This window comes from Primulina eburnea, unplaced genomic scaffold (genome assembly GCF_022965805.1).
Source record: "Primulina eburnea isolate SZY01 unplaced genomic scaffold, ASM2296580v1 ctg547_ERROPOS358201, whole genome shotgun sequence".
NCBI lineage: Eukaryota > Viridiplantae > Streptophyta > Magnoliopsida > Lamiales > Gesneriaceae > Primulina > Primulina eburnea.
In genome coordinates, this window is record NW_027331337.1 from 35589 (window position 1) to 107677 (window position 72089).

Genomic DNA, 72089 nt, shown 5'->3' on the forward strand with positions numbered 1-72089 from the left:
AGATGGATGTTAAGACAGCCTTCCTTAATGGGGATATTAAGGAAGAAATTTACATGTCTCAACCTGAGGGTTTCACATCTATCGGAAGTGAGCATATGGTATGTAAACTTCAAAGATCTATTTATGGTCTTAAGCAGGCATCGAGGAGTTGGAACCTCAGATTCGATAGTACAATCAAAGAGTTTGGTTTTACTAAGAATCCTGAGGAACCCTGTGTGTATAAGAAGGTCAATGGGAGTGCTGTGACATTCCTAGTTCTTTATGTTGATGACATTCTACTCATTGGGAATGATGTAGGAATGTTGCAATCAACTAAGATATGGTTAGCAAGTAAGTTCTCAATGCAGGACTTGGGTGAAGCATCTTTTGTATTGAGAATACAGATCTATAGAGATAGATCAAAAAGATTGCTTGGTCTCACCCAGTCCACATACATTGATACCATCGTGAAGCGGTTCTCGATGGATGAGTCCAAGAGAGGACATCTACCAATGTGTCATGGCGTGTCCCTATCCAAGTCTATGTCTCCCAAGACTGATGCAGAGATAGCGGCGATGACACGAATTCCGTATGCTTCAGCCATTGGTAGTATCATGTATGGGATGATATCTACACGTCCTGACGTGGCATTTGCACTAAGTGTAGTGAGTAGATATCAATCCAACCCCGGTCTTCCACACTGGAAAGCTGTGAAAGACATCCTCAAGTATTTGAGAAGGACCAATAAGTTGTTCCTGGTCTATGGGGGTGGAGAACTGAAATTGGAAGGCTATACCGACTCTAACTTCCAAAGCGATGTTGATGACTCGAAGTCAACCTCCGGATTCATATTCATGCTCAATGGTGGTGCTGTCTCTTGGAAGAGTTCCAAGCAAGACAGTACTGCGGATTCCACCACTGAGGCAGAATACATTGCTGCATCGGCTGCAGCAAAGGAGGCTGTTTGGATTAGGAATTTCGTCCAAGAGTTGGGCGTCATTCCAAATGGAGTTGCTCCTATCCCGGTGATGTGCGACAACACGGGAGCCATAGCTCAGGCGAAGGAGCCAAGGTCTCATCAGAAGTCCAAACACGTATTGAGAAAGTACCACATCCTCAGAGAGATCGTGGAAAGAGGAGATGTCGTGATTGACAAAGTCGGCTCCGCAGATAATGTTGCTGATCCACTAACTAAGCCTTTACCAGGACCATCGTTCGAGAAGCATCGCGAATCAATGGGTCTAAAGCATATAGGTAGTTGGCTCTAGTGCAAGTGGGAGATTGTTAGAGTAGGTGCACGTCGAGCCAAGTGTTGGCCGACTGTTCACAATGAAACTCTTTGTATAAACGATCTTTATTTTAATAATATTTCAATTTATTAATTTGGCGCATCTTTATCTTTATACCCATGCTTGTTGCATAGATAAAGTCCTTGAATATACAAATAGTAGAAAGAATATGAGATGCTCATATGATGAGTATCATGAAACTCATATTTGGAATACTGTATATTCTAAATCGTTCCTAGTCGATTCAGCCGCCACTAAGAAGGATAAAGGCCGCTCGAGTTAGAGACTAGTATCTGCGATGTGAGTACCATGTTTCATTGGTAGGGGACATTGTGATGTCCGAGCATGCAGATAGGTGCTCCTGGTAGAGTGCACTGAACAACCCTCTAGAAAGGACTTTCCAAGTGGTTCTCACTTATCGAGTGGAAAAGTCCTAGTTTATGGTTGTACACCATTAGTCCTTATGACCCGGGACAACATTGAGACTCTATATGCTAGCGTTTCACTTTGACTTGTTTACCGACTCTTATGGGGTCATCAGGTGGCAAGGTTGGGTGTTACGGCGAAACATATAGGAGTCGATGCATTGTAGCTGGGGATTCACCGCTTACCTACGGGTATGGATATCCTATGTGTTTTTCATGTATGTGTGGGTTGAAATCTCTGATCAGAGTATGGTGGTAATTATGAAAGGGGTTTCATAGATTACACCATCGATGCAACCACGACATGACACATAGTATCGATTCATTGACAACTCTCGATAGACCAATAGTTGTCGAATCGGTCGGGATATATGAGTTGAAGGGACCGTACTGTACGCTAACCATAATTGAATGGTTCTTGCAGGCACTATCATGTGATACCTAGGGAATCACGTAAGCGATGCTGCTTGGCGTTTAACGTGATTGGTTGGGTACTATCAGACTTGAGTTCTGACGTTCTTACTATCAAGGAGTTGATAAGTAAGAATGGAGCAATTGGGGTATGCTCGAATAAGGACATGTTTAGTCCGAATCACATAGAGATGTAAACCCACGGCTAGTTGTATCAATGAACCATTGAGGGCCACACAAGTACTTGCTTGGTAAATCCCGATGAGAAGTAAAATAGTTCAATGTGTTGAACGGCTTATAAATGTGTTTATAAGCGTTAAGAAAAATAGAAGTATGACTTCTAAGAGAGAAATATAAATTTTAATTTATGGAAGTGTTCCTAAGATTAAAATTTGGCCAAGTGAATAATGTAGTTGAAAATTGTGATTTTCATAAACATTATTGGAGACTAAATTAAATTAATTCAAGTGTTGAATTAATTAAACACTAATGGACCTAGTAGAGTCCAAATAATTAAAAATAATTCAAGTGTTGAATTAATAATATTGAGTCTTGTAGAGCTCAATTAAAATAATTATTTAACTAGTGGGACTTGAATAAATTCAAGTAGTATTTAATTAATCTCAAAAATGTTTGAGATAATTAAAATTTAGTCTATGGTTTTTAATGTGTTAAAAACCATATAATATATGTGAGACATGCTAGGGTTTGCGTGCTTGGGAGGTGAAGAGGTGTGGAATATTTTTGATTAAAAAATTGCAAAGGCATGCAACTTTTCTCCCAACTTTTCCCACACCCAAGACTAGACTTCACTCCTCACTCTTCCCTACTAACTTGGCCGAAACTTCAAGGCTATTCTCTCCATATTTTTCTCTCATCTTGTGTTCTTCATTTTCTTGGAGAATACTCACTTCTTTTTGATAAATCTTCAAATATTTCTAGTGCAATATTTGAAGGGGTTTACAAAGCTAAGTGGTGGGCCTAATTCTTGAAGAGGAAGTAGGTGTGCTTGTAGATTTTCATCCATACAAGAGCTAAAGTGTTTACACTTTAGTTGGAGCCATTCATCAACTCTAAGGGGTTGATAGGTAAAACTTTCTACAAACACCCTATGTATGATTTATTGTGTTTGAAATGTAAATATTGCACAAAAGGAGGTGGCCGAAATTTTGCTCTAAAAACTTAAAATTTTTGCTTCCGTTGCGTTTCCGGCCACCGTAACCGGTCCGCTTTCACTAAGAAGGGGAGGGATTCTATTTTTGTTGTTGTGGATAGATTCTCTAAGATCACACATTTTATAGTTTGTCATAAAACCGGTGATGCTTCAAACATCACGGATTTGTTCTTTAGAGACGTCGTTAGGTTGCATGGCATGCCTACGACTATTGTTTCTGGTCGTGATGTTAAATTCTTGAATTACTTTTGGAAGACTTTGTGGGCTAAACTTGGAACAAAATTGTTGTTTTCTACTACTTGTCATCCTCAAACGGATGGACAAACTGAAGTCGTCAATAGAACTTTGGGAACACTTTTCCGTGTTATTCTTAAAAAGAACTTGGATTGACATTTCTATGGACTTTATTTTGGGGTTGCCTAGGACTAAGAAGGGGAGGGATTCTATTTTTGTTGTTGAAAATAGATTCTCTAAGATGGCACATTTAATAGCTTGTCATAAAACCGATGATGCTTGAAACGTTGCGGATTTGTTCTTTAGAGACGTCGTTAGCTTGCATGGCATGCCTAGGACTATTGTTTCTGGTCGCGATGTTAAATTCTTGAGATACTTTTAGAAGACTTTAATGGGCTAAACTTGGCACAAAATTGTTGTTTTCTACTACTTGTCATCCTCAAACGGATGGACAAACTGAAGTTGTCAATAGAACTTTGGGAACTCTTTTGCGTGCTATTTTTAAAAAGAACTTGGATTGACATTTCTATGGAATTTATTTTGGGGTTGCCTAGGACTAAGAAGGGGAGGAATTCTATTTTTGTTGTTGTGGATAGATTCTCTAAGATGGCAAATTTTATAGCTTGTCATAAAACCGAAGATGCTTCAAAGGTTGCGGATTTGTTCTTTAGAAAAGACGTTAGGTTGCATGGAATTCCTAGGACTATTGTTTCTTGTCGCAATGTTAAATTCTTGAGTTACTTTTGGAAGACTTTATGGGCTAAACTTGGCAAAAAATTGTTGCTTTCTACTACTGGTCATCCTCAAACGGATGGACAAACTGAAGTTGTCAATAGAACTTTGGTAGCACTTTTGCGTGCTATTCTTAAAAAGAACTTGGATTGACATTTGTATGGACTTTATTTTGGGGTTGCCTAGGACTAAGAAGGGGAGGGATTCTATTTTTGTTGTTGTGGATAGATTCTCTAAGATGGCACATTTTATTGCTTGTCATAAAACCGATGATGCTTCAAACATTGCGGATTTGTTCTTTAGAGAAGTCGCTAGGTTGCATGGCTTGCCTAGGACTATTGTTTCTGGTCACGATGTTAAATTCTTGAGTTACTTTCGGAAGACTTTATGAGCTAAACTTGGCACAAAATTGTTTTTTTCTACTATTTGTCATCCTCAAACGGATGGACAAACTGAAGTTGTCAATAGAACTTTGAGAACACTTTTGCGTGCTATTCTTAAAAAGAACTTGGATTGACATTTCTATGGACTTTATTTTAGGGTTGCCTAGGACTAAGAAGGGGAGGGATTCTATTTTTGTTGTTGTAATAGATTCTCTAAGATGGCACATTTTATAGCTTGTCATAAAACCGATGATGCTTCAAACGTTGCGGATTAGTTCTTTAGAGAAGTCGTTAGGTTGCATGGCATGTCTAGGACTATTGTTTCTGGTCGCGATGTTAAATTCTTGAGTTACTTTTGGAAGACTTTATGGGCTAAACTTGGCACAAAATTGATGTCTTCTACTACTTGTCATCCTCAAACGAATGGACAAACTGAAGTTGTCAATAGAACTTTGGGAACACTTTTGCGTGCTATACTTAAAAAGAACTTAAATTGACATTTTTATGGACTTTATTTTTGGGTTGCCTATGACTAAGAAGGGGAGGTATTCTATTTTTGTTGTTGTGGATAGATTCTCTAAGATGGCACGTTTTATAGCTTGTCATAAAACCGATGATGCTTCAAACATTGCGGATTTGTTCTTTAGGGACGTCGTTACCTTGCATGGCATGCCTAGGGCTATTGTTACTAGTCGCGATGTTAAACTCTTGAGACACTTTTGGAAGAATTTAATGGGCTAAACTAGGCACAAAATTGTTGTTTTCTACTACTTGTCATCCTCAAACGATGGACAAACTGAAGTTGTCAATAGAACTTTTGGAACACTTTTGCGTGCTATTCTTAAAAAGAACTTGGATTGACGTTTCTATTGACTTTATTTTGGGGTTGCGTAGGACTAAGAAGGGGAGGGATTCTATTTTTGTTGTTGTAAATAGATTCTCTAAGATGTCACATTTTATAGCTTGTCATAAAACCGATGATGCTTCAAACGTTGCGGATTTGTTCTTTAGAGAAGTCGTTAGGTTGCATGGCATGTCTATGACTATTGTTTCTGGTCGCGATGTTAAATTCTTGAGTTACTTTTGGAAGACTTTATGAGCTAAACTTGGCACAAAATTGATGTCTTCTACTACTTGTCATCCTTAAACGGATGGACAAACTGAAGTTGTCAATAGAACTTTGGGAACACTTTTGCGTGCTATTCTTAAAAAGAACTTAAATTGACATTTCTATGGACTTTATTTTTGGGTTGCCTAGGACTAAGAAGGGGAGGGATTCTATTTTTGTTGTTGTGGATAGATTCTCTAAGATGGAACAATTTATAGCTTGTCATAAAACCAATGATGTTTCAAACATTGCGGAATTGTTCTTTAGAGAAGTCGTTAGGTTGCATGGCATGCCTAGGACTATTGTTTCTGGTCGCGATGTTAAATTCTTGAGTTACTTTTGGAAGATTTTATGGGCTAATCTTGGCACAAAATTGTAGTTTTCTACTACTTGTCATCCTCAAACGGATGAACAAACTGAAGTTGTCAATAGAACTTTGAGAACACTTTTGCGTGCTATTCTTAAAAAGAACTTAAATTAACATTTATGTGGACTTTATTTTGGGGTTGCCTAGGACTAAGAAGGGGAGGGATTCTATTTTTGCTGTTGTGGATAGATTCTCTAAGATGGTACATTTTATAGCTAGTCATAAAACCGATGATGCTTCAAACATTGCGGATTTGTTCTTTAAAGAAGTCGTTAGGTTGCATGGCATGCCTAGGACTATTGTTTGTGGTGGCGATGTTAATTCTTGAGTTACTTTTGGAATACATTATGGGCTAAACTTGGCACAAAATTGTTGTTTTCTACTATTTGTCATCCTCAAACGGATGGGCAAACTGAAGTTGTCAATAGAACTTTGGGAACACTTTTGCGTGCTATTCTTAAAAAGAACTTGGATTGACATTTCTATGGACTTTATTTTGGGGTTGCCTAGGACTAAGAAGGGGAGGGATTCTAATTTTTGTTGTTGTGGATAGATTCTCTAAGATGGCACATTTTATAGCTTGTCATAAAACCGATGATGCTTCAAACAACGCGGATTTTTTCTTTAGAGAAGTCGTTAGGTTGAATGGCATGCCTAGGACTATTGTTTTTGGTCGCGATGTTAAATTCTTGAGTTACTTTTGGAAGACTTTATGGGCTAAACTTGGCACAAAATTGTTGCTTTCTACTACTGGTCATCCTCAAACGGATGGACAAACTGAAGTTGTCAATAGAACTTTGGTAGCACTTTTGCGTGCTATTCTTAAAAAGAACTTGGATTGACATTTGTATAGGACTTTATTTTGGGGTTGCCTAGGACTAAGAAGGGGAGGGATTCTATTTTTGTTGTTGTGGATAGATTCTCTAAGATGGCACATTTTATTGCTTGTCATAAAACCGATGATGCTTCAAACATTGCGGATTTGTTCTTTAGAGAAGTCGCTAGGTTGCATGGCTTGCCTAGGACTATTGTTTCTGGTCACGATGTTAAATTCTTGAGTTACTTTCGGAAGACTTTATGAGCTAAACTTGGCACAAAATTGTTGTTTTCTACTATTTGTCATCCTCAAACGGATGGACAAACTGAAGTTGTCAATAGAACTTTGAGAACACTTTTGCGTGCTATTCTTAAAAAGAACTTGGATTGACATTTCTATGGACTTTATTTTAGGGTTGCCTAGGACTAAGAAGGGGAGAGATTCTATTTTTGTTGTTGTGGATAGATTCTCTAAGATGGCACATTTTATAGCTTGTCATAAAACCGATGATGCTTACATTGCGGATTTGTTCTTTAGAGAAGTCGTTAGGTTGCATGGCTTGCCTAGGACTATTGTTTCTGGTCACGATGTTAAATTCTTGAGTTACTTTCGGAAGACTTTATGAGCTAAACTTGGCACAAAATTGTTGTTTTCTACTACTTGTCATCCTCAAACGGATGGACAAACTGAAGTTGTCAATAGAACTTTGGGAACACTTTTGCGTGCTATTCTTAAAAAGAACTTGGATTGACATTTCTATGGACTTTATTTTGGGGTTGCCTAGGACTAAGAGGGGGAGGGATTCTATTTTTGTTGTTGTGGATAGATTCTCTAAGATGGCACATTCTATATCTTGTCATAAAACCGATGATGCTTCAAACATTGCGGATTTGTTCTTTAGAGAAGTCGTTAGGTTGCATGGCATTCCTAGGACTATTGTTTCTGGTCGCGATGTTAAATTCTTGAGTTACTTTTGGAAGATTTTATGGGCTAAACTTGGCACAAAATTGTTGTTTTCTACTACTTGTCATCCTCAAACGGATGGACAAACTGAAGTTGTCAATAGAACTTTGAGAACACTTTTGCGGGCTATTCTTAAAAAGAACTTGGATTGACATTTCTATGGACTTTATTTTGGTGTTGCCTAGGACTAAGAAGGGGAGAGATTCTATTTTTGTTGTTGTGGATAGATTCTCTAAGATGGCACATTTTATAGCTTGTCATAAAACCGATGATGCTTACATTGCGGATTTGTTCTTTAGAGAAGTCGTTAGGTTGCATGGCATGCCTAGAACTATTGTTTCTGGTCGCGATGTTAAATTCTTGAGTTACTTTTGGAAGACTTTATGGGCTAAACTTGGCACAAAATTATTGTTTTCTACTACTTGTCATCCTCAAACGGATGGACAAACTGAAGTTGTCAATAGAACTTTGGGAACACTTTTGCGTGCTATTCTTAAAAAGAACTATGGATTGACATTTCTATGGACTTTATTTTGGGGTTGCCTAGGACTAAGAAGGGGAGGGATTCTATTTTTGTTGTTGTGGATAGATTCTCTAAGATGGCACATTTTATAGCTTGTCATAAAACCGATGATGCTTCAAACATTGCGGATTTGTTCTTTAGAGAAGTCGTTAGCTTGCATGGCATGCCTAGGACTATTGTTTCTGGTCGCTATGTTAAATTCTTGAGTTACTTTTGGAAAACTTTATGGGTTAAACTTGACACAAAATTGTTGTTTTCTACTACTTGTCATCCTCAAACGGATGGACAAACACAAGTTGTCAATAGAACTTTGGGAACACTTTTGCGTGCTATTCTTAAAAAGAACTTGGATTGACATTTCTATGGACTTTATTTTGGGGTTGCGTAGACTAAGAAGGGGAGAGATTCCGTTTTTGTTGTTGTGGATAGATTCTCAAAGATAGCACATCTTATAGTTTGTCATAAAACCGATGATGCTTCAAACATTGCGGATTTGTTCTTTAGAGAAGTCGTTAGGTTGCATGGAATGCCTAGGACTATTGTTTCTAGTCGCGATGTTAAATTTTTGAGTTACTTTTGGAAGACTTTATGGGCTAAACGTGGCACAAAATTGTTGTTTTCTACAACTTGTCATCCTCAAACGGATGGACAAACTGAAATTGTCAATAGAACTTTGGGAACACTTTTGCGTGGTATTCTTAAAAAGAACTTGGATTGAAATTTCTATGGACTTTATTTTGGGGTTGCCTAGGACTAAGAAGAGGAGGGATTCTATTTTTGTTGTTGTGGATAGATTCTCTAAGATCACACATTTTATAGTTTGTCATAAAACCGGTGATGCTTCAAACATCACGGATTTGTTCTTTAGAGACGTCGTTAGGTTGCATGTCATGCCTAGGACTATTGTTTCTGGTCGCGATGTTAAATTCTTGAATTACTTTTGGAAGACTTTGTGGGCTAAACTTGGAACAAAATTGTTGTTTTCTACTACTTGTCATCCTCAAACGGATGGACAAACTGAAGTCGTCAATAGAACTTTGGGAACACTTTTGCGTGCTATTCTTAAAAAGAACTTGGATTGACATTTCTATGGACATTATTTTGGGGTTGCCTAGGACTAAGAAGGGGAGGGATTCTATTTTTGTTGTTGAAATAGATTCTCTAAGATGGCACATTTTATAGCTTGTCATAAAACCGATGATGCTTGAAACGTTGCGGATTTGTTCTTTAGAGACGTCGTTAGCTTGCATGGCAATGCCTAGGACTATTGTTTCTGGTCGCGATGTTAAATTCTTGAGATACTTTTAGAAGACTTTAATGGGCTAAACTTGGCACAAAATTATTGTTTTCTACTACTTGTCATCCTCAAACGGATGGACAAACTGAAGTTGTCAATAGAACTTTGGGAACTCTTTTGCGTGCTATTCTTAAAAAGAACTTGGATTGACATTTCTATGGACTTTATTTTGGGGTTGCCTAGGACTAAGAAGCGGAGGAATTCTATTTTTGTTGTTGTGGATAGATTCTCTAAGATGGCACATTTTATAGCTTGTCATAAAACCGAATGATGCTTCAAACGTTGCGGATTTGTTCTTTAGAGAAGTCGTTAGGTTGCATGGCATGTCTAGGACTATTGTTTCTTGTCGCGATGTTAAATTCTTGAGTTACTTTTGGAAGATTTTATGGGCTAATCTTGGCACAAAATTGTAGTTTTCTACTACTTGTCATCCTCAAACGGATGAACAAACTGAAGTTGTCAATAGAACTTTGAGAACACTTTTGCGTGCTATTCTTAAAAAGAACTTAAATTAACATTTATGTGGACTTTATTTTGGGTTGCCTAGGACTAAGAAGGGGAGGGATTCTATTTTTGCTGTTGTGGATAGATTCTCTAAGATGGTACATTTTATAGCTTGTCATAAAACCGATGATGCTTCAAACATTGCGGATTTGTTCTTTAAAGAAGTCGTTAGGTTGCATGGCATGCCTAGGACTATTGTTTGTGGTGGCGATGTTAATTCTTGAGTTACTTTTGGAATACTTTATGGGCTAAACTTGGCACAAAATTGTTGTTTTCTACTACTTGTCATCCTCAAACGGATGGACAAACTGAAGTTGTCAATAGAACTTTGGGAACACTTTTGCGTGCTATTCTTAAAAAGAACTTGGATTGACATTTCTATGGACTTTATTTTGGGGTTGCCTAGGACTAAGAAGGGGAGGGATTCTATTTTTGTTGTTGTGGATAGATTCTCTAAGATGGCACATTTTATAGCTTGTCATAAAACCGATGATGCTTCAAACATCGCGGATTTGTTCTTTAGAGAAGTCGTTAGGTTGCATGGCATGCCTAGGACTATTGTTTCTGGTCGCGATGTTAAATTCTTGAGTTACTTTTGGAAGACTTTATGGGCTAAACTTGGCACAAAATTGTTGTTTTCTACTACTTGTCATCCTCAAACGGATGGACAAACTGAAGTTGTCAATAGAACTTTGAGAACACTTTTGCGTGCTATTCTTAAAAAGAACTTGGATTGACATTTCTATGGACTTTATTTTGGGGTTGCCTAGGACTAAGAAGGGGAGAGATTCTATTTTTGTTGTTGTGGATAGATTCTCTAAGATGGCACATTTTATAGCTTGTCATAAAACCGATGATGCTTCAAACATTGCGGATTTGTTCTTTAGAGAAGTCGTTAGGTTGCATGGCATGCCTAGGACTATTGTTTCTGGTCGCGATGTTAAATTCTTGAGTTACTTTTGGAAGACTTTATGGGCTAAACTTGGCACAAAATTGTTGTTTTCTACTACTTGTCATCCTCAAACGGATGGACAAACTGAAGTTGTCAATAGAACTTTGGTAGACACTTTTGCGTGCTATTCTTAAAAAGAACTTGGATTGACATTTGTATGGACTTTATTTTGGGGTTGCCTAGGACTAAGAAGGGGAGGGATTCTATTTTTGTTGTTGTGGATAGATTCTCTAAGATGGCACATTTTATAGCTTGTCATAAAACCGATGATGCTTCAAACATTGCGGATTTGTTCTTTAGAGAAGTCGTTAGGTTGCATGGCATGCCTAGGACTATTGTTTCTGGTCGCGATGTTAAATTCTTGAGTTACTTTTGGAAGACTTTATGGGCTAAACTTGGCACAAAATTGTTGTTTTCTACTACTTGTCATCCTCAAACGGATGGACAAACTGAAGTTGTCAATAGAACTTTGGGAACACTTTTGCGTGCTATTCTTAAAAAGAACTTGGATTGACATTTCTATGGACTTTATTTTGGGGTTGCCTAGGACTAAGAAGGGGAGGGATTCTATTTTTGTTGTTGTGGATAGATTCTCTAAGATGGCACATTTTATAGCTTGTCATAAAACCGATGATGCTTCAAACATTGCGGATTTGTTCTTTAGAGAAGTCGTTAGGTTGCATGGCATGCCTAGGACTATTGTTTCTGGTCGCGATGTTAAATTCTTGAGTTACTTTTGGAAGACTTTATGGGCTAAACTTGGCACAAAATTGTTGTTTTCTACTACTTGTCATCCTCAAACGGATGGACAAACTGAAGTTGTCAATAGAACTTTGGGAACACTTTTGCGTGCTATTCTTAAAAAGAACTTGGATTGACATTTCTATGGACTTTATTTTGGGGTTGCCTAGGACTAAGAAGGGGAGAGATTCTATTTTTGTTGTTGTGGATAGATTCTCTAAGATGGCACATTTTATAGCTTGTCATAAAACCGATGATGCTTCAACATTGCGGATTTGTTCTTTAGAGAAGTCGTTAGGTTGCATGGCATGCCTAGGACTATTGTTTCTGGTCGCGATGTTAAATTCTTGAGTTACTTTTGGAAGACTTTATGGGCTAAACTTGGCACAAAATTGTTGTTTTCTACTACTTGTCATCCTCAAACGGATGGACAAACTGAAGTTGTCAATAGAACTTTGGGAACACTTTTGCGTGCTATTCTTAAAAAGAACTTGGATTGACATTTCTATGGACTTTATTTTGGGGTTGCCTAGGACTAAGAAGGGGAGGGATTCTATTTTTGTTGTTGTGGATAGATTCTCTAAGATGGCACATTTTATAGCTTGTCATAAAACCGATGATGCTTCAAACATTGCGGATTTGTTCTTTAGAGAAGTCGTTAGGTTGCATGGCATGCCTAGGACTATTGTTTCTGGTCGCGATGTTAAATTCTTGAGTTACTTTTGGAAGACTTTATGGGCTAAACTTGGCACAAAATTGTTGTTTTCTACTACTTGTCATCCTCAAACGGATGGACAAACTGAAGTTGTCAATAGAACTTTGGGAACACTTTTGCGTGCTATTCTTAAAAAGAACTTGGATTGACATTTCTATGGACTTTATTTTGGGGTTGCCTAGGACTAAGAAGGGGAGGGATTCTATTTTTGTTGTTGTGGATAGATTCTCTAAGATGGCACATTTTATAGCTTGTCATAAAACCGATGATGCTTCAAACATTGCGGATTTGTTCTTTAGAGAAGTCGTTAGGTTGCATGGCATGCCTAGGACTATTGTTTCTGGTCGCGATGTTAAATTCTTGAGTTACTTTTGGAAGACTTTATGGGCTAAACGTGGCACAAAATTGTTGTTTTCTACTACTTGTCATCCTCAAACGGATGGACAAACTGAAGTTGTCAATAGAACTTTGGGAACACTTTTGCGTGCTATTCTTAAAAAGAACTTGGATTGAAATTTCTATGGACTTTATTTTGGGGTTGCCTAGGACTAAGAAGGGGAGGGATTCTATTTTTGTTGTTGTGGATAGATTCTCTAAGATGGCACATTTTATAGCTTGTCATAAAACCGATGATGCTTCAAACATCGCGGATTTGTTCTTTAGAGACGTCGTTAGGTTGCATGGCATGCCTAGGACTATTGTTTCTGGTCGCGATGTTAAATTCTTGAGTTACTTTTGGAAGACTTTATGGGCTAAACTTGGCACAAAATTGTTGTTTTCTACTACTTGTCATCCTCAAACGGATGGACAAACTGAAGTTGTCAATAGAACTTTGGGAACACTTTTGCGTGCTATTCTTAAAAAGAACTTGGATTGACATTTCTATGGACTTTATTTTGGGGTTGCCTAGGACTAAGAAGGGGAGGGATTCTATTTTTGTTGTTGTGGAATAGATTCTCTAAGATGGCACATTTTATAGCTTGTCATAAAACCGATGATGCTTCAAACATTGCGGATTTGTTCTTTAGAGACGTCGTTAGGTTGCATGGCATGCCTAGGACTATTGTTTCTGGTCGCGATGTTAAATTCTTGAGTTACTTTTGGAAGACTTTATGGGCTAAACTTGGCACAAAATTGTTGTTTTCTACTACTTGTCATCCTCAAACGGATGGACAAACTGAAGTTGTCAATAGAACTTTGGGAACACTTTTGCGTGCTATTCTTAAAAAGAACTTGGATTGACATTTCTATGGACTTTATTTTGGGGTTGCCTAGGACTAAGAAGGGGAGGGATTCTATTTTTGTTGTTGTGGATAGATTCTCTAAGATGGCACATTTTATAGCTTGTCATAAAACCGATGATGCTTCAACATTGCGGATTTGTTCTTTAGAGAAGTCGTTAGGTTGCATGGCATGCCTAGGACTATTGTTTCTGGTCGCGATGTTAAATTCTTGAGTTACTTTTGGAAGACTTTATGGGCTAAACTTGGCACAAAATTGTTGTTTTCTACTACTTGTCATCCTCAAACGGATGGACAAACTGAAGTTGTCAATAGAACTTTGAGAACACTTTTGCGTGCTATTCTTAAAAAGAACTTGGATTGACATTTCTATGGACTTTATTTTGGGGTTGCCTAGGACTAAGAAGGGGAGGGATTCTATTTTTGTTGTTGTGGATAGATTCTCTAAGATGGCACATTTTATAGCTTGTCATAAAACCGATGATGCTTCAAACATTGCGGATTTGTTCTTTAGAGAAGTCGTTAGGTTGCATGGCATGCCTAGGACTATTGTTTCTGGTCGCGATGTTAAATTCTTGAGTTACTTTTGGAAGACTTTATGGGCTAAACTTGGCACAAAATTGTTGTCTTCTACTACTTGTCATCCTCAAACGGATGGACAAACTGAAGTTGTCAATAGAACTTTGGGAACACTTTTGCGTGCTATTCTTAAAAAGAACTTGAATTGACATTTCTATGGACTTTATTTTGGGTTGCCTAGGACTAAGAAGGGGAGGGATTCTATTTTTGTTGTTGTGGATAGATTCTCTAAGATGGCACATTTTATAGCTTGTCATAAAACCGATGATGCTTCAAACATTGCGGATTTGTTCTTTAGAGAAGTCGTTAGGTTGCATGGCATGCCTAGGACTATTGTTTCTGGTCGCGATGTTAAATTCTTGAGTTACTTTTGGAAGACTTTATGGGCTAAACTTGGCACAAAATTGTTGTTTTCTACTACTTGTCATCCTCAAACGATGGACAAACTGAAGTTGTCAATAGAACTTTGGAACACTTTTGCGTGCTATTCTTAAAAAGAACTTGGATTGACATTTCTATGGACTTTATTTTGGGGTTGCGTAGGACTAAGAAGGGGAGGGATTCTATTTTTGTTGTTGTGGATAGATTCTCTAAGATGGCACATTTTATAGCTTGTCATAAAACCGATGATGCTTCAAACATTGCGGATTTGTTCTTTAGAGAAGTCGTTAGGTTGCATGGCATGCCTAGGACTATTGTTTCTGGTCGCGATGTTAAATTCTTGAGTTACTTTTGGAAGACTTTATGGGCTAAACTTGGCACAAAATTGTTGTTTTCTACTACTTGTCATCCTCAAACGGATGGACAAACTGAAGTTGTCAATAGAACTTTGGGAACACTTTTGCGTGCTATTCTTAAAAAGAACTTAGATTGACATTTCTATGGACTTTATTTTGGGTTGCCTAGGACTAAGAAGGGGAGGGATTCTATTTTTGTTGTTGTGGATAGATTCTCTAAGATGGCACATTTTATAGCTTGTCATAAAACCGATGATGCTTCAAACATTGCGGAATTGTTCTTTAGAGAAGTCGTTAGGTTGCATGGCATGCCTAGGACTATTGTTTCTGGTCGCGATGTTAAATTCTTGAGTTACTTTTGGAAGACTTTATGGGCTAAACTTGGCACAAAATTGTTGTTTTCTACTACTTGTCATCCTCAAACGGATGGACAAACTGAAGTTGTCAATAGAACTTTGAGAACACTTTTGCGTGCTATTCTTAAAAAGAACTTGAATTAACATTTATGTGGACTTTATTTTGGGGTTGCCTAGGACTAAGAAGGGGAGGGATTCTATTTTTGCTGTTGTGGATAGATTCTCTAAGATGGTACATTTTATAGCTTGTCATAAAACCGATGATGCTTCAAACATTGCGGATTTGTTCTTTAAAGAAGTCGTTAGGTTGCATGGCATGCCTAGGACTATTGTTTGTGGTGGCGATGTTAATTCTTGAGTTACTTTTGGAATACTTTATGGGCTAAACTTGGCACAAAATTGTTGTTTTCTACTACTTGTCATCCTCAAACGGATGGACAAACTGAAGTTGTCAATAGAACTTTGGGAACACTTTTGCGTGCTATACTTAAAAAGAACTTAAATTGACATTTTATGGACTTTATTTTGGGTTGCCTATGACTAAGAAGGGGAGGGATTCTATTTTTGTTGTTGTGGATAGATTCTCTAAGATGGCACGTTTTATAGCTTGTCATAAAACCGATGATGCTTCAAACATTGCGGATTTGTTCTTTAGAGACGTCGTTACCTTGCATGGCATGCCTAGGGCTATTGTTACTAGTCGCGATGTTAAATTCTTGAGTACACTTTTGGAAGAATTTAATGGGCTAAACTAGGCACAAAATTGTTGTTTTCTACTACTTGTCATCCTCAAACGATGGACAAACTGAAGTTGTCAATAGAACTTTGGAACACTTTTGCGTGCTATTCTTAAAAAGAACTTGGATTGACATTTCTATTGACTTTATTTTGGGGTTGCGTAGGACTAAGAAGGGGAGGGATTCTATTTTTGTTGTTGTAAATAGATTCTCTAAGATGGCACATTTTATAGCTTGTCATAAAACCGATGATGCTTCAAACGTTGCGGATTTGTTCTTTAGAGAAGTCGTTAGGTTGCATGGCATGTCTAGGACTATTGTTTCTGGTCGCGATGTTAAATTCTTGAGTTACTTTTGGAAGACTTTATGGGCTAAACTTGGCACAAAATTGATGTCTTCTACTACTTGTCATCCTTAAACGGATGGACAAACTGAAGTTGTCAATAGAACTTTGGGAACACTTTTGCGTGCTATTCTTAAAAAGAACTTAAATTGACATTTCTATGGACTTTATTTTTGGGTTGCCTAGGACTAAGAAGGGGAGGGATTCTATTTTTGTTGTTGTGGATAGATTCTCTAAGATGGAACAATTTATAGCTTGTCATAAAACCAATGATGTTTCAAACATTGCGGAATTGTTCTTTAGAGAAGTCGTTAGGTTGCATGGCATGCCTAGGACTATTGTTTCTGGTCGCGATGTTAAATTCTTGAGTTACTTTTGGAAGATTTTATGGGCTAAACTTGGCACAAAATTGTTGTTTTCTACTACTTGTCATCCTCAAACGGATGGACAAACTGAAGTTGTCAATAGAACTTTGAGAACACTTTTGCGTGCTATTCTTAAAAAGAACTTAAATTAACATTTATGTGGACTTTATTTTGGGGTTGCCTAGGACTAAGAAGGGGAGGGATTCTATTTTTGCTGTTGTGGATAGATTCTCTAAGATGGTACATTTTATAGCTTGTCATAAAACCGATGATGCTTCAAACATTGCGGATTTGTTCTTTAAAGAAGTCGTTAGGTTGCATGGCATGCCTAGGACTATTGTTTGTGGTGGCGATGTTAATTCTTGAGTTACTTTTGGAATACTTTATGGGCTAAACTTGGCACAAAATTGTTGTTTTCTACTACTTGTCATCCTCAAACGGATGGGCAAACTGAAGTTGTCAATAGAACTTTGGGAACACTTTTGCGTGCTATTCTTAAAAAGAACTTGAATTGACATTTTTATGGACTTTATTTTGGGTTGCCTAGGACTAAGAAGGGGAGGGATTCTATTTTTGTTGTTGTGGATAGATTCTCTAAGATGGCACATTTTATTGCTTGTCATAAAACCGATGATGCTTCATACATTGCGGATTTGTTCTTTAGAGAAGTCGCTAGGTTGCATGGCTTGCCTAGGACTATTGTTTCTGGTCACGATGTTAAATTCTTGAGTTACTTTCGGAAGACTTTATGAGCTAAACTTGGCACAAAATTGTTGTTTTCTACTATTTGTCATCCTCAAACGGATGGACAAACTGAAGTTGTCAATAGAACTTTGAGAACACTTTTGCGTGCTATTCTTAAAAAGAACTTGGATTGACATTTCTATGGACTTTATTTTAGGGTTGCCTAGGACTAAGAAGGGGAGGGATTCTATTTTTGTTGTTGTAAATAGATTCTCTAAGATGGCACATTTTATAGCTTGTCATAAAACCGATGATGCTTCAAACGTTGCGGATTAGTTCTTTAGAGAAGTCGTTAGGTTGCATGGCATGTCTAGGACTATTGTTTCTGGTCGCGATGTTAAATTCTTGAGTTACTTTTGGAAGACTTTATGGGCTAAACTTGGCACAAAATTGATGTCTTCTACTACTTGTCATCCTCAAACGGATGGACAAACTGAAGTTGTCAATAGAACTTTGGGAACACTTTTGCGTGCTATACTTAAAAAGAACTTAAATTGACATTTTTATGGACTTTATTTTTGGGTTGCCTATGACTAAGAAGGGGAGGGATTCTATTTTTGTTGTTGTGGATAGATTCTCTAAGATGTCACGTTTTATAGCTTGTCATAAAACCGATGATGCTTCAAACATTGCGGATTTGTTCTTTAGAGACGTCGTTACCTTGCATGGCATGCCTAGGGCTATTGTTACTAGTCTCGATGTTAAATTCTTGAGACACTTTTGGAAGAATTTAATGGGCTAAACTAGGCACAAAATTGTTGTTTTCTACTACTTGTCATCCTCAAACGATGGACAAACTGAAGTTGTCAATAGAACTTTTGGAACACTTTTGCGTGCTATTCTTAAAAAGAACTTGGATTGACATTTCTATTGACTTTATTTTGGGGTTGCGTAGGACTAAGAAGGGGAGGGATTCTATTTTTGTTGTTGTAAATAGATTCTCTAAGATGGCACATTTTATAGCTTGTCATAAAACCGATGATGCTTCAAACGTTGCGGATTTGTTCTTTAGAGAAGTCGTTAGGTTGCATGGCATGTCTAGGACTATTGTTTCTGGTCGCGATGTTAAATTCTTGAGTTACTTTTGGAAGACTTTATGGGCTAAACGTGGCACAAAATTGATGTCTTCTACTACTTGTCATCCTTAAACGGATGGACAAACTGAAGTTGTCAATAGAACTTTGGGAACACTTTTGCGTGCTATTCTTAAAAAGAACTTAAATTGACATTTCTATGGACTTTATTTTGGGTTGCCTAGGACTAAGAAGGGGAGGGATTCTATTTTTGTTGTTGTGGATAGATTCTCTAAGATGGAACAATTTATAGCTTGTCATAAAACCAATGATGTTTCAAACATTGCGGAATTGTTCTTTAGAGAAGTCGTTAGGTTGCATGGCATGCCTAGGACTATTGTTTCTGGTCGCGATGTTAAATTCTTGAGTTACTTTTGGAAGATTTTATGGGCTAAACTTGGCACAAAATTGTAGTTTTCTACTACTTGTCATCCTCAAACGGATGGACAAACTGAAGTTGTCAATAGAACTTTGAGAACACTTTTGCGTGCTATTCTTAAAAAGAACTTAAATTAACATTTATGTGGACTTTATTTTGGGGTTGCCTAGGACTAAGAAGGGGAGGGATTCTATTTTTGCTGTTGTGGATAGATTCTCTAAGATGGTACATTTTATAGCTTGTCATAAAACCGATGATGCTTCAAACATTGCGGATTTGTTCTTTAAAGAAGTCGTTAGGTTGCATGGCATGCCTAGGACTATTGTTTGTGGTGGCGATGTTAATTCTTGAGTTACTTTTGGAATACTTTATGGGCTAAACTTGGCACAAAATTGTTGTTTTCTACTACTTGTCATCCTCAAACGGATGGGCAAACTGAAGTTGTCAATAGAACTTTGGGAACACTTTTGCGTGCTATACTTAAAAAGAACTTAAATTGACATTTTTATGGACTTTATTTTGGGTTGCCTATGACTAAGAAGGGGAGGGATTCTATTTTTGTTGTTGTGGATAGATTCTCTAAGATGGCACGTTTTATAGCTTGTCATAAAACCGATGATGCTTCAAACATTGCGGATTTGTTCTTTAGAGACGTCGTTACCTTGCATGGCATGCCTAGGGCTATTGTTACTAGTCGCGATGTTAAATTCTTGAGACACTTTTGGAAGAATTTAATGGGCTAAACTAGGCACAAAATTGTTGTTTTCTACTACTTGTCATCCTCAAACGATGGACAAACTGAAGTTGTCAATAGAACTTTTGGAACACTTTTGCGTGCTATTCTTAAAAAGAACTTGGATTGACATTTCTATTGACTTTATTTTGGGGTTGCGTAGGACTAAGAAGGGGAGGGATTCTATTTTTGTTGTTGTAAATAGATTCTCTAAGATGGCACATTTTATAGCTTGTCATAAAACCGATGATGCTTCAAACGTTGCGGATTTGTTCTTTAGAGAAGTCGTTAGGTTGCATGGCATGTCTAGGACTATTGTTTCTGGTCGCGATGTTAAATTCTTGAGTTACTATTGGAAGACTTTATGGGCTAAACTTGGCACAAAATTGATGTCTTCTACTACTTGTCATCCTTAAACGGATGGACAAACTGAAGTTGTCAATAGAACTTTGGGAACACTTTTGCGTGCTATTCTTAAAAAGAACTTAAATTGACATTTCTATGGACTTTATTTTTGGGTTGCCTAGGACTAAGAAGGGGAGGGATTCTATTTTTGTTGTTGTGGATAGATTCTCTAAGATGGAACAATTTATAGCTTGTCATAAAACCAATGATGTTTCAAACATTGCGGAATTGTTCTTTAGAGAAGTCGTTAGGTTGCATGGCATGCCTAGGACTATTGTTTCTGGTCGCGATGTTAAATTCTTGAGTTACTTTTGGAAGATTTTATGGGCTAAACTTGGCACAAAATTGTAGTTTTCTACTACTTGTCATCCTCAAACGGATGAACAAACTGAAGTTGTCAATAGAACTTTGAGAACACTTTTGCGTGCTATTCTTAAAAAGAACTTAAATTAACATTTATGTGGACTTTATTTTGGGGTTGCCTAGGACTAAGAAGGGGAGGGATTCTATTTTTGCTGTTGTGGATAGATTCTCTAAGATGGTACATTTTATAGCTTGTCATAAAACCGATGATGCTTCAAACATTGCGGATTTGTTCTTTAAAGAAGTCGTTAGGTTGCATGGCATGCCTAGGACTATTGTTTGTGGTGGCGATGTTAATTCTTGAGTTACTTTTGGAATACTTTATGGGCTAAACTTGGCACAAAATTGTTGTTTTCTACTACTTGTCATCCTCAAACGGATGGGCAAACTGAAGTTGTCAATAGAACTTTGGGAACACTTTTGCGTGCTATACTTAAAAAGAACTTAAATTGACATTTTTATGGACTTTATTTTTGGGTTGCCTATGACTAAGAAGGGGAGGGATTCTATTTTTGTTGTTGTGGATAGATTCTCTAAGATGGCACATTTTATAGCTTGTCATAAAACCGATGATGCTTCAAACGTTGCGGATTAGTTCTTTAGAGAAGTCGTTAGGTTGCATGGCATGCCTAGGACTATTGTTTCTGGTCGCGATGTTAAATTCTTGAGTTACTTTTGGAAGATTTTATGGGCTAAACTTGGCACAAAATTGTTGTTTTCTACTACTTGTCATCCTCAAACGGATGACAAACTGAAGTTGTCAATAGAACTTTGAGAACACTTTTGCGTGCTATTCTTAAAAAGAACTTAAATTAACATTTATGTGGACTTTATTTTGGGGTTGCCTAGGACTAAGAAGGGGAGGGATTCTATTTTTGCTGTTGTGGATAGATTCTCTAAGATGGTACATTTTATAGCTTGTCATAAAACCGATGATGCTTCAAACATTGCGGATTTGTTCTTTAAAGAAGTCGTTAGGTTGCATGGCATGCCTAGGACTATTGTTTGTGGTGGCGATGTTAATTCTTGAGTTACTTTTGGAATACTTTATGGGCTAAACTTGGCACAAAATTGTTGTTTTCTACTACTAGTCATCCTCAAACGGATGGGCAAACTGAAGTTGTCAATAGAACTTTGGGAACACTTTTGCGTGCTATACTTAAAAAGAACTTAAATTGACATTTTTATGGACTTTATTTTGGGTTGCCTATGACTAAGAAGGGGAGGGATTCTATTTTTGTTGTTGTGGATAGATTCTCTAAGATGGCACGTTTTATAGCTTGTCATAAAACCGATGATGCTTCAAACATTGCGGATTTGTTCTTTAGAGACGTCGTTACCTTGCATGGCATGCCTAGGGCTATTGTTACTAGTCTCGATGTTAAATTCTTGAGACACTTTTGGAAGAATTTAATGGGCTAAACTAGGCACAAAATTGTTGTTTTCTACTACTTGTCATCCTCAAACGATGGACAAACTGAAGTTGTCAATAGAACTTTTGGAACACTTTTGCGTGCTATTCTTAAAAAGAACTTGGATTGACATTTCTATTGACTTTATTTTGGGGTTGCGTAGGACTAAGAAGGGGAGGGATTCTATTTTTGTTGTTGTAAATAGATTCTCTAAGATGGCACATTTTATAGCTTGTCATAAAACCGATGATGCTTCAAAGTTGCGGATTTGTTCTTTAGAGAAGTCGTTAGGTTGCATGGCATGTCTAGGACTATTGTTTCTGGTCGCGATGTTAAATTCTTGAGTTACTATTGGAAGACTTTATGGGCTAAACGTGGCACAAAATTGATGTCTTCTACTACTTGTCATCCTTAAACGGATGGACAAACTGAAGTTGTCAATAGAACTTTGGGAACACTTTTGCGTGCTATTCTTAAAAAGAACTTAAATTGACATTTCTATGGACTTTATTTTTGGGTTGCCTAGGACTACGAAGGGGAGGGATTCTATTTTTGTTGTTGTGGATAGATTCTCTAAGATGGAACAATTTATAGCTTGTCATAAAACCAATGATGTTTCAAACATTGCGGAATTGTTCTTTAGAAAAGTCGTTAGGTTGCATGGCATGCCTAGGACTATTGTTTCTGGTCGCGATGTTAAATTCTTGAGTTACTTTTGGAAGATTTTATGGGCTAAACTTGGCACAAAATTGTAGTTTTCTACTACTTGTCATCCTCAAACGGATGAACAAACTGAAGTTGTCAATAAAACTTTGAGAACACTTTTGCGTGCTATTCTTAAAAAGAACTTAAATTAACATTTATGTGGACTTTATTTTGGGGTTGCCTAGGACTAAGAAGGGGAGGGATTCTATTTTTGCTGTTGTGGATAGATTCTCTAAGATGGTACATTTTATAGCTTGTCATAAAACCGATGATGCTTCAAACATTGCGGATTTGTTTTTAAAGAAGTCGTTAGGTTGCATGGCATGCCTAGGACTATTGTTTGTGGTGGCGATGTTAATTCTTGAGTTACTTTTGGAATACTTTATGGGCTAAACTTGGCACAAAATTGTTGTTTTCTACTACTTGTCATCCTCAAACGGATGGGCAAACTGAAGTTGTCAATAGAACTTTGGGAACACTTTTGCGTCTATTCTTAAAAAGAACTTGGATTGACATTTCTATGGACTTTATTTTGGGGTTGCCTAGGACTAAGAAGGGGATGGATTCTATTTTTGTTGTTGTGGATAGATTCTCTAAGATGGCACATTTTATAGCTTGTCATAAAACCGATGATGCTTCAAACGTTGCGGATTAGTTCTTTAGAGAAGTCGTTAGGTTGCATGGCATGTCTAGGACTATTGTTTCTGGTCGCGATGTTAAATTCTTGAGTTACTTTTGGAAGACTTTATGGGCTAAACTTGGCACAAAATTGATGTCTTCTACTACTTGACATCCTCAAACGGATGGACAAACTGAAGTTGTCAATAGAACTTTGGGAACACTTTTGCGTGCTATACTTAAAAAGAACTTAAATTGACATTTTTATGGACTTTATTTTTGGGTTGCCTATGACTAAGAAGGGGAGGGATTCTATTTTTGTTGTTGTGGATAGATTCTCTAAGATGGCACGTTTTATAGCTTGTCATAAAACCGATGATGCTTCAAACATTGCGGATTTGTTCTTAAGAGACGTCGTTACCTTGCATGGCATGCCTAGGGCTATTGTTACAAGTCTCGATGTTAAATTCTTGAGACACTTTTGGAAGAATTTAATGGGCTAAACTAGGCACAAAATTGTTGTTTTCTACTACTTGTCATCCTCAAACGATGGACAAACTGAAGTTGTCAATAGAACTTTTGGAACACTTTTGCGTGCTATTCTTAAAAAGAACTTGGAATGACATTTCTATTGACTTTATTTTGGGGTTGCGTAGGACTAAGAAGGGGAGGGATTCTATTTTTGTTGTTGTAAATAGATTCTCTAAGATGGCACATTTTATAGCTTGTCATAAAACTGATGATGCTTCAAACGTTGCGGATTTGTTCTTTAGAGAAGTCGTTAGGTTGCATGGCATGTCCAGGACTATTATTTCTGGTCGCGATGTTAAATTCTTGAGTTACTTTTGGAAGACTTTATGGGCTAAACTTGGCACAAAATTGATGTCTTCTACTACTTGTCTTCCTTAAACGGATGGACAAACTGAAGTTGTCAATAGAACTTTGGGAACACTTTTGCGTGCTATTCTTAAAAAGAACTTAAATTGACATTTCTATGGACTTTATTTTTGGGTTGCCTAGGACTAAGAAGGGGAGGGATTCTATTTTTGTTGTTGTGGATAGATTCTCTAAGATGGAACAATTTATAGCTTGTCATAAAACCAATGATGTTTCAAACATTGCGGAATTGTTCTTTAGAGAAGTCGTTAGGTTGCATGGCATGCCTAGGACTATTGTTTCTGGTCGCGATGTTAAATTCTTGAGTTACTTTTGGAAGATTTTATGGGCTAAACTTGGCACAAAATTGTAGTTTTCTACTACTTGTCATCCTCAAACGGATGAACAAACTGAAGTTGTCAATAGAACTTTGAGAACACTTTTGCGTGCTATTCTTAAAAAGAACTTAAATTAACATTTATGTGGACTTTATTTTGGGGTTGCCTAGGACTAAGAAGGGGAGGGATTCTATTTTTGCTGTTGTGGATAGATTCTCTAAGATGGTACATTTTATAGCTTGTCATAAAACCGATGATGCTTCAAACATTGCGGATTTGTTCTTTAAAGAAGTCGTTAGGTTGCATGGCATGCCTAGGACTATTGTTTGTGGTGGCGATGTTAATTCTTGAGTTACTTTTGGAATACTTTATGGGCTAAACTTGGCACAAAATTGTTGTTTTCTACTACTTGTCATCCCCAAACGGATGGGCAAACTGAAGTTGTCAATAGAACTTTGGGAACACTTTTGCGTGCTATTCTTAAAAAGAACTTGGATTGACATTTCTATGGACTTTATTTTGGGGTTGCCTAGGACTAAGAAGGGGAGGGATTCTATTTTTGTTGTTGTGGATAGATTCTCTAAGATGGCACATTTTATAGCTTGTCATAAAACCGATGATGCTTCAAGCATCGCGGATTTGTTCTTTAGAGACGTCGTTAGGTTGCATGGCATGCCTAGAACTATTGTCTCTGGTCGCGATGTTAAATTCTTGAGTTACTTTTGGAAGACTTTATGGGCTAAACTTGGCACAAAATTGTTGTTTTCTACTACTTGTCATCCTCAAACGGATGGACAAACTGAAGTTGTCAATAGAACTTTGGGAACACTTTTGCGTGCTATTCTTAAAAAGAACTTGGATTGACATTTCTATGGACTTTATTTTGGGGTTGCCTAGGACTAAGAAGGGGAGAGATTCTAATTTTGTTGTTGTGGATAGATTCTCTAAGATGGCACATTTTATAGCTTGTCATAAAACCGATGATGCTTCAAACAACGCGGATTTTTTCTTTAGAGAAGTCGTTAGGTTGAATGGCATGCCTAGGACTATTGTTTTTGGTCGCGATGTTAAATTCTTGAGTTACTTTTGGAAGACTTTATGGGCTAAACTTGGCACAAAATTGTTGCTTTCTACTACTGGTCATCCTCAAACGGATGGACAAACTGAAGTTGTCAATAGAACTTTGGTAGCACTTTTGCGTGCTATTCTTAAAAAGAACTTGGATTGACATTTGTATGGACTTTATTTTGGGGTTGCCTAGGACTAAGAAGGGGAGGGATTCTATTTTTGTTATTGTGGATAGATTCTCTAAGATGGCACATTTTATTGCTTGTCATAAAACCGATGATGCTTCAAACATTGCGGATTTGTTCTTTAGAGAAGTCGCTAGGTTGCATGGCTTGCCTAGGACTATTGTTTCTGGTCACGATGTTAAATTCTTGAGTTACTTTCGGAAGAATTTATGAGCTAAACTTGGCACAAAATTGTATTTTCTACTATTTGCCATCCTCAAACGGATGGACAAACTGAAGTTGTCAATAGAACTTTGAGAACACTTTTGCGTGCTATTCTTAAAAAGAACTTGGATTGACATTTCTATGGACTTTATTTTAGGGTTGCCAAGGACTAAGAAGGGGAGAGATTCTATTTTTGTTGTTGTGGATAGATTCTCTAAGATGGCACATTTTATAGCTTATCATAAAACCGATGATGCTTACATTGCGGATTTGTTCTTTAGAGAAGTCGTTAGGTTGCATGGCTTGCCTAGGACTATTGTTTCTGGTCACGATGTTAAATTCTTGAGTTACTTTCGGAAGACTTTATGAGCTAAACTTGGCACAAAATTTATTGTTTTCTACTACTTGTCATCCTCAAACGGATGGACAAAATGAAGTTGTCAATAGAACTTTGGGAACACTTTTGCGTGCTATTCTTAAAAAGAACTTGGATTGACATTTCTATGGACTTTATTTTGGGGTTGCCTAGGACTAAGAAGGGGAGGGATTCTATTTTTGTTGTTGTGGATAGATTCTCTAAGATGGCACATTCTATATCTTGTCATAAAACCGATGATGCTTCAAACATTGTGGATTTGTTCTTTAGAGAAGTCGTTAGGTTGCATGGCATGCCTAGGACTATCGTTTCTGGTCGCGATGTTAAATTCTTGAGTTACTTTTGGAAGACTTTATGGGCTAAACTTGGCACATAATTTTTGTTTTCTACTACTTGTCATCCTCAAACGGATGGACAAACTGAAGTCGTCAATAGAACTTTGGGACCACTTTTGCGTGCTATTCTTAAGAATAACTTGGATTTACATTTCTATGGACTTTATTTTGTGGTTGCCTAAGACTAAGAAGGGGAGGGATTATATTTTTGTTGTTGTGGATAGATTCTTTAAGATGGCACATTTTATAACTTGTCATAAAACCGATGATGCTTCAAACATTGCGGATTTGTTCTTTAGAGAAGTCGTTAGGTTGCATGGCATACCAATGACTATTGTTTCTGGTCGCGATGTTAAATTCTTGAGTTACTTTTGGAATACTTTATGGGCTAAACTTGACACAAAATTGTTGTTTTCTACTACTTGTCATCCTCAAACGGATGGACAAACTGAAGTAGTCAATAGAACTTTGGGAACACTTTTGCGTGCTATTCTTAAGAAGAACTTGGATTTACATTTCTATGGACTTTATTTTGGGGTTGCCTAGGACTAAGAAGGGGAGGGATTCTATTTTTGTTGTTGTGGATAGATTCTCTAAGATCACACATTTTATAGTTTGTCATAAAACCGGTGATGCTTCAAACATCACGGATTTGTTCTTTAGAGACGTCGTTAGGTTGCATGGCATGCCTAGGACTATTGTTTCTGGTCGCGATGTTAAATTCTTGAATTACTTTTGGAAGACTTTGTGGGCTAAACTTGGAACAAAATTGTTGTTTTCTACTACTTGTCATCCTCAAACGGATGGACAAACTGAAGTCGTCAATAGAACTTTGGGAACACTTTTGTCGTGTTATTCTTAAAAAGAACTTGGATTGACATTTCTATGGACTTTATTTTTGGGTTGACTAGGACTAAGAAAGGGAGGGATTCTATTTTTGTTGTTGAAAATAGATTCTCTAAGATGGCACATTTTATAGCTTGTCATAAAACCGATGATGCTTGAAACGTTGCGGATTTGTTCTTTAGAGACGTCGTTAGCTTGCATGGCATGCCTAGGACTATTGTTTCTGGTCGCGATGTTAAATTTTTGAGATACTTTTAGAAGACTTTAATGGGCTAAACTTGGCACAAAATTGTTGTTTTCTACTACTTGTCATCCTCAAACGGATGGACAAACTGAAGTTGTCAATAGAACTTTGGGAACTCTTTTGCGTGCTATTTTTAAAAAGAACTTGGATTGACATTTCTATGGACTTTATTTTGGGGTTGCCTAGGACTAAGAAGGGGAGGAATTCTATTTTTGTTGTTGTGGATAGATTCTCTAAGATGGCACATTTTATAGCTTGTCATAAAACCGAAGATGCTTCAAACGTTGCGGATTTGTTCTTTATAAAAGTCGTTAGGTTGCATGGAATTCCTAGGACTATTTGTAACGACCCATTACAGGCCCAGTGGACCGCCCATACGGCCCACTGCCCCGATCGACCCAAGGCTACGACGCCTATGGAAAGCCCGTGAGGGAAAAGGCCCCTTTGAGGGAGCCCAAGATCGGGATAGCCTTGGGTCGATCGGGGCAGTGGGCCGTATGGCCGTCCACTAGGCCTGTAATGGGTCGTTACAATAAAAGGCGCCTTTTATTGTAACGACCCATTACAGGCCCAGTGGACCGCCCATACGGCCCACTGCCCCAATCGACCCAAGGCTATCCCGATCTTGTGACTTGGCCCGTAGGCACAGTGGGCTTGCCCACCCTGTGGTGTCACTAACGGGCTTTCCATAGGCGTCGTATGGGTTACTCATAGGACTCTCCACACCAGGTTGGTGGAGTGATACCTCCCCAAGTCTCGAACCCATGACCTCCTGGCTTAAGTACATTGTTCAAAGAGACTTGGTACCAATTGAGCTAATTGTAATAGCCGAACCCGGTGTACGGTATTGTTTAAGATTTTGTATGATTATTGGCTATTTGGGTAAGTTTAAGTATAGTTTGGATGTTAAGAGTTTCGATTTATGATTTTAGTATGGTTGGTTATAGATGATGTGCAGTGTTTTTTGTAGCGGCGTTACGATTAAATTCATGATAAATGGTATATTGATCCAAATGAGGTGAGGCCAATTGGAGTGGTTAGATAAGACATAAGGCTATAACTTTCGTATTTTGAGTTTTGTTCAAATCATTGTGGAAGGTAAGCCAAAAGTGTCCCGAAGTGTGTCGTGTGATTCGACGTTCCTCCAGTGACACAGGTTGGGAGATTTAGCATAACGTTTTACTCAGACATCCAAATGATCTGAAATTTTGAGGGAGTCAAGATAAGACACAGAGCTACAACTTTGTAGTTTACCACTTTTTCTAATTCGGACGGGAAGAGGCGTTTCTGAGGCGATCTTTGAAGAAGCTGTGCGCAGAGTAAGATTTGGTCCGAAGGTGGAGCGCACCCGCGGTCATGTAAGGACCGCACCCGTGGTCTCAGTGGTTCAGAAAATGGTTTTTTGGTCGTAGGCTTGGCGCACCCGCGGTCCTTGTGTTGGCGCACCCGCGGTCATGCATTATTGAGGTATGGGCGAAGCTTTAAGTTGCTTTTTGGTTGAGTTGACTTCACTTTTCACCTTACCTTTCCTCCATTCTCGTTTTTCCTCTCTAGAAACAAGGGTTTCCTTCATTTCATTTCATTTCCTACCTTTGATTCTTGGATCTAGTTCGATTTTCGACTTGAGATCGTGGTTCTCCTTGGTGCTAGGAAGCTTAGGTAAGTTTTTGGTTGAATTCTATCATGGTTTTGGAAATGGCATGCTATAGGTTGGAGTATTGGTTGGTTCTATGGATTATTTAACTTGTATTTTTGGATATAGAGTTGATTTTGGTGTTGTTTATGGATTATTGTTGTAGGTGGTGAACCAAGAGCTTATTTGAGGTGTTCTATTGGGTTGTAAGTGGAATTTCATCCTTTTTGCTCACATGATATTATATGTATTGTGTTTTAAAGGTTTCAAAGTGTTATTCCCTTCAATTGATCCATTGTTATGTATTGATTTCATTGATTATCTATTGGAGGCATTGATGTCTCACTATTGTTAAAAAGGGAATACAAGTGATATTATGAGATTGCGAAACGACGGCTTTAAATGATATTCAGAGTTCAAATGTTTTATTGGATTGATTAATCATAGTCAGAGCATTGCATGCAATTAGATGATCATCGACCATAGGCTTTTATCCCCTCACAGTTATCGATTTATATCGATGGGATATTGGCAACCATAGTCACAGATACTATTGATATCAATCCAACCATAGAAAAGAGAATACCATCATATTGCTATCTATTGCTACAGTTATTGCTACAGTATTCATATTTCAGAGTTGATGGTATTTATGATTTCAAAGTCATGTTTTACAGAGTATACTATGTATCATTGCTATGTAAGAGTTCCACTTGCTGAGATTTATTCTCATTCCAGTTATTTCATGTGATGCAGATCAGAGTGGAGGCCCGGGACGTTGACTGTGGACAGGGAGTCATATGCATGCACCGTTGGAAGGATGATTTTGATGGCATGATCATAGGACTGATGTTTTGTATTTTATTATACCTTTTGAATGATCATGTATTTATTTTGGTTGTTAAATGTTTAAAGAAAATGTATTTTGAAACTCCTTCCATATTTTAAAGAAAATTTTTATTCCGCTGCGTATTTTATTTAAAGAGGTCAGGGGTGTCACAATTGGTATCAGAGCGGTGTTCTTCGGACCAATGCATATGACTTCGTCTACTTTCAACTGTCCGGGTATGTTTTCTTGCATCTATCCGTTGTTATATATTGATATGTCTTTTGTGAGCACATTGTAGAGTAGAGGATGCCACCTAAGAGGAAAGCTGTAGAGGGTGAGGATAGTTCTTCCTCGAGAGTTGTCGACGAGTTCGGCAAGTTGCTTAAAGAGCAGGCTAAGGTCCATAGTGAGCAGATTCAGCAGTTGCTCCGATTGCAAGGAGCAGGTCAGGGTAGAGGGCAGGTTGCTCAGGAAGTTGGCACTGATGTCATATTTTCTGCATTCAAGAGGATGGATCCGCCAGAGTTTTCAGGGAGCACTGATCCTTAAGTTGCAGTTGAGTGGGTCAAGGCTTTAGAGGCGATCTTTGATCATCTCAGTTATTCAGACAGAGACAGGATCAGCTGTGCAGTGTTCTTGTTGGTTAAAGCTGCTCGCATTTGGTGGAATGCGACCAAGGTTGGAGTTGATGTCTCGACACTGACGTGGTCAGAGTTTACAGATTTGTTCTATGACAAGTATTTCCCCGACGCACTTAGAGCGAGGAAGGTTACGGAGTTCTTGGAGCTTAGACAGGGGAGTATGGATGTTGGTGAGTATATTTTGAAGTTTGAGGAGGGCTGCTTGTTTGCTCCATATATTGCTTCGAACGACAAGGACAAAGGCGCTCATTTCATTCGAGGCCTTAGAGCTGAGATTCGCCGTGATATCAATATGTCCAAGGCCGTGACTTTCAAGGAGATTGTGTCCAAGGCATTATTGGCTGAGCAGGACGAGAAAGACATTGCCCGGGAGAGGCAAGCGAGACGTCAGGCTATTGCTCAGAGGAGCCAGACTTCGAGTCAGCAAGGTGGAGATCGATTCAAAGGGAAAGACAAGATGGATTTGAGTTCTAGACCACCGACAGTCCCATCTGATCCAGAGAAGCCATTGTGTCCCAAGTGCGGCAGTCATCATTGGGGAGAGTGCAGATATGGCACTCATACTTGTCATCGTTGTGGCACGGCAGGCCACGTTGCCAGAGATTGTCCTCAGGGAGCGAGTCAGGAGAAAGTGCAGGGTCGTATCTTTTCGATGACCAAGGAAGATGATGGCGATAGGTGAGGTATGCTCGCCAGTGCAGGTACTTCGCTGGTCCTTCCTTTTACTTCTTGTTTTGAGGCTGAGAGATTGCTGTGTAGAGGTTGTGTTGGATTTTTGGCTTTTATTGTTGATGTGGATAGTATGGTTAAGTTGAATATTGGTGATATTGATGTGGTGATAGAGTTTGTTGATGTGTTTGAGCTTGATGTGCCGGGTTTGCCTCCGGACAGAGATAGGGAGTTTGTGATTGCTTTGATGGTCCCTGGAATCATTGCTCGTTTATCAGCATTAGTTATTAGGGCTTTATTGGCGGACAGGATCCGTAGAGAGCAGACTGTCGAGGTTCAGTTGATAGAGATGAGAGCTAGAGTAGAGGATAGAGGTACCTTAGAGTTTAGAGTGTTTGGTGATGGTTTGGTGATCTTCAGAGGTTGTATTTGGGTTCCTGTGTCGATCGTGACTGATCGTGATCCTAGATTTACTTCAGAGTTTTGGAAGAGTTTGCATAGAGCTATGGGTTCGAGGTTAGAATTTAGTACAGCTTTTCACCCTCAGAGAGTCGGTCAGTCAGAGAGAGAGTCATTCAGATTCTAGAGGATAAGCTCAGGAGAGTATATTGCGAATCCTTCCCATGTTCTTCGCCGCGAGCCATTGGACTTGACGCCGAATTTGTCATACCAAGAGATTCCGATTCAGATTTTGGATCGCACAGTCAGAGTATTGAGGAACAAAGAGATCGGCATTGTTAAAGTCCTTTGGAGGAACCATTTGATCGTAGAGGCTACATGGGAACCAGAGGATGAGATGAGAGAGAAGTATCCCGAGTTGTTCGTGCAGTGACGTCATTTTCGCGGACGAAATTCCTCTAAGAAGGGGAGATTGTAATAGCCGAACCCGGTGTACGGTATGGTTTAAGATTTTGTATGATTATTGGCTATTTGGGTAAGTTTAAGTATAGTTTGGATGTTAAGAGTTTCGATTTATGATTTTAGTATGGTTGGTTATAGATGATGTGCAGTGTTTTTGTAGCGGTGTTACGATTAAATTCATGATAAATGGTATATTGATCCAAATGAGGTGAGGCCAATTGGAGTGGTTAGATAAGACATAAGGCTATAACTTTCGTATTTTGAATTTTGTTCAAATCATTGTGGAAGGTAAGCCAAAAGTGTCCCGAAGTGTGTCGTGTGATTCGACGTTCCTCCAGTGACACAGGTTGGGAGATTTAGCATAACTTTTTACTCAGACATCCAAATGATCTGAAATTTTGAGGGAGTCAAGATAAGACACAGAGCTACAACTTTGTAGTTTACCACTTTTTCTAATTCGGACGGGAAGAGGCGTTTCTGAGGCGATCTTTGAAGAAGCTGTGCGCAGAGTAAGATTTGGTCCGAAGGTGGAGCGCACACGCGGTCATGTAAGGACCGCACCCGCGGTCTCAGTGGTCTAGAAAATGGTTTTTTTGGTCGTAGGCTTGGCGCACCCGCGGTCCTTGTGTTGGCGCACCCGCGGTCATGCATTATTGAGGTATGGGCGAAGCTTTAAGTTGCTTTTTGGTTGAGTTGACTTCACTTTTCACCTTACCTTTCCTCCATTCTCGTTTTTCCTCTCTAGAAACAAGGGTTTCCTTCATTTCATTTCATTTCCTACCTTTGATTCTTGGATCTAGTTCGATTTTCGACTTGAGATCGTGGTTCTCCTTGGTGCTAGGAAGCTTAGGTAAGTTTTTGGTTGAATTCTATCATGGTTTTGGAAATGGCATGCTATAGGTTGGAGTATTGGTTGGTTCTATGGATTATTTAACTTGTATTTTTGGATATAGAGTTGATTTTGGTGTTGTTTATGGATTATTGTTGTAGGTGGTGAACCAAGAGCTTATTTGAGGTGTTCTATTGGGTTGTAAGTGGAATTTCATCCTTTTTGCTCACATGATATTATATGTATTGTGTTTTAAAGGTTTCAAAGTGTTATTCCCTTCAATTGATCCATTGTTATGTATTGATTTCATTGATTATCTATTGGAGGCATTGATGTCTCACTATTGTTAAAAAGAGAATACAAGTGATATTATGAGATTGCGAAACGACGGCTTTAAATGATATTCAGAGTTCAAATGTTTTATTGGATTGATTAATCATAGTCAGAGCATTGCATGCAATTAGATGATCATCGACCATAGGCTTTTATCCCCTCACAGTTATCGATTTATATCGATGGGATATTGGCAACCATAGTCACAGATACTATTGATATCAATCCAACCATAGAAAAGAGAATACCATCGTATTGCTATCTATTGCTATGCTATTGCTACAGTTATTGCTACAGTATTCATATTTCAGAGTTGATGGTATTTATGATTTCAAAGTCATGTTTTACAGAGTATACTATGTATCATTGCTATGTAAGAGTTCCACTTGCTGAGATTTATTCTCATTCCAGTTATTTCATGTGATGCAGATCAGAGTGGAGGCCCGGGACGTTGACTGTGGACAGGGAGTCATATGCATGCACCGTTGGAAGGATGATTTTGATGGCATGATCATAGGACTGATGTTTTGTATTTTATTATACCTTTTGAATGATCATGTATTTATTTTGGTTGTTAAATGTTTAAAGAAAATGTATTTTGAAACTCCTTCCATATTTTAAAGAAAATTTTTATTCCGCTGCGTATTTTATTTAAAGAGGTCAGGGGTGTCACAATTGGTATCAGAGCGGTGTTCTTCGGACCAATGCATATGACTTCGTCTACTTTCAACTGTCCGGGTATGTTTTCTTGCATCTATCCGTTGTTATATATTGATATGTCTTTTGTGAGCACATTGTAGAGTAGAGGATGCCACCTAAGAGGAAAGCTGTAGAGGGTGAGGATAGTTCTTCCTCGAGAGTTGTCGACGAGTTCGGCAAGTTGCTTAAAGAGCAGTTGCTCCGATTGCAAGGAGCAGGTCAGGGTAGAGGGCAGGTTGCTCAGGAAGTTGGCACTGATGTCATATTTTCTGCATTCAAGAGGATGGATCCGCCAGAGTTTTCAGGGAGCACTGATCCTTTAGTTGCAGTTGAGTGGGTCAAGGCTTTAGAGGCGATCTTTGATCATCTCAATTATTCAGACAGAGACAGGATCAGCTGTGCAGTGTTCTTGTTGGTTAAAGCTGCTCGCATTTGGTGGAATGCGACCAAGGTTGGAGTTGATGTCTCGACACTGACGTGGTCAGAGTTTACAGATTTGTTCTATGACAAGTATTTCCCCGACGCACTTAGAGCGAGGAAGGTTACGGAGTTCTTGGAGCTTAGACAGGGGAGTATGGATGTTGGTGAGTATATTTTGAAGTTTGAGGAGGGCTGCTTGTTTGCTCCATATATTGCTTCGAACGACAAGGACAAAGGCGCTCATTTCATTCGAGGCCTTAGAGCTGAGATTCGCCGTGATATCAATATGTCCAAGGCCGTGACTTTCAAGGAGATTGTGTCCAAGGCATTATTGGCTGAGCAGGACGAGAAAGACATTGCCCGGGAGAGGCAAGCGAGACGTCAGGCTATTGCTCAGAGGAGCCAGACTTCGAGTCAGCAAGGTGGAGATCGATTCAAAGGGAAAGACAAGATGGATTTGAGTTCTAGACCACCGACAGTCCCATCTGATCCAGAGAAGCCATTGTGTCCCAAGTGCGGCAGTCATCATTGGGGAGAGTGCAGATATGGCACTCATACTTGTCATCGTTGTGGCACGGCAGGCCACGTTGCCAGAGATTGTCCTCAGGGAGCCAGTCAGGAGAAAGTGCAGGGTCGTATCTTTTCGATGACCAAGGAAAATGATGGCGATAGGTGAGGTATGCTCGCCAGTGCAGGTACTTCGCTGGTCCTTCCTTTTACTTCTTGTTTTGAGGCTGAGAGATTGCTGTGTAGAGGTTGTGTTGGATTTTTGGCTTTTATTGTTGATGTGGATAGTATGGTTAAGTTGAATATTGGTGATATTGATGTGGTGATAGAGTTTGTTGATGTGTTTGAGCTTGATGTGCCGGGTTTGCCTCCGGACAGAGATAGGGAGTTTGTGATTGCTTTGATGGTCCCTGGAATCATTGCTCATTTATCACATTAGTTATTAGGGCTTTATTGGCGGACAGGATCCGTAGAGAGCAGACTGTCGAGGTTCAGTTGATAGAGATGAGAGCTAGAGTAGAGGATAGAGGTACCTTAGAGTTTAGAGTGTTTGGTGATGGTTTGGTGATCTTCAGAGGTTGTATTTGGGTTCCTGTGTCGATCGTGACTGATCGTGATCCTAGATTTACTTCAGAGTTTTGGAAGAGTTTGCATAGAGCTATGGGTTCGAGGTTAGCATTTAGTACAGCTTTTCACCCTCAGAGAGTCGGTCAGTCAGAGAGATAGTCATTCAGATTCTAGAGGATATGCTCAGGAGAGTATATTGCGAATCCTTCCCATGTTCTTCGCCGCGAGCCATTGGACTTGACGCCGAATTTGTCATACCAAGAGATTCCGATTCAGATTTTGGATCGCACAGTCAGAGTATTGAGGAACAAAGAGATCGGCATTGTTAAAGTCCTTTGGAGGAACCATTTGATCGTAGAGGCTACATGGGAACCAGAGGATGAGATGAGAGAGAAGTATCCCGAGTTGTTCGTGCAGTGACGTCAATTTCGCGGACGAAATTCCTTTAAGGAGGGGAGATTGTAATAGCCGAACCCGGTGTACGGTATGGTTTAAGATTTTGTATGATTATTGGCTATTTGGGTAAGTTTAAGTATAGTTTGGATGTTAAGAGTTTCGATTTATGATTTTAGTATGGTTGGTTATAGATGATGTGCAGTGTTTTTGTAGCGGCGTTACGATTAAATTCATGATAAATGGTATATTGATCCAAATGAGGTGAGGCCAATTGGAGTGGTTAGATAAGACATAAGGCTATAACTTTCGTATTTTGAATTTTGTTCAAATCATTGTGGAAGGTAAGCCAAAAGTGTCCCGAAGTGTGTCGTGTGATTCGACGTTCCTCCAGTGACACAGGTTGGGAGATTTAGCATAACTTTTTACTCAGACATCCAAATGATCTGAAATTTTGAGGGAGTCAAGATAAGACATAGAGCTACAACTTTGTAGTTTACCACGTTTTCTAATTCGGACGGGAAGAGGCGTTTCTGAGGCGATCTTTGAAGAAGCTGTGCACAGAGTAAGATTTGGTCCGAAGGTGGAGCGCACCCGCGGTCATGTAAGGACCGCACCCGCGGTCTCAGTGGTCTAGAAAATGGTTTTTTTGGTCGTAGGCTTGGCGCTCCCGCGGTCCTTGTGTTGGCGCACCCGCGGTCATGCATTATTGAGGTATGGGCGAAGCTTTAAGTTGCTTTTTGGTTGAGTTGACTTCACTTTTCACCTTACCTTTCCTCCATTCTCGTTTTTCCTCTCTAGGAACAAGGGTTTCCTTCATTTCATTTCATTTCCTACCTTTGATTCTTGGATCTAGTTCGATTTTCGACTTGAGATCGTGGTTCTCCTTGGTGCTAGGAAGCTTAGGTAAGTTTTTGGTTGAATTTTATCATGGTTTTGGAAATGGCATGCTATAGGTTGGAGTATTGGTTGGTTCTATGGATTATTTAACTTGTATTTTTGGATATAGAGTTGATTTTGGTGTTGTTTATGGATTATTGTTGTAGGTGGTGAACCAAGAGCTTATTTGAGGTGTTCTATTGGGTTGTAAGTAAAATTTCATCCTTTTTGCTCACATGATATTATATGTATTGTGTTTTAAAGGTTTCAAAGTGTTATTCCCTTCAATTGATCCATTGTTATGTATTGATTTCATTGATTATCTATTGGAGGCATTGATGTCTCACTATTGTTAAAAAGGGAATACAAGTGATATTATGAGATTGCGAAACGACGGCTTTAAATGATATTCAGAGTTCAAATGTTTATTGGATTGATTAATCATAGTTAGAGCATTGCATGCAATTAGATGATCATCGACCATAGGCTTTTATCCCCTCACAGTTATCGATTTATATCGATGGGATATTGGCAACCATAGTCACAGATACTATTGATATCAATCCAACCATAGAAAAGAGAATACCATCGTATTGCTATCTATTGCTATGCTATTGCTACAGTTATTGCTACAGTATTCATATTTCAGAGTTGATGGTATTTATGATTTCAAAGTCATGTTTTACAGAGTATACTATGTATCATTGCTATGTAAGAGTTCCACTTGCTGAGATTTATTCTCATTCCAGTTATTTCATGTGATGCAGATCAGAGTGGAGGCCCGGGACGTTGACTGTGGACAGGGAGTCATATGAATGCACCGTTGGAAGGATGATTTTGATGGCATGATCATAGGACTGATGTTTTGTATTTTATTATACCTTTTGAATGATCATGTATTTATTTTGGTTGTTAAATGTTTAAAGAAAATGTATTTTGAAACTCTTTCCATATTTTAAAGAAACTTTTTATTCCGCTGCGTATTTTATTTAAAGAGGTCAGGGGTGTCACACTATTGCTTCTGGTCGCAATGTTAAATTCTTGAGTTACTTTTGGAAGACTTTATGGGATAAACTTGGCACAAAATTGTTGTTTTCTACTACTTGTCATCCTTAAACGGATGGACAAACTGAAGTTGTCAATAGAACTTTGGGAACACTTTTGCGATCTATTCTTAAAAAGAACTTAAATTGACATTTCTTTGGACTTTATTTTGGGGTTGCCTAGGACTAAGAAGGGGAGGGATTCTATTTTTGTCGTTGTGGATAGATTCTCTAAGATGGTACATTTTATATGTAATGCCCGAGATTTAATATCGTGTCAATTACGATTATTGATTCTTAATCAAGACGATTATGAAAGGGCTAACCAGGACACGAATTAAAAGTCTGTTGGTGAAATCGTGAGTGCGAGAGCCGAAGGTCTCGCGCATATGCGCGAAGATTGGCGCGCATATGCGCGAGCAGGGCAGGAGCCATGGTGCAAATCAGAACACTTGGCGCATATGCGCGAAGATGCGCGCGCACATGCGCGACAGGTCCAGTAGAGTTCGCGCACATGCGCGGCAGGAAGCGGCGCACATGCGCGAGGGTGCCGAGAAGCGAAGGGCCGAGGCAGAATGTCTCGCGCATATGCGCGAAGGTAATCGCGCATATGCGCGAGACGTGTTGCACGTTGGGTGTGCCACTCGGCCTTATGCATTTTCGTGTATATATAGCACGTTGGGTGTGCCACTCGGCCTTATGCATTTGCGCGAAACGAAAGCTTCGGGAGAATTTAGCTTTTGTGATTCAAATTCAATGGTGCGATCAATCCGTCTGTCCAAATTGTAATCCGACTTCGGTACGGTAATCCTATAGATGTAGGCTACAACTTGACATAAGTGTTGCTACGTTTTGACATGCTTTGAAATTATGCTATTGTCAGAATTAAATAGGATTCATATATGATGTTCTTGACATGATAGACATCATAGAATCGAAGTCAGAGTAAGAAATAGACTGATTATGGAATTGTTATGAATTTCTGATTATAATCGGTTGATATCGGACAGATTTGGATTATGGATTGATTATAGAATGTATTGGATATGGGTAATAGATTGTAACTATTATCTGGTGAATTGGTATAGACGGGGATATTGGAATTGTACCGTTATACCGTTGATTTTGAATTAATTCCAGATTGATCAGATTGTTATGGAATTGACTAGTATATTGATATGAGATTATTGATATTGTCAGTACCAGACAGGCTTTGAATTCAGGACTTCGACTGAGCCAGAAACTGACGAAGGAAAGGTATAAATTAATGTTGAGTTGGGATTGCACAACTCGAGGAAGGTTTGACTCGAGTTTCCCTAAATCACATACTTAGTTATTACATTGATTCTTGTAATTGATGAGATTTATATTTGTAGTCTATTTATTTATAGCCACTGCATGTAAGGACTGTTGATTCGCTAGTCATTGATTGATTTGCTTAAATACTGACTGTATGTATTGATTTCTGAGTCGTTGAGTCATAGGCTGATTCGCCTAGTCACCGGCTGATTCGTCGGGTTATTGACTGATTCGTCTAAACTTAAGCTGATTCGCTTAATTACAGGCTGAGTTGTCTGATTATTGGCTGATTCGCCTAATTACTGGCTGATTCGTTAGGTTATTGACTGAGTCGTCAATTCTGCGGCTGATTCGCCCAGACACTGAATATATGAATTATATCGATGCCGTTTAGGGATTGATTCATTCCTAGCGACTGAGATTCGGTATATTTATCATTATTCAGACATCGGGATCCCTAGGATAGAGTTGAGTCGAGTCTGAGACGACGCGTCAGTTGAGTCGAGTCTGAGACGACGCGTCAGTGGAGTTGAGTCTGATATGACATATTGATTTACATTTTTATATCATTCATGTTTGTTGAATTGCTACATGTTAATGATAACTGATATATGCTTTTATATATGTTTTTATATGATTGCATGTTCGTTGATTTATACTGGGATTCATTCTCACCGGAGTTATCCGGCTGTTGTCTTGTTTTGTATGTGTGCATGACAACAGGTGGGGCTGGATCAGGGTCGAGAAGAGGATGAGAGAAGACGAGTTTAGCGTGGTGATTCCGAACTTGGTTTAGAGATAGGGTTAGACACTTGATATTAGCTGTTAAACCCTAGTTGAATAAATGTATGTTGTACATGACTTGTACTTTTATACTGAGATGTATATTCATGTTTAATATGTAATTTGAGTAAATTACATTACGTTTCCGCTTTGTATTTTAAAAAAAAAAATTAGACCCTGTTTTATAATTGATTATTAGTCCCAATGATGATTAAGATCGTGATTAGCGTCCGGGTCCCCACAACAGGTGGTATCAGAGCTGTAGGTACTAGAACTGTGGATTCTTGAGATTGAGATAGAAGAGGAGAGTGAGCGGGGTAGATTGAGGTTTTCTTTCCTTGCTTGTGATTGCTAGCATGACTTACTGCTTTATATAATACAGGTTACTTGATTTATCTGATTTGATTTTGTAATATGTATTATTGGGCACGAATCTGAATTGATTCACGATCAGCAGTAAGATGATCGGAGGAGGGGCTGAATTGAAACAGGTTTGTTGGTTTGAGTTACTAATCCTTTTGAGTTTCAGATATGCCTCCTAGACGAATTCCAGAACAGGGTAGTACATCGAATCCTCCAACGGATGTAACACCAACTCCCATGGAAACCTTGCTGAAGAGGTTTCAATCATTTAAACCACCCACTCTGAAAGGTACTGAGACATCAGTTGAGTGTGAGAGTTGGCTGAATGATATCGAAAAGCTGTTTGAATTGCTGGAGTATAGTGATGAGCGCCGAATTAAGTTGATTGGACACCAGTTGCTTGATGTTGCACAAAGCTGGTGGGTTACAATGAAGAGGGCCTTGGAGCAACGAGGGCGACCAAATAACTTTGTTGATGCCATGAATAGAGCAAAGGGCGCTGAAGCAGGCCTGATAAGGCAGAGAGGAGCTGCATTTGTTTCTCAAGAGTGGAGACCACCGCAACCACCTCCCAGATTTGAGAGTGATAGTAGTGGTGGAAAGAAAGATTTGCTGAAGGCTAGAGGAAAGCAGTTTAAGAAGTCTGGCGGCAGTTCCTCTAGTTCTAGTGGTCCCCAACAGAGTTATACTGGAGCTTACTGCGGAAATTGTGGAGGGAGACATTCCACAAGGATTGCTTGGTAGTTGTCACTTCTGCAAACAACAGGGACATTTTTCCAGAGTGTGTCCACAGAGGGGTTCCCAAAGATTCCAGGGAGTCGAATCATCTGGATCAGTAGCACAGTGGAGTAGACAATCAGCTGCTGTTCCTTCATTTCAGCTAGCACCATCTCAGTCACAGCAGAGGCCAGGAGGAAGACAGACAGTTGGCCAGCCTCCTAGACAGCAGGCCAGAATATTTGCTTTGACCGAGGATCAGGCTCAGGAAGCACCAGATGACAATGTTGCAGGTAACTGATTTGTTTGATTATCCTGCATATGTATTGAGGGATACCGGTGCTTCACATATTTTATTTCTGGAAAATTTGCATTGATCCCTGCATTATCTGTTGAAGCCCTAGTTACTGTAGTATATGTTTCTGTTCCTTTGAGAAAAGATCTGGTATCAGTGAGTTATGTTAGATCTGGTATACTACAGTAGGATAAGAATGAGATCGAGTTAGAATATATGGTAGCTAGTATTGTACCGATGATGTCTGAGTTTGGGACTGCATTACGGATATTGATATGCGGATCAGGTACAGAGCTACCCTAGATTAATTTTGAGAAGAGGGTGAGAATTGAACCTGAGATGGCCAAGGGATGAATATTGTACGATAAGGATTCTAGATTGAGAATTCCTTTGATAATTCGTACTAACTATGATTCGATTAGTACAGAAAGGAGCAGAATGACTCCTTATGTATTCAGTTGATTTACTGAAATTGAGTCTATCATTGGCTGATTTACCAATGATATGAAAGTTAGTAATGTTTTCCCCTGATAAGATTTCAGATCTGAGTTCAGTCAGAGAGATTGAGTTAACCGTGCTTAGTTGACCAAGGTGAATATCAGTGTCAGATATTTGCGGTTTTATGAGTTTAGCAGATCGGTACTAATGAGTGATGTCTTGAATCCGACTGAATAGTGTTGCTATTCTGAATTCGGGTTTGAATCAGATAGAAGACAGTGTTGGTGGAAACAAAAGGAAAGCTGATATTGCTGAATTTGTAGCCAAATATCTAAATTGCCAACAGATGAAGGCTGAGAAAATGAAACCCGGAGGACTATTACAGAGTTTGACTATTCCTGTAAGGAAAGGAGATCACAATTCCATGAATTTTGTAAGGAGATTACTGAGATCCTCCCGAGGTTGTGATGCGATTTGGGTTGTGATTGATCGATTGACCAATTCGCATGCCTTATTCAGTACAAGATGATGTACCAATATGACCAGATGACTGAAATTTACGTCAGATGAGTGATCAGACTGCATAGAGTGCCAAAGTCGATTGTAGTAGACCGTGATTTTTGGTTTATATCGTACGTTGGATAGAGTTGCAGTAGGCTTTAGGTATAAAGTTACCTTTTAGTACTGCAATCATCCACAGACCGAGGGATAGTCTGAGCAGACGATCCTGATATTGGAGGATATGTTGAAAGCAGTAGTGTTTGATTTCAGCACTAGATGGCAAGATGCAGTGCCATTTGGTGAGTTTTCGTACCATCATAACTATCAGACGTGTATTGAAATAATTTCTTTCGAAGTATTGCACGAAAAGAGGTGTCGATTCCCTCTTTAGTGGAAGATATCTCTAAGGTTCCTGAGAATGAACCTGACATGATCAGAAATATGACTGAAAGAATGAAGTTGAGTCAAAAGAAAATGAAGGCAGCCCAAGATAGACAAGCCAAATATGCCAACGTCGGAAGATGACTGTTGGTAACTGAGACCAACGATCGAAAATATCGTTGATTAAGTTAAATAGATTCGATAACAGCTGATGAAGTGGAGTGGTTACGAACTATTGATTGGTGTATACGGATGTGGTATAACCAGTAATGCGAGATTGATTCTGTCAGAAGAACTGGAGAAGAAGTATTATGATATTATACTTCGTGAATTCTTATTCCAGACTGGAATCAGATATTTGAGTTTTGGTTTAAACTCTATACACATTTCTTCTGAGATATCTGAATTGATTGTTGTGAGTTCGAGGACGAACTAAGATTTAAGAGGGGGAGAAATGTAATGCCCGAGATTTAATATCGTGTCAATTACGATTATTGATTCTTAATCAAGACGATTATGAAAGGGCTAACCAGGACACGAATTAAAAGTCTGTTGGTGAAATCGTGAGTGCGAGAGCCGAAGTCTCGCGCATATGCGCGAAGATTGGCGCGCATATGCGCGAGCAGGGCAGGAGCCATGGTGCAAATCAGAACACTTGGCGCATATGCGCGAAGATGCGCGCGCACATGCGCGACAGGTCCAGTAGAGTTCGCGCACATGCGCGGCAGGAAGCGGCGGACATGCGCGAGGGTGCCGAGAAGCGAAGGGCCGAGGCATAATGTCTCGCGCATATGCGCGAAGGTAGTCGCGCATATGCGCGAGACGTGTTGCACGTTGGGTGTGCCACTCGGCCTTATGCATGTTCGTGTATATATATATATATATATATATATATATATATATATATATACGCAAAATCATTTCTTCAGAAAGGAAAGCGAAGAAGGAAACGAAAGCTTCGGGAGAATTTAGCTTTTGTGATTCAAATTCAATCGTGCGATCAATCCGTCTGTCCAAATTGTAATCCGATTTCGGTACGGTAATCCTATAGATGTAGGCTACAACTTGACATAAGTGTTGCTACGTTTTGACATGCTTTGAAATTATGCTATTGTCAGAATTAAATAGGATTCATATATGATGTTCTTGACATGATAGACATCATAGAATCGAAGTCAGAGTAAGAAATAGACTGATTATGGAATTGTTATGAATTTCTGATTATAATCGGTTGATATCGGACAGATTTGGATTATGGATTGATTATAGAATGTATTGGATATGGGTTATAGATTGTAACTATTATCTGGTGAATTGGTATAGACGGGGATATTGGAATTGTACCGTTATACCGTTGATTTTGAATTAATTCCAGATTGATCAGATTGTTATGGAATTGACTAGTATATTGATATGAGATTATTGATATTGTCAGTACCAGACAGGCTTTGACTTCAGGACTTCGACTGAGCCAGAAACTGACGAAGGAAAGGTATAAATTAATGTTGAGTTGGGATTGCACAACTCGAGGAAGGTTTGACTCGAGTTTCCCTAAATCACATACTTAGTTATTACATTGATTCTTGTAATTGATGAGATTTATATTTGTAGTCTATTGATTTATAGCCACTGCATGTAAGGACTGCTGATTCGCTAGTCATTGATTGATTTGCTTAGATACCGACTGTATGTATTGATTTCTGAGTCGTTGAGTCATAGGCTGATTCGCCTAGTCACCGGCTGATTCGTCGGGTTATTGACTGATTCGTCTAAACTTAAGCTGATTCGCTTAATTACAGGCTGAGTTGTCTGATTATTGGCTGATTCGCCTAATTACTGGCTGATTCGTCAGGTTATTGACTGAGTCGTCAATTCTGCGGCTGATTCGCCCAGACACTGAATATATGAATTATATCGATGCCGTTTAGGGATTGATTCATTCCTAGCGACTGAGATTCGGTATATTTATCATTATTCAGACATCGGGATCCCTAGGATAGAGTTGAGTCGAGTCTGAGACGACGCGTCAGTTGAGTCGAGTCTGAGACGACGCGTCAGTGGAGTTGAGTCTGATATGACATATTGATTTACATTTTTATATCATTCATGTTTGTTGAATTGCTACATGTTAATGATAACTGATATATGCTTTTATATATGTTTTTATATGATTGCATGTTCGTTGATTTATACTGGGATTCATTCTCACCGGAGTTATCCGGCTGTTGTCTTGTTTTGTATGTGTGCATGACAACAGGTGGGGCTGGATCAGGGTCGAGAAGAGGATGAGAGAAGACGAGTTTAGCGTGGTGATTCCGAACTTGGTTTAGAGATAGGGTTAGACACTTGATATTAGCTGTTAAACCCTAGTTGAATAAATGTATGTTGTACATGACTTGTACTTTTATACTGAGATGTATATTCATGTTTAATATGTAATTTGAGTAAATTACATTACGTTTCCGCTTTGTATTTTAAAAAAAAAAATTAGACCCTGTTTTATAATTGATTATTAGTCCCAATGATGATTAAGATCGTGATTAGCGTCCGGGTCCCCACAACAGGTGGTATCAGAGCTGTAGGTACTAGAACTGTGGATTCTTGAGATTGAGATAGAAGAGGAGAGTGAGCGGGGTAGATTGAGGTTTTCTTTCCTTGCTTGTGATTGCTAGCATGACTTACTGCTTTATATAATACAGGTTACTTGATTTATCTGATTTGATTTTGTAATATGTATTATTGGGCACGAATCTGAATTGATTCACGATCAGCAGTAAGATGATCGGAGGAGGGGCTGAATTGAAACAGGTTTGTTGGTTTGAGTTACTAATCCTTTTGAGTTTCAGATATGCCTCCTAGACGAATTCCAGAACAGGGTAGTACATCGAATCCTCCAACGGATGTAACACCAACTCCCATGGAAACCTTGCTGAAGAGGTTTCAATCATTTAAACCACCCACTCTGAAAGGTACTGAGACATCAGTTGAGTGTGAGAGTTGGCTGAATGATATCGAAAAGCTGTTTGAATTGCTGGAGTATAGTGATGAGCGCCGAATTAAGTTGATTGGACACCAGTTGCTTGATGTTGCACAAAGCTGGTGGGTTACAATGAAGAGGGCCTTGGAGCAACTAGGGCGACCAAATAACTTTGTTGATGCCATGAATAGAGCAAAGGGCGCTGAAGCAGGCCTGATAAGGCAGAGAGGAGCTGCATTTGTTTCTCAAGAGTGGAGACCACCGCAACCACCTCCCAGATTTGAGAGTGATAGTAGTGGTGGAAAGAAAGATTTGCTGAAGGCTAGAGGAAAGCAGTTTAAGAAGTCTGGCGGCAGTTCCTCTAGTTCTAGTGGTCCCCAACAGAGTTATACTGGAGCTTACTGCGAAAATTGTGGAGGGAGACATTCCACAAGGAGTGCTTGGTAGTTGTCACTTCTGCAAACAACAGGGACATTTTTCCAGAGTGTGTCCACAGAGGGGTTCCCAAAGATTCCAGGGAGTCGAATCATCTGGATCAGTAGCACAGTGGAGTAGACAATCAGCTGCTGTTCCTTCATTTCAGCCAGCACCATCTCAGTCACAGCAGAGGCCAGTAGGAAGCCAGATAGTTGGCCAGCCTCCTAGACAGCAGGCCAGAATATTTGCTTTGACCGAGGATCAGGCTCAGGAAGCACCAGATGACAATGTTGCAGGTAACTGATTTGTTTGATTATCCTGCATATGTATTGAGGGATACCGGTGCTTCACATATTTTATTTCTGGAAAATTTGCATTGATCCCTGCATTATCTGTTGAAGCCCTAGTTACTGTAGTATATGTTTCTGTTCCTTTGAGAAAAGATCTGGTATCAGTGAGTTCTGTTAGATCTGGTATACTACAGTAGGATAAGAATGAGATCGAGTTAGAATATATGGTAGCTAGTATTGTACCGATGATGTCTGAGTTTGGGACTGCATTACGGATATTGATATGCGGATCAGGTACAGAGCTACCCTAGATTAATTTTGAGAAGAGGGTGAGAATTGAACCTGAGATGGCCAAGGGATGAATATTGTACGATAAGGATTCTAGATTGAGAATTCCTTGATATTAGCTGTTAAACCCTAGTTGAATAAATGTATGTTGTACATGACTTGTACTTTTATACTGAGATGTATATTCATGTTTAATATGTAATTTGAGTAAATTACATTACGTTTCCGCTTTGTATTTTAAAAAAAAAAATTAGACCCTGTTTTATAATTGATTATTAGTCCCAATGATGATTAAGATCGTGATTAGCGTCCAGGTCCCCACATTATAGCTTGTCATAAAACCGATGGCCTAGGACTATTGTTTTTGGTCGCGATGTTAAATTTTTTAGTTACTTTTGGAATACTTTATGAGCTAAACTTGGCACAAATTTGTTGTTTTCTACTACTTGTCATCCTCAAACGGATGGACAAACTGAAGTTGTCAATAGAACTTTGGGAACACTTTTGCGTGCTATTCTAAAAAAGAACTTGGATTGACATTTCTATGGACTTTATTTTGGGGTTGCCTAGGACTAAGAATTGGAGGGATTCTATTTTTGTTGTTGTGGATAGATTCTCTAAGATGGCACATTTTATAGCTTGTCATAAAACCGATGATGCTTCAAACATTGCGGATTTGTTCTTTAGAGAAGTCGCTAGGTTGCATGGCACGCCTAGGACTATTGTTTATGGTCGCTATGTTAAATTCTTGAGTTACTTTTGGAATACTTTAAGGGCTAAACTTGACACAAATTTGTTGTTTTCTACTACTTGTCATCCTCAAACGGATGCACAAACTGAAGTCGTCAATAGAACTCTGGGACCGGTTTTGCGTGCTATTCTTAAAAAGAACTTGGATTGAAATTTCTATGGACTTTATTTTGGGGTTTCCTAGGACTAAGAAGGGGAGGGATTCTATTTTTGTTGGTGTGGATAGATTCTCTAAGATGGAACATTTTATAGCTTGTCATAAAACCGAAGATGCTTCAAACGTTGCGGATTTGTTCTTTAGAGAAGTCGTTAGGTTGCATGTCATGCCTAGGACTATTGTTTCTGGTCGCGATGTTAAATTCTTGAGTTACTTTTGGAAGATTTTATGGGCTAAACTTAGCACAAAATTGTTGTTTTCTACTACTTGTCATACTCAAACGGATTGACAAACTGAAGTTGTAAATAGAACTTTGAGAACACTTTTGCGTGCTATTCTTAAAAGAACTTAAATTAACATTTATGTGGACTTTATTTTGGGGTTGCCTAGGACTAAGAAGGGGAGGGATTCTATTTTTGTTGTTGTGGATAGATTCTCTAAGATGGTACATTTTATAGCTTGTCATAAAACCGATGGCCTAGGACTATTGTTTTTGGTCGCGATGTTAAATTCTTGAGTTACTTTTGGAAGACTTTATGGGTTAAACTTGGCACAAAATTGTTGTTTTCTACTACTTTTCATCCTCAAACGGATGGACAAACTGAAGTTGTCAATAGAACTTTGGGAACACTTTTGCGTGCTATTCTTAAAAAGAACTTGGATTGACATTTCTATGGACTTTATTTTGGGGTTGCTTAGGACTAAGAAGGGAGGGATTCTATTTTTGTTGTTGTGGATACATTCTCTAAGATGGCACATTTTATAGCTTGTCATAAAACCGATGATGCTTCAAACATTGCGGATTTGTTCTTTAGAGAAGTCGTTAAGTTGCATGGCATGCCTAGGACTATTGTTTGTGGTGGCGATGTTAATTCTTGAGTTACTTTTGGAATACTTTATGGGCTAAACTTGGCTCAAAATTGTTGTTTTTTACTACTTGTCATCCTCAAACGGATGGGCAAACTGAAGTTGTCAATAGAACTTTGGGAACACTTTTGCGTGCTATTCTTAAAAAGAACTTGGATTGACATTTCTATGGACTTTATTTCGGGGTTGCCTAGGACTAAGAAGGGGAGGGATTCTATTTTTGTTGTTGTGGATAGATTCTCTAAGATGGCACATTTTATAGCTTGTCATAAAACCGATGGTGCTTCAAACATCGCGGATTTGTTCTTTAGAGACGTCGTTAGGTTGCATGGCATGCCTAGGAATATTGTTTCTGGTCGCGATGTTAATTCTTGAGTTACTTTTGGAAGACTTTATGGGCTACACTTGGCACAAAATTGTTGTTTTCTACTACATGTCATCCTCAAACGGATGGACAAACTGAAGTTGTCAATAGAACTTTGGGAACACTTTTGCGTGTAATTCTTAAAAAGAACTTGGATTGACATTTCTATGGGCTTTATTTTAGGGTTGCCTAGGACTAAGAAGGGGAGGGATTCTATTTTTGTTGTTGTAAATAGATTATCTGAGATGGCACATTTTATAGCTTGTCATAAAACCGATGATGCTTCAAACGTTGCGGATTAGTTCTTTAGAGAAGTCGTTAGGTTTCATGGCATGTCTAGGACTATTGTTTCTGGTCGCGATGTTAAATTCTTGAGTTACTTTTGGAAGACTTTATGGGCTAAACTTGGCACAAAATTGATGTCTTCTACTACTTGTCATCCTCAAACGGATGGACAAACTGAAGTTGTCAATAGAACTTTGGGAACACTTTTGCGTGCTATACTTAAAAAGAACTTAAATTGACATTTTTATGGACTTTATTTTTGGGTTGCCTATGACTAAGAAGGGGAGGGATTCTATTTTTGTTGCTGTGGATAGATTCTCTAAGATGGCACGTTTTATAGCTTGTCATAAAACCGATGATGCTTCAAACATTGCGGATTTGTTCTTTAGAGACGTCGTTACCTTGCATGGCATGCCTAGGGTTATTGTTACTAGTCGCGATGTTAAATTCTTGAGACACTTTTGGAAGAATTTAATGGGCTAAACTAGGCACAAAATTGTTGTTTTCTACTACTTGTCATCCTCAAACGATGGACAAACTGAAGTTGTCAATAGAACTTTTGGAACACTTTTGCGTGCTATTCTTAAAAAGAACTTGGATTGACATTTCTATTGACTTTATTTTGGGGTTGCGTAGGACTAAGAAGGGGAGGGATTCTATTTTTGTTGTTGTAAATAGATTCTCTAAGATGGCACATTTTATAGCTTGTCATAAAACCGATGATGCTTCAAACGTTGCGGATTTGTTCTTTAGAGAAGTCGTTAGGTTGCATGGCATGTCTAGGACTATTGTTTCTGGTCGCGATGTTAAATTCTTGAGTTACTTTTGGAAGACTTTATGGGCTAAACTTGGCACAAAATTGATGTCTTCTACTACTTGTCATCCTTAAACGGATGGACAAACTGAAGTTGTCAATAGAACTTTGGGAACAATTTTGCGTGCTATTCTTAAAAAGAACTTAAATTGACATTTCTATGGACTTTATTTTTGGGTTGACTAGGACTAAGAAGGGGAGGAATTCTATTTTTGTTGTTGTGGATAGATTCTCTAAGATGGAACAATTTATAGCTTGCCATAAAACCAATGATGTTTCAAACATTGCGGAATTGTTCTTTAGAGAAGTCGTTAGGTTGCATGGCATGCCTAGGACTATTTTTTCTGGTCGCGATGTTAAATTCTTGAGTTACTTTTGGAAGATTTTATGGGCTAAACTTGGCACAAAATTGTTGTTTTCTACTACTTGTCATCCTCAAACGGATGGACAAACTGAAGTTGTCAATAGAACTTTTAGAACACTTTTGCGTGCTATTCTTAAAAAGAACTTAAATTAACATTTATGTGGACTTTATTTTGGGGTTGCCTAGGACTAAGAAGGGGAGGGATTCTATTTTTGTTGTTGTGGATTGATTCTCTAAGATGGCACATTTTATAGCTTGTCATAAAACCGATGATGCTTCAAACGTTGCGGATTTGTTCTTTAGAGAAGTCGTTAGGTTGCATGGCATGTCTAGGACTATTGTTTCTGGTCGCGATGTTAAATTCTTGAGTCACTTTTGGAAGACTTTATGGGCAAAACTTGGCACAAAATTGATGTCTTCTACTACTTGTCATCCTCAAACGGATGGACAAACTGAAGTTGTCAATAGAACTTTGGGAACACTTTTGCGTGCTATTCTTAAAAAGAACTTAAATTGACATTTCTATGGACTTTATTTTTGGGTTGCCTATGACTAAGAAGGGGAGGGATTCTATTTTTGTTGTTGTGGATAGATTCTCTAAGATAGAACGTTTTATAGCTTGTCATAAAACCGATGATGCTTCAAACATTGCGGATTTGTTCTTTATAGACGTCGTTACCTTGCATGGCATGCCTAGGGCTATTGTTTCTATTCGCGATGATAAATTCTTGAGACAATTTTGGAAGACTTTTATGGGCTAAACTTGGCACAAAATTGTTATTTTCTACTACTTGTCATCTTCAAACGATGGACAAACTGAAGTTGTCAATAGAACTTTTGGAACACTTTTGCGTGCTATTCTTAAAAAGAACTTAAATTGACATTTCTATTGACTTTATTTTGGGGTTGCGTAGGACTAAGAAGGGGAGGGATTCTATTTTTGATGTTGTAGATAGATTCTCTAAGATGGAAAAATTTATAGCTTGTCATAAAACCAATGATGTTTCAAACATTGCGGAATTGTTCTTTAGAGACGTCGTTAGGTTGCATGGCATGCCTAGGACTTTTGTTTCTGCTCGCGATGTTAAATTCTTGAGTTACTTTTGGAAGATTTTATGGGTTAAACTTGGCACAAAATTGTTGTTTTCTACGACTTATCATCCTCAAACGGATGGACAAACTGAAGTTGTCAATAGAACTTTGAGAACACTTTTGCGTGCTATTCTTAAAAAGAACTTAAATTAACATTTATGTGGACTTTATTTTGGGATTTCCTAGGACTAAGAAGGGGAGGAATTCTATTTTGTTGTTGTGGATAGATTCTCTAAGGTGGCACATTTTATAGCTTGTCATAAAACCGATGATGCTTCAAACATTGCGGATTTGTTCTTTAGAGAAGTCGTTAGGTTGCATGGCACACCTAGGACTATTGTTTCTGGTCGCGATGTTAAATTCTTGAGTTACTTTTGGAAAACTTTATGGGCTAAACTTGGCACAAAATCGTTGTTTTCTACTACTTGTCATCCTCAAACGGATGGACAAACTGAAATTGTGAATAGAACTTTGGGAACACTTTTGCGTGCTATTCTTAAAAAGAACTTGGATTGACATTTCTATGGACTTTTCAACCTCGGATCATTAAGGTTTAATTGATTAAGAGAGTCCAGAATTTTGGGGTTGCCTAGAAATAAGAAGGGGAGGGATTCTATTTTTGTTGTTGTGGACATTTTCTCTAAGATGGCACATTTTATAGCTTGTCATAAACCGATGATGCTTCAAACATTGCGGATTTGTTCTTTAGAGAAGTCGTTAGGTTGCATGGCATGCCTAGGACTATTGTTTTTGGTCGCTATGTTAAATTCTTGAGTAACTTTTGGAATAATTTATGGGCTAAACTTGGCAAAAATTTGTTGTTTTCTACTACTTGTCATCCTCAAACGGATGGAAAACTGAAGTCGTCAATAGAACTTTGGGAACACTTTTGCGTGCTATTCTTAAAAAGAACTTGGATTGACATTTCTATGGACTTTATTTTGGGGTTGCCTAGGACTAAGAAGGGGAGGGATTCTATTTTTGTTGTTGTAAATAGATTCTCTACGATGGCACATTTTATAGCTTGTCATAAAACCGATGATACTTCAAACGTTGCGGATTTGTTCTTTAGAGAAGTCGTTAGGTTGCATGGCATGTCTAGGACTATTGTTTCTGGTCGCGATGTTAAATTCTTGATTTACTTTTGGAAGACTTTATGGGCTAAACTTGGTACAAAATTGATGTCTTCTACTACTTGTCATCCTCAAACGGATGGACAAACTGAAGTTGTCAATAGAACTTTGGGAACACTTTTGCGTGCTATTCTTAAAAAGAACTTATATTGACATTTCTATGGACTTTATTTTTGGGTTGGCTATGACTAAGAAGGGGAGGGATTCTATTTTTGTTGTTGTGGATAGATTCTCTAAGATAGAACGTTTTATAGCTTGTCATAAAACCGATGATGCTTCAAACATTGCGGATTTGTTCTTTATAGACGTCGTTACCTTGCATGGCATGCCTAGGGCTATTGTTTCTATTCGCGATGATAAATTCTTGAGACAATTTTGGAAGACTTTAATGGGCTAAACTTGGCACAAAATTGTTGTTTTCTACTACTTGTCATCCTCAAACGGATGGACAAACTGAAGTTGTCAATAGAACTTTGGGAACACTTTTGCGTGCTATTCTTAAAAATAACTTGGATTGACATTTCTATTGACTTTATTTTGGGGTTGCGTAGGACTAAGAAATTGAGGGATTTTATTTTTGTTGTTGTAAATAGATTCTCTAAGATGGCACATTTTATAGCTTGTCATGAAACCGAAGATGCTTCAAACGTTGCGGATTTGTTCTTTAGAGAAATCGTTAGGTTGCATGGCATGCATAGGACTAATGTTTCTAGTCGCGATGTTAAATTCTTGAGTTACTTTTGGAAGACTTTATGGGATAAACTTGGCACAAAATTGTTGTTTTCTGCAACTTGTCATCCTCAAACGGATGGACAAACTGAAGTTATCAATAGAACTTTGGGAACACTTTTGCGTGCTATTCTTAAAAAGAACTTGGATTGACATTTCTATGGACTGTATTTGGGGGTTGCCTAGGACTAAGAAGGGGAGAGATTCTATTTTTGTTGTTGTAAATAGATTCTCTAAGATGGCACATTTTATAGCTTGTCATAAAACCGATGATTCTTCAAACATTGCGGATTTGTTCTTTGGAGAAGTCGTTAGGTTGCATGTCATATCTAGGACTATTGTTTCTGGTCGCGATGTTAAATTCTTGAGTCACTTTTGGAAGACTTTATGGGATAAACTTGGCACAAAATTGATGTCTTCTACTACTTGTCATCCTCAAACGGATGGGCAAACTGAAGTTGTCAATAGAACTTTGGGAACACTTTTGCGTGCTATTCTTAAAAAGAACATGGATTGACATTTCTATGGACTTTATTCTGGGGTTTCCTAGGACTAAGAAGGGGAGGAATTCTATTTTGTTGTTGTGGATAGATTCTCTAAGATGACACATTTTATAGCTTGTCATAAACCGATGATGCTTCAAACATTGCGGATTTGTTCTTTAGAGAAGTCGTTAGGTTGCATGGCATGCCTAGGACTATTGTGTTTGGTCGCTATGTTAAATTCTTGAGTAACTTTTGGAATAATTTATGGGCTAAACTTGGCAAAAATTTGTTGTTTTCTACTACTTGTCATCCTCAAACGGATGGAAAACTGAAGTCGTCAATAGAACTTTGGGAACACTTTTGCGTGCTATTCTTAAAAAGAACTTGGATTGACATTTCTATGGACTTTATTTTGGGGTTGCCTAGGACTAAGAAGGGGAGAGATTCTATTTTTGTTGTTGTGGATAGATTCTCTAAGATGGCACATTTTATAATTTGTCATAAAACCGATGATGCTTACATTGCGGATTTGTTCTTTAGAGAAGTCGTTAGGTTGCATGGCATGCCTAGAACTATTGTTTCTGGTCGCGATGTTAAATTCTTGAGTTACTTTTGGAAAACTTTATGGGATAAACTTGGCACAAAATTGTTGTTTTCTACTACTTGTCATCCTCAAACGGATGGACAAACTGAAGTTGTCAATAGAACTTTGGGAACACTTTTGCGTGCTATTCTTAAAAAGAACTTGGATTGACATTTCTGTGGACTTTATTTTGGGGTTGCCTAGGACTAAGAAGGGGAGGGATTCTATTTTTGTTGTTGTGGATAGATTCTCTAAGATGGCACATTTTATAGCTTGTCATAAAACCGATGATGCTTCAAACATTGCGGATTTGTTCTTTAAAGAAGTCGTTAGGTTGCATGGCATGCCTAGGACTACTGTTTATGGTGGCGATGTTAATTCTTGAGTTACTTTTGGAATACTTTATGGGCTAAACTTGGCACAAAATTGTTGTTTTCTACTACTTGTCATCCTCAAACGGATGGGCAAACTGAAGTTGTCAATAGAAATTTGGGAACACTTTTGCATGCTATTCTTAAAAAGAACTTGGATTGACAATTCTATGGACTTTATTTTGGGGTTTCCTAGGACTAAGAAGGGGAGGGATTCTATTTTTGTTGTTGTGGATAGATTCTCTAAGATGGCACATTTTATAGCTTGTCATAAAATCGATGATGCTTCAAACATTGCGGATTTGTTCTTTAGAGAAGTCGTTAGCTTGCATGGCATGTCTAGGACTATTGTTTCTGGTGGCGATGTTAAATTCTTGAGTTACTTTTGGAAGACTTTATGGGCTAAACTTGGCACAAAATTGTTGTTTTCTAATACTTGTCATCCTCAAACGGATGGACAAACTGAAGTTGTCAATAGAACTTTGGGAACACTTTTGCGTGCTATTCTTAAAAAGAACTTGGATTGACATTTCTATGGACTTTACTTTGGGGTTGCCTATGACTAAGAAGGGGAGGGATTCTATTTTTGTTGTTGTGGATAGATTCTCTAAGATGGCACATTTTATAGCTTGTCATAAAACCGATGATTCTTCAAACATTGCGGATTTGTTCTTTAGAGAAGTCGTTAGGTTGCATGTCATATCTAGGACTATTGTTTCTGGTCGCGATGTTAAATTCTTGAGTCACTTTTGGAAGACTTTACGGGCTAAACTTGGCACAAAATTGATGTCTTCTACTACTTGTCATCCTCAAACGGATGGGCAAACTGAAGTTGTCAATAGAACTTTCGGAACACTTTTGCGTGCTATTCTTAAAAAGAACATGGATTGACATTTCTATGGACTTTATTCTGGGGTTTCCTAGGACTAAGAAGGGGAGGAATTCTATTTTGTTGTTGTGGATAGATTCTCTAAGATGACACATTTTATAGCTTGTCATAAACCGATGATGCTTCAAACATTGCGGATTTGTTCTTTAGAGAAGTCGTTAGGTTGCATGGCATGCCTAGGACTATTGTTTTTGGTCGCTATGTTAAATTCTTGAGTAACTTTTGGAATAATTTATGGGCTAAACTTGGCAAAAATTTGTTGTTTTCTACTACTTGTCATCCTCAAACGGATGGAAAACTGAAGTCGTCAATAGAACTTTGGGAACACTTTTGCGTGCTATTCTTAAAAAGAACTTGGGTTGACATTTCTATGGACTTTATTTTGGGGTTGCCTAGGACTAAGAAGGGGAGAGATTCTATTTTTGTTGTTGTGGATAGATTCTCTAAGATGGCACATTTTATAATTTGTCATAAAACCGATGATGCAAACATCGCGGATTTGTTCTTTAGAGACGTCGTTAGGTTGCATGGCATGCCTAGGACTATTGTTTCTGGTCGCGATGTTAAATTCTTGATTTACTTTTGGAAGACTTTATGGGCTAAACTTGGCACAAAATTGTTGTTTTCTACTACTTGTCATCCACAAACGGAAGGACAAACTCAAGTTGTCAATAGAACTTTGGGAACACTTTTGCGTGTTATTCTTAAAAAGAACTTGGATTGACATTTCTATGGACTTTATTTGGGGGTTGCCTAGGACTAAGAAGGGGAGGGATTCTATTTTTGTTGTTGTAAATAGATTCTCTACGATGGCACATTTTATAGCTTGTCATAAAACCGATGATGCTTCAAACGTTGCGGATTTGTTCTTTAGAGAAGTCGTTAGGTTGCATGGCATGTCTAGGACTATTGTTTTTGGTCGCGATGTTAAATTCTTGATTTACTTTTGGAAGACTTTATGGGCTAAACTTGGCACAAAATTGATGTCTTCTACTACTTGTCATCCTCAAACGGATGGACAAACTGAAGTTGTCAATAGAACTTTGGGAACACTTTTGCGTGCTATTCTTAAAAAGAACTTATATTGACATTTCTATGGACTTTATTTTTGGGTTGCCTATGACTAAGAAGGGGAGGGATTCTATTTTTGTTGTTGTGGATAGATTCTCTAAGATAGAACGTTTTATAGCTTGTCATAAAACCGATGATGCTTCAAACATTGCGGATTTGTTCTTTATAGACGTCGTTACCTTGCATGGCATGCCTAGGGCTATTGTTTCTATTCGCGATGATAAATTCTTGAGACAATTTTGGAAGACTTTAATGGGCTAAACTTGGCACAAAATTGTTGTTTTCTACTACTTGTCATCCTCAAACGGATGGACAAACTAAAGTTGTCAATAGAACTTTGGGAACACTTTTGCGTGCTATTCTTCAAAATAACTTGGATTGACATTTCTATTGACTTTATTTTGGGGTTGCGTAGGACTAAGAAATTGAGGGATTTTATTTTTGTTGTTGTAAATAGATTCTCTAAGATGGCACATTTTATAGCTTGTCATGAAACCGAAGATGCTTCAAACGTTGCGGATTTGTTCTTTTGAGAAATCGTTAGGTTGCATGGCATGCATAGGACTAATGTTTCTAGTCGCGATGTTAAATTCTTGAGTTACTTTTGGAAGACTTTATGGGATAAACTTGGCACAAAATTGTTGTTTTCTGCAACTTGTCATCCTCAAACGGATGGACAAACTGAAGTTATCAATAGAACTTTGGGAACACTTTTGCGTGCTATTCTTAAAAAGAACTTGGATTGACATTTCTATGGACTGTATTTGGGGGTTGCCTAGGACTAAGAAGGGGAGGGATTCTATTTTTGTTGTTGTAAATAGATTCTCTAAGATGGCACATTTTATAGCTTGTCATAAAACCGATGATTCTTCAAACATTGCGGATTTGTTCTTTGGAGAAGTCGTTAGGTTGCATGTCATATCTAGGACTATTGTTTCTGGTCGCGATGTTAAATTCTTGAGTCACTTTTGGAAGACTTTATGGGATAAACTTGGCACAAAATTGATGTCTTCTACTACTTGTCATCCTCAAACGGATGGGCAAACTGAAGTTGTCAATAGAACTTTCGGAACACTTTTGCGTGCTATTCTTAAAAAGAACATGGATTGACATTTCTATGGACTTTATTCTGGGGTTTCCTAGGACTAAGAATGGGAGGAATTCTATTTTGTTGTTGTGGATAGATTCTCTAAGATGACACATTTTATAGCTTGTCATAAACCGATGATGCTTCAAACATTGCGGATTTGTTCTTTAGAGAAGTCGTTAGGTTGCATGGCATGCCTAGGACTATTGTGTTTGGTCGCTATGTTAAATTCTTGAGTAACTTTTGGAATAATTTATGGGCTAAACTTGGCAAAAATTTGTTGTTTTCTACTACTTGTCATCCTCAAACGGATGGAAAACTGAAGTCGTCAATAGAACTTTGGGAACACTTTTGCGTGCTATTCTTAAAAAGAACTTGGATTGACATTTCTATGGACTTTATTTTGGGGTTGCCTAGGACTAAGAAGGGGAGAGATTCTATTTTTGTTGTTGTGGATAGATTCTCTAAGATGGCACATTTTATAATTTGTCATAAAACCGATGATGCTTACATTGCGGATTTGTTCTTTAGAGAAGTCGTTAGGTTGCATGGCATGCCTAGAACTATTGTTTCTGGTCGCGATGTTAAATTCTTGAGTTACTTTTGGAAAACTTTATGGGATAAACTTGGCACAAAATTGTTGTTTTCTACTACTTGTCATCCTCAAACGGATGGACAAACTGAAGTTGTCAATAGAACTTTGGGAACACTTTTGCGTGCTATTCTTAAAAAGAACTTGGATTGACATTTCTGTGGACTTTATTTTGGGGTTGCCTAGGACTAAGAAGGGGAGGGATTCTATTTTTGTTGTTGTGGATAGATTCTCTAAGATGGCACATTTTATAGCTTGTCATAAAACCGATGATGCTTCAAACATTGCGGATTTGTTCTTTAAAGAAGTCGTTAGGTTGCATGGCATGCCTAGGACTACTGTTTATGGTGGCGATGTTAATTCTTGAGTTACTTTTGGAATACTTTATGGGCTAAACTTGGCACAAAATTGTTGTTTTCTACTACTTGTCATCCTCAAACGGATGGGCAAACTGAAGTTGTCAATAGAAATTTGGGAACACTTTTGCATGCTATTCTTAAAAAGAACTTGGATTGACAATTCTATGGACTTTATTTTGGGGTTTCCTAGGACTAAGAAGGGGAGGGATTCTATTTTTGTTGTTGTGGATAGATTCTCTAAGATGGCACATTTTATAGCTTGTCATAAAATCGATGATGCTTCAAACATTGCGGATTTGTTCTTTAGAGAAGTCGTTAGCTTGCATGGCATGTCTAGGACTATTGTTTCTGGTGGCGATGTTAAATTCTTGAGTTACTTTTGGAAGACTTTATGGGCTAAACTTGGCACAAAATTGTTGTTTTCTAATACTTGTCATCCTCAAACGGATGGACAAACTGAAGTTGTCAATAGAACTTTGGGAACACTTTTGCGTGCTATTCTTAAAAAGAACTTGGATTGACATTTCTGTGGACTTTATTTTGGGGTTGCCTAGGACTAAGAAGGGGAGGGATTCTATTTTTGTTGTTGTGGATAGATTCTCTAAGATGGCACATTTTATAGCTTGTCATAAAACCGATGATGCTTCAAACATTGCGGATTTGTTCTTTAAAGAAGTCGTTAGGTTGCATGGCATGCCTAGGACTACTGTTTATGGTGGCGATGTTAATTCTTGAGTTACTTTTGGAATACTTTATGGGCTAAACTTGGCACAAAATTGTTGTTTTCTACTACTTGTCATCCTCAAACGGATGGGCAAACTGAAGTTGTCAATAGAACTTTGGGAACACTTTTGCGTGCTATTCTTAAAAAGAACTTGGATTGACAATTCTATGGACTTTATTTTGGGGTTTCCTAGGACTAAGAAGGGGAGGGATTCTATTTTTGTTGTTGTGGATAGATTCTCTAAGATGGCACATTTTATAGCTTGTCATAAAACCGATGATGCTTCAAACATCGCGGATTTGTTCTTTAGAGACGTCGTTAGGTTGCATGGCATGCCTAGGACTATTGTTTCTGGTCGCGATGTTAAATTCTTGAGTTACTTTTGGAAGACTTTATGGGCTAAACTTGGCACAAAATTGTTGTTTTCTACTACTTGTCATCCTCAAACGGATGGACAAACTGAAGTTGTCAATAGAACTTTGGGAACAATTTTGCGTGTTATTCTTAAAAAGAACTTGGATTGTCATTTCTATGGACTTTATTTGGGGGTTGCCTAGGACTAAGAAGGGGAGGGATTTTATTTTTGTTGTTGTAAATAGATTCTCTAAGATGACACATTTTATATGTAATAGCCGAGCCCGGTGTACGGAACGGTTTAAGTTTCGTATTTATTTGGGTTATGCGATAAGATGTTTAGAGTTGTGTTTTGGGCCATAGTATTATTTGTTATTATTGTTCTTGATGTGTTAGTTGTTGTTGGTTGCTCGTTTCAGAGTTTCGGATCGATTTTGGTTGGTTGAATTTTGATCATTGCCGTGACAAGAGTGCACCCGCACTCATTGTAGGGACTGCACCCGCGGTCTCATTTATTGGATTTTAGGAGTTTGGCCGTGACATCACCGCACCCGCGACAGTGCAAGGACCGCACCCGCGGTATTTTCAGGACCGCACCCGCGGTCATCGTGCATGGATTTTATTTTTGGTGGCCGAGAGCATAGCGCACTCGCGGTGCTTGTGGCAGCGCACCCGCGGTCTTGTATTATTGAGGTATGAGCGAAGCTTTAAGTTGCTTTTTGGTTGAGTTGACTTCACTTTTCACCTTTCCTTTCCTCCATTTTCGAGATTTCTCTCTAGAAACAAGGGTTTTCTTAATTTCATTTCATTTCCTAGCTTTGATTCTTTGATTTGTTTGGATTTCCGAGTTGAGATCGAGCTTCTACGTGGTGAGAGGAAGCTAAGGTAAGTTTTTGGTTGAGTTCTATCATGGTTTTCGATGATGTGATGTTATAGGTGGATGTTTTTGATGGTTCAATGGATTATTTGACTTGTATTTTTGGATATAGAGTTGATGTTGGTGTTATTTATGGATTATTGTTGTAGGTGGTGTACCAAGAGTATAGTTTGGAGGTGTTCTATTGGTTTGTAAGTGGAATTTCATTCCTTTGCTCACATGATTATATATGTATGGTGTTCTAATGATTTCAAAGTGTTATTCCCTTCATTTTTGATCCATAGTTACGTATTGATTCTATTGTATATCTATCAGAGGCATTGTATGTCTCATTTATTGAAAAGGGAATACAAGAGAAAAGATATAGTTTCCAAAGTGATTGTTTAAATGCTATTGAGAATTCAAATGTTTTATTGGATTGATTCAATCATAGTCAGAGCATTGCATGCAATTAGTTGATCAACGCCCATAGGCTTATATCCCTCAGAGTTATCGGTTTATAATCGATTTGGGATACGAGCACCACAGTCAGAGATACTATTGATATCAATCCAACCAGAGTAAAGAGAAATACCATCTTATTGCTATGTTATTGCTACAGTATTCATGTTTCAGAGTTGATGGTATTTATGATTTCAAAGTAATGTTTTACAGAGTATACTATGTATCATTGCTATGTAAGAGTTCCACTTGCTGAGTTTTTATACTGATTTCAGTTATTTTCATGTGATGCAGTTAAGAGCGACGGACCAGGACGTTGACTGTGGTCAGAGGTCATATGCATACGAAGATTAGAAGGATGTTGTTTTGTTATCATTTTGGGACATGATCATAGAAATGATTATTTTGTATTTTGTATATCATTTGAATGCTCATGTATTTATTTTGTAAACATTTTTATGAAATGTATTTTGAAACTCCTTCCATTTGAAAGAAAATTTTAAATTCCGCTGTATTATTTTATTGTTACGGGTCAGGGTGTCACATTACAGCTTGTCATAAAACCGATGATGCTTCAAACGTTGCGGATTTGTTCTTTAGAGAAGCTGTTAGGTTGCATGGCATGTCTAGGACTATTGTTTCTGGTCGCGATGTTAAATTCTTGAGTTACTTTTGGAAGACTTTATGGGCTAAAATTGGCACAAAATTGTTGTTTTCTACTACTTGTCATCCTCAAACGGTTGGACAAATTGAAGTTGTCAATAGAACTTTGGGAACACTTTTGGGTGCTATTCTTAAAAAGAACTTAAAATGACATTTCTATGGACTTTATTTTTGGGTTGCCTATGACTAAGAAGGGGAGGGATTCTATTTTTGTTGTTGTGGATAGATTCTCTAAGATGGAACGTTTTATAGCTTGTCATAAAACCGATGATGCTTCAGACATTGCGGATTTGTTCTTTATAGACGTCGTTACCTTGCATGGCATGCCTAGGGCTATTGTTTCTAGTCGCGATGTTAAATTCTTGAGAGACTTTTGGAAGACTTTAATGAGCTAAACTTGGCACAAAATTGTTGTTATCTACTACTTGTCATCCTCAAACGGATGGACAAACTGAAGTTGTCAATAGAACTTTGGGAACACTTTTGCGTGCTATTCTTAAAAAAAACTTGGATTGACATTTCTATTGACTTTATTTTGGGGTTGCGTAGGACTAAGAAGGGGAGGGATTCTATTTTTGTTGTTGTAAATAGATTCTCTAAGATGGCACATTTTATAGCTTGTCATAAAACCGAAGATGCTTCAAACGTTGCGGATTTGTTCTTTAGAGAAATCGTTAGGTTGCATGACATGCCTAGGACTAATGTTTCTGGTCGCGATGTTAAATTCTTGAGTCACTTTTGGAAGGCTTTATGGGATAAACTTGGCACAAAATTGTTGTTTTCTACTACTTGTCATCTTCAAATGGATGGACAAACTGAAGTTGTCAATAGAAATTTGGGAATACTTTTGCGTGCTATTCTTAAAAAGAACTTGGATTGACATTTCTATGGACTTTATTTGGGGGTTGCCTAGGACTAAGAAGGGAAGGGATTCTATTTTTGTTGTTGTAAATAGATTCTCTAAGATGGCACATTTTATAGCTTGTCATAAAACCGATGATGCTTCAAACGTTGCGGATTTGTTCTTTAGAGAAGTCGTTAGGTTGCATGGCATGTCAAGGACTATTGTTTCTGGTCGCGATGTTAAATTCTTGAGTCACTTTTGGAAGACTTTATGGGCTAAACTTGGCACAAAATTGATGTCTTCTACTACTTGTCATCCTCAAACGGATGGGCAAACTGAAGTTGTCAATAGAACTTTGGGAACACTTTTGCGTGCTATTTTTAAAAAGAACATGGATTGACATTTCTATGGACTTTATTTTGGGGTTTCCTTGGACTAAGAAGGGGAGGAATTCTATTTTGTTGTTGTGGATAGATTCTCTAAGATGGCACATTTTATAGCTTGTCATAAAACCGATAATGCTTCAAACGTTGCGGATTTGTTCTTTAGAGAAGTCGCTAGGTTGCATGGCACGCCTAGGACTATTGTTTCTGGTCGCTATGTTAAATTCTTGAGTTACTTTTGGAATACTTTAAGGGCTGAACTTGACACAAATTTGTTGTTTTCTACTACTTGTCATCCTCAAACGGATGGACAAACTGAAGTCGTCAATAGAACTCTGGGACCGGTTTTGCGTGCTATTCTTAAAAAGAACTTGGATTGACATTTCTATGGACTTTATTTCGGGGTTGCCTAGGACTAAGAAGGGGAGAGATTCTATTTTTGTTGTTGTGGATAGATTCTCTAAGATGGCACATTTTATAGCTTGTCATAAAACCGATGATGCTTACATTGCGGATTTGTTCTTTAGAGAAGTCGTTAGGTTGCATGGCATGCCTAGAACTATTGTTTCTGGTCGCGATATTAAATTCTTGAGTTACTTTTGGAAAACTTATGGGCTAAACTTGGCACATAATTGTTGTTTTCTATTACTTGTCATCCTCAAACGGATGGACAAGCTGAAGTTGTCAATAGAACTTTGAGCACACTTTTGCGTGCTATTCTTAAAAAGAACTTGGATTGACATTTCTATGGACTTTATTTTGGGGTTTCCTAGGACTAAGAAGGGGAGAGATTCTATTTTTGTTGTTGTGGATAGATTCTCTAAGATGGCACATTTTATAGCTTGTCATAAAACCGATGATGCTTACATTGCGGATTTGTTCTTTAGAGAAGTCGTTAGGTTGCATGGCATGCCTAGAACTATTGTTTCTGGTTGCGATGTTAAATTCTTGAGTTACTTTTGGAAAACTTTATGGGCTAAAATTGGCACAAAATTGTTGTTTTCTACTACTTGTCATCCTCAAACGGATGGACAAACTGAAGTTGTCAATAGAACTGTGGGAACACTATTGCGTGCTATTCTTAAAAAGAACTTGGATTGACATTTCTATGGACTTTATTTTGGGGTTGCCTAGGACTAAGAAGGGGAGGGATTCTATTTTTGTTGTTGTGGATAGATTCTCTAAGATGGCACATTTTATAGCTTGTCATAAAATCGATGATGCTTCAAACATTGCGGATTTGTTCTTTAAAGAAGTCGTTAGGTTGCATTGCATGCCATGGACTACTGTTTATGGTGGCGATGTTAATTCTTGAGTTACTTTTGGAATACTTTATGGGCTAAACTTTGCACAAAATTGTTGTTTTCTACTACTTGTCATCCTCAAACGGATGGGCAAACTGAAGTGGGGACCCGGACGCTAATCATCTTCTTACTCAGCTAATCATCTTCTTACTCATTAGTGGGATTTAATTATCCGTTCTGATAAACAGGGCCTAAAAATTTTTCTTTTTTAAAATGTAACTGCGGAAGGTAATGGAATCTAAACAATATACATCTCCGTATAAAAACTACAGTTCAGCAGAAAAGTACAATACTGTACAACCTAAGTCTAAGGTTCAATTACTAAATTCAAGTAATAAACCAAGTCTACTACAAGTCCGGAATCACCACGCTAACTCGTCTTCTCTCATCGTCATCTCGACCCGGATCCAGCCCCACCTGTTGTCATGCACAAATACAAAACAAGACAACAGCCGGATAACTCCGGTGAGAATAAATCCCAGTATAAAACATGGTAAGCATGTATATAAACAAACTAATTCATAAAACATGCGATCATGTGTAAACACAATATATTTCATAATCTATGAAATTAAGCATGCAACTCAAATCAGATAAACATGCATATAAACAATCTAAATCATAAAATATGCTAGCACAACTGAAAGCAATAACGATGGGTCCCATGATCTAGGAGCCACATCCATATAAGCATGAAGTCCTAATCATATCATGTCTAGACTTGACTCGATCTATAACTCTAGGGATCCCGGGGTGAATAAGACGTCACTGGCTGTCACCTACCCAACCACTATGGGCGACTGTACGTCTTATTCCTAGACTTCGGTCCGAGCTGTATCGACGGCTGGCAATAGGAGTAATGGCTACTCCTAAGTTGAGATACACCGAACGTCTAGAAGTCTGACAATGGCTGTCAAGACTTTCCTATCTTAAATGCAATGAATAACAATCTGTAAACAAAGCATAATCATATTCATAACTGAATATCACAATTATCTTACATGCTTGAATACAATTCTAAAATCAAAGCATAATCAGGTAACAATATAAACAATAATCTAGTATGTGATTTTATTGGGAAACTCAAATTAATCTAATTTGAGTTATGCTTCCCGAATTTCACATGAATTATACCTTTGTCGTCCCTGTCTGACGAAGAAGTTGACCTATATCCAAATCTGTCCATATCAAATCTGAAATGACAATATCAATACGCTGTATCAGTGCATAACTCAAGACACACTCTGTTCTGATCAATACTCTACTCAGTACATAATCTGATCAATATCTGAACAAGATACAATCTGATTCATATCAACGAATATCACGATGAAATCTAAATCATAACTGAATCTGATCAATTTAAATCAACTGATGTTTTGACGGCATAACAATACAACCTGAATAACCCCGTCAGTTCTGAACATCACAAATATAATACTGGAATTCATAATCTGTGTCAATACAATTCATAATCTGAATACTAACACAATTCTGGTATAGAATCTCAGTCAATATCTTTCAAAAATCATAACAATTGTATAAACAGTCTGTTTCTCAATCTGATTTCGATTCTATGATGTCTAACATGACAAGAACATCATATATGGATCCTATTCAATTCTGACCATAGCATAATTTCAAAACATGTCTAAACGTAACAAAACTTACGTCCAGTTGTAGCCTGTGTTGATAGGAACACAGTACTGAAGTCGAATTCAAAATCAGACGGGCGGATTTCTCACAAAAGGCGTAGGGATTTTTCACTACTTTCTCGTGCTTCCCTTTTCTCGTTTCCTACTAAATTCTGAGGAAAGAATCGTGTATGTATATATATATACACTCACCATGCATGTAAGGCTCGAGAATTGTCCGTGTCATCGATGTGAGACTTGAAGAGGAGAATGCATGACATGAAAAATGAGAGTTTGAGCAAGCATGGCCGAAGCCACACCGCCCCTGCGGTGCTAGGATTACCGCACCCGCGGTGTAGGTGACAGAAAGTTGAGGGAAATGTGCGAAGCAACACCGCACCCGCGGTGCGTGCAAGACCGCACCCGCGGTGGTGAGACCGCACCCGCGGTGATGCAAGCGCCGCACCCGCGGTGATCGACATTTAGGAAAATGCATTGCTGCCGAGAGCACAGTGCACCCGCGCCCTTATACTACCGCACCCGCGGTAGTGCGTGTCGTTTGAAAAACATGAACACTCGTCCCTTTGCATGCAATATGTAATAGGTGTCTTTATTTTCTTTGGCATTCAGAATAAGAACCGAGCTCCTTCTCCAAAGAATCCTCAAGCTTCAAGGTGGATTAGAACCTTGGTTTGGCAAGATTTATGCATCCGATTTATATTCCGAGTTAGGATTTGTGTTCCTCTCTTTGAAGGCTACAAGAGGATGTAAGTATTGTTCATTTCCAGCATGTTTCGAAAATTATGTGTTGGAAGAATTCAGATTTGACATAAATTATGTGTTTTTGATATACTAAGCATCGTAGAAACGTAAACGGATCGAATTTCAGACGCCGTATGCTATACGTTCGATTTTCCAGCATGTGTTGGATTGAGAATATACAGATTACAACATGTATATAGATGTTAGATGAGATGATGAGTTGATTGTGATTGAGTATGATGTTCTTGAGTTACCGGTATAAAAGAATTACGCCGTTATACCGTCGAATTGCATTGAAACCGATGTTAGCGTTGTATATTGATTTGCTTAAGATGTATATGACTGAAGTGCACATTGTTTATGCCATTTCAGATTTGTATTGACTACTTGGTATTCGAGATTTTGGTTCGACACAGACTGTGCGACAAGAAAGGTATAATTCATGTGGTCACGGGATTGCACAACTCGATTCAGACTTGATACGAGTTTCCCTAAATCACATACTAGATTGTTATTACATTTGATTATGTAATGCCATGTTTATTGATTTATATTCGAGTCCTGAGATAGGAGATATTGTCAGACTTGCCAAAACTAGACGTTTCGGTGTATCGACGCATAGGAGCAGATTTGCTATATGTGCAGACACTCGATACAGAGTTGACCGAAGTCTAGGAATAAGACGTACCGTTGCCCTGAGTGGTTGGGTAGGTGACAGATCGTCTTATTCATACGGGATCCCTAGATTAGAAAAGAGTTGAGTCAAGATTTAAATGTGAATACAGATTTGTATTCTTCTACATGTTTAGATTTACATTCATGTTATTTGATAGATGCTATGCATTTGTATATGATTATTACATTGCATGCATTCATGTTTTATACTTGGATATGTTCTCACCGGAGTCATCCGGCTGTTGTCGTGTCTGTATGTGTGCATGGCAACAGGTGGGGCAGGATCTGGGTCTCGAGCTAGATGAGAGATTGACGATAGCGTGGAGATCACGGGCGTTACAGATTTCTATTGTTTTCCTTTTGACTTGTACTACTTATGTTGTAGTTGGGATTTGAACACTAGCGTATGATTTTACCAAATAGACATGTATGTTGTTATGTTGTTTATTTAATATCAAGACATGATATGCTTTAGTTATACATTTAAATTAATGTTAAAAGCAAAATTTTGACCCACATTTTCGAACAAAGATCCAATTAAATCCCAAAAGAATTGAGTTAGAGCCCGGGTCCCCACAACAGGTGGTATCAGAGCAGTAGGTTCTGTAGACTGAGATAGATTAGAATGAGCGGGGTAGATTGAGTCATCTTCCTTTCTTTTGAGATGTTAGCATGATTTATTGCTTTCCCTATTATATGTTGTGTTGTATTATCTGAATTGATTTACAGCATTTCAAGCCTGAATCAGAACCGATTCTCGATCAGAGTCTATGATCAGAGGAGGGCTGAGACAGATGATATTGATTGTGTACTAATCAGTTTGGTAATCAGATTTATGCCGCCTAGACGTATACCACAGCCAGAGCAGGGTAGCACATCAGGTGCACAGATGGATGTCACCGCTACGCCGATGGAGACCTTATTGAAGAGATTTCAGTCTTTCCATCCGCCTACCCTGAAGGGTACAGAGAGTGCAGTAGAGTGCGAGAGCTGGCTTGATGATATCGAGATGTTGTTTGAGTCTTTGGCATATACTGATGAGCGACGTGTGAAGTTGATAGGGCATCAGATGCAAGAGGTTGCCAAGAGTTGGTGGTTGACAACGAAGAGAGCCTTGGAGCACCGAGGCATTGACATCACGTGGAAAGTCTTCAAAGATGAGTTCTATCAGCGCTTCTTCCCCGTTTTCTACCGAAAAGATAAAGGAGCTGAATTCGCGAATCTGAAGCAGGGACAGTGGAACATCGAGGAGTTTGTTGCTAAATTTTCTGCATTGCTACGATTTGCACCGCATGTGGCCGGGAACGACGAGGCAGTGGCCGATCAGTTCATCAACGGGCTGAACCCAGACGTCTTTACCTTAGTAAACACCGGGAGACCCAATACTTTTTCAGAGGCACTGAACAGGGCTAAGGTAGCCGAGGCTGGCTTGATCAGGCAGCGAGGAGCTTCCTACGGTGTTCAGGGGCAGAGACCGCCACAGCCTACGACCGTACAGTTTCCACCACCTCCTCCTCGTTTTGACAGTGGAGCTAGTGGTAGTAGCAAGAAAGAATTTTTGAAAGCTAAGGGTAAACAGTTTAAGAAATCCGTGAGTAGTTCATCGAGTTCGAGTGGATCTCGACAGAGAGGTCAGGGTTCAGATTACAGTGGCGTATATTTTAGCTCGTGTGGAGGACGACATGCGACGGAGCAGTGTCAAGGAGTTATGGGACGCTGCAACATCTGTAGACAACAGGGACACTTCGCTAGAGTTTGTCCCCAGAGAGGTGCACAACGATTCCAGAGCACAGGATCATCAGCACCAGCGCCACAGATGGAGAGACAGGCATCTTCTGTACACTCCTTCCAGCCACCCTACACACAGACCCAGCAGAGACCAGGAGGTAGTCAGACGGTGAGTCAGCCTCCCAGACAGCAGGCACGTGTTTTTGCCCTGACAGAGGAGCAGGCGCAGGAGGCGCCAGATGACGTCATTGCAGGTAACTGTTTTCTTTGCGGTTATCCTGCATATGTGTTGATAGACACAGGGGCATCTCATACATTCATTAGACACAGGGGCATCTCATACATTCATATCTGAACATTTTGCATTGAGACATTCATTGCCTGTTGAGTCGATGTCGACAGTAGTGTCTATAGCTTCTCCGTTGGGAAGTGGTTTGATATCTGTGACTACTGTTAGACACTGTATGCTTCAGTTTGAGGGGCATGAGATTGATCTTGATTGTGTAGTACTTGGTTTAGCTGATTTTGATTGTATAGTTGGCATAGACATGTTAACCAAGTACAGGGCCACTGTAGATTGTTTCCACAAGATTGTCAGATTCAGACCCGATATGACAGATGAGTGGAAATTCTACGGCAAGGGTTCCAGATCTCGGATTCCCTTAGTATCTGCTCTGACTATGAGTAGATTGCTTCAGAGAGGAGCAGAGGGCTTTCTCGTATATTCAGTAGATCTACTGAAGTCGAGCCCAGCATTGGCAGATCTGCCAGTGGTTTGCGAGTTTACAGATGTATTCCCAGACGAGATTCCAGGGTTGACTCCAGTTCGAGAGGTTGATTTCAGCATAGATCTTATGCCCGGTTCTGTTCCTATTTCGAGAGCTCCGTATAGGATGGCGCCGATAGAGCTGAAAGAGTTGAAAGCACAGTTGGAGGATCTTTTGTCCAAGGGATATATCAGACCCAGTGTATCTCCTTGGGGTGCTCCGGTGCTTTTCGTTCGAAAGAAAGATGGTTCGATGCGATTGTGTATTGATTATAGGCAGTTGAACAAGGCAACAGTGAAGAACAAGTATCCTTTGCCTCGCATCGACGATTTGTTTGATCAGTTACAGGGATCTTCGGTTTACTCGAAGATTGATTTGAGATCAGGGTATCATCAGCTCAGAGTTCGAGATGTTGATATTCCGAAGACTGCATTCCGAACCAGGTATGGACACTACGAGTTTGTTGTTATGCCTTTTGGTTTGACGAATGCGCCAGTGGTTTTCATGAGTTTGATGAACCGTATTTTTCAGAGCTATTTAGATGAGTTTGTTATTGTTTTCATTGACGACATTTTGGTGTATTCGAAGAGTTTGACTGAGCATGCAGATCATCTGAGGATTGTACTGAAGACTTTGAGAAAGGAGCAGTTGTATGCTAAACTATCCAAGTGCGAATTCTGGCTGAGACAGGTTGTCTTCTTGGGTCACATTATATCTGGAGATGGTATTGCTGTAGATCCGAGTAAAGCTGAGGCTGTTATCAGTTGGCAGAGACCGACTTTTGTGCCTGAGATACGCAGTTTCATGGGTCTAGCCGGGTATTATCGTCGTTTTATTCGAGATTTCTCCAGTATAGCGAAGCCTATCACCCAGTTGACACAGAAGAACATGCCATTTGTGTGGTCCGAAGATTGTGAAGCCAGTTTTGTAGAGCTGAAGAAGAGGCTGACTAGTGCACCTGTCTTGACGATTCCTTCAAGTACAGGTGAGTTCGTTGTATATTGTGATGCATCTCCCAGAGGGCTTGGATGTGTTCTTATGCAGCGAGGGCACGTGATAGCGTACGCCTCTAGACAGCTGAAGCCACACGAGACCCGCTATCCGATTCATGATCTTGAATTGGCGGCGATTGTTTTTGCACTTAAGATCTGGCGCCATTATCTGTATGGCGAGAAATTCGAGATCTACTCTGATAATAAGAGCTTGAAGTACCTCTTTTCTCAGTCAGAGTTGAACATGAGGCAGCGACGTGTTAGAGTAGGTGCACGTCGAGCCAAGTGTTGGCCGAGTGTTCACAATGAAACTCTATGTATAAACGATCTTTATTTTAATAATATTTGAATTTATTAATTTGGCGCATCTTTATCTTTATACCCATGCTAGTTGCATAGATAAAGTCCTTGAATATACAAATAGTAGAAAGAATATGAGATGCTCATAAGATGAGTATCATGAAACTCATATTTGGAATACTGTATATTCTAAACGGTTCCTAGTCGATTCAGCCGCCATTAAGAAGGAAATAGGCCGCTCGAGTTAGAGACTAGCATCTGCGATGTGAGTACCATGTTTCATTGGTAGGGGACATTGTGATGTCCGAACATGCAGATAGGTGCTCCTTGTAGAGTGCACTGAACAACCCTCTATAAAGGACTTTCCAAGTGGTTCTCACTTATCGAGTGGAAACGTCCTAGTTTATGATTGTACACCATTAGTCCTTATGACCCGGGACAACATTGAGACTCTATGTGCTAGCATTTCACTTTGACTTGTTTACCGACTCCTATGGGGTCATCAGGTGGCAAGGTTGGGTGTTACGGCGAAACGTATAGGAGTCGATGCATTGTAGTCGGGGATTCACCGCTTACCTACGGGTATGGATATCCTATGTGTTTTTCATGTATGTGTGGATTGAAATCTCTGATCAGAGTATGGTGGTAATTATGAAAGGGGTTTCATAGATTACACCATCGATGCAACCACGACATGACACATAGTATCGATTCATTGACA

The 72089-nt window shown here is 38.7% G+C and overlaps 3 long non-coding RNA genes across 3 annotated transcripts; all 3 read left to right on the forward strand.

Moving 5' to 3' along the window:
- Window positions 1–28947: 28947 nt before the first annotated feature.
- LOC140821363 (uncharacterized) lies at window positions 28948–30366 on the forward strand. Its single transcript, XR_012115720.1, has 3 exons — window positions 28948–29535; window positions 29676–29715; window positions 30266–30366. It is a non-coding gene; the product is annotated as an uncharacterized lncRNA (long non-coding RNA).
- Window positions 30367–33107: 2741 nt separating this feature from the next.
- Window positions 33108–34216, forward strand: LOC140821362 (uncharacterized). The gene is made up of 3 exons (XR_012115719.1): window positions 33108–33359; window positions 33500–33539; window positions 34101–34216. It is a non-coding gene; the product is annotated as an uncharacterized lncRNA (long non-coding RNA).
- A 2704-nt stretch (window positions 34217–36920) lies between these two features.
- On the forward strand, window positions 36921–37970 carry LOC140821361 (uncharacterized). The gene is made up of 3 exons (XR_012115718.1): window positions 36921–37163; window positions 37304–37343; window positions 37904–37970. It is a non-coding gene; the product is annotated as an uncharacterized lncRNA (long non-coding RNA).
- Window positions 37971–72089: the final 34119 nt, after the last annotated feature.